At 33.3% G+C, this 72,089-nt stretch overlaps 3 protein-coding genes across 3 annotated transcripts; 2 read left to right on the top strand and 1 right to left on the bottom strand.

Moving 5' to 3' along the window:
* Window positions 1–11,728: 11,728 nt before the first annotated feature.
* Window positions 11,729–20,925, top strand: CNGB3_2 (Cyclic nucleotide-gated cation channel beta-3; the record flags this gene model as incomplete). The annotated part of the gene is made up of 5 exons (XM_051218883.1): window positions 11,729–11,828; window positions 14,993–15,056; window positions 17,273–17,418; window positions 18,973–19,257; window positions 20,918–20,925. The coding sequence occupies 5 exons, from the start codon at window positions 11,729–11,731 to the stop codon at window positions 20,923–20,925; spliced, it is 603 nt and encodes a 200-aa protein (XP_051072632.1).
* Window positions 20,926–24,236: 3,311 nt separating this feature from the next.
* On the top strand, window positions 24,237–71,728 carry CNGB3_1 (Cyclic nucleotide-gated cation channel beta-3; the record flags this gene model as incomplete). Its single annotated transcript, XM_051218882.1, has 11 exons — window positions 24,237–24,239; window positions 30,240–30,430; window positions 41,256–41,397; window positions 44,500–44,659; window positions 47,586–47,683; window positions 50,488–50,571; window positions 56,288–56,406; window positions 58,998–59,144; window positions 60,668–60,833; window positions 61,538–61,720; window positions 71,483–71,728. The coding sequence occupies 11 exons, from the start codon at window positions 24,237–24,239 to the stop codon at window positions 71,726–71,728; spliced, it is 1,539 nt and encodes a 512-aa protein (XP_051072630.1).
* On the bottom strand, window positions 37,814–41,243 carry MS3_00004520 (uncharacterized protein). Its single transcript, XM_051212448.1, has one exon. The coding sequence runs from the start codon at window positions 40,963–40,965 to the stop codon at window positions 38,803–38,805; it is 2,163 nt and encodes a 720-aa protein (XP_051072631.1). The 5' UTR covers window positions 40,966–41,243; the 3' UTR covers window positions 37,814–38,802.
* Window positions 71,729–72,089: the final 361 nt, after the last annotated feature.

Here is a 72,089-nt window from a genome sequence, read left to right as displayed (position 1 = left end):
TCACCTTGACTACTAAATTAAATATAAATGAAAAAAAATTTTTTTTATTTTTCCTGAATAAACCATTCACTAGAGTATTGTAATAAACAGTGGATAATAATTTGAACATTGAAATAAGTAAGTAATAACTATAGTAATGAATTATCTTATTTCTTGAAAGCATTTTATGATTTCTTATATAGAAATACATAATTTAATGTACATCATTAATACACTGGTTTATGAACAGCTAAGTTAGTAGATTTAAACAATTCATATCAAAGATGTTCGTCTCAGTTGAATAACAGTGAAATCCTTATAGAATGAATTGATAATGAGGTTTTCAATTGTGGTGGTCTAACATCAATCGGTTCATGATCTCAATCAAATACTTAATAATCTCCACAACCCCTATACTAGAAAATAACATAACTGGTTAAGTAAATAAGTTTTACTTCTAGTAATGCCAAATGTTGAAGACATCAATAAACATAAATATAAGTTACTTGAAACATAATGATAAGTAGTTATGTAATGACGGCTCAGTGGCCCAATAGTTAAGCGGCCACGCTCGTGACTGATACGTCTTGGGTTCGGATCTCGCGAGGGGCGGGATTGTGGATGCACACTGCTGAGGAGTCTCATACTAGGACAAAATGACTGTCCAGTACCTCGAAATTTTCCATCGTGGTCTAGCCTCAATTGACTCATGATTTCAACTATTGAAGTTATGGAATAGTTTAATGGGCAACTATAATCAACTATTAAAATGTCTAGTTGTTTAGAATCAATAAACTATACATATCATTCTGTATTTTGAAAACAGTTTTTTATAATAGAGTTATATCAACTGAATAGGTAAGAAAGTATTTACAAAGATACAAAAACTATTTGACTTAAATATGGATTCCCTTAAAGTTTAAATGGGTCTGAATAAAGGATTTTTTAAGATAGGTTTTTTCTTCTAAATTTTGAAAAGATTAAGATCTGCTGACATTTAACAATGATTGATGATTAGCTGAAATGGAAGAATTCAAAAGAAACCATTTCTAAATCAATAAGAAAACAAAAAAATGTTAAGAGTTCAACTGTGAATTCGGTAGATTAGTTCCAGATGTAAATGATACATCTTTCTTTTTTAATATTTACAATTTATCTTTGGTCTGATATCGATCTAGTACTGTATAATAAAATTAAAAACAAAAAGATTGATTCAAAAATTAGATGAATGAATTGATCAAATGCATAACTATTACATGGAACTAATAGAATTATGAATAAACAAAATATTACACAGATTGAAATCACGAGTCAATTGAGGCTAGAACACCATTGAAAACTTGGAAGCACTGGACGGCCGTTTTGTCCCAGTACGGGACTCCTCAGCAGAGCGCATACACGATCCCGCACCCCACGAGATTCGAAGCCATGACGTACCAGTCTAACGCCAGGTGCTTAACCAACTAGACCACTGAGCCGGCCGGCATCCAACGGTGTTAATGTCTAAGTTCAACCAATCCACGAAGTGGCGCCACGATATACCGTTGTCTTCAGTGAGCTGATATCTCACAACAGACCTGGTTGAACTCCACTGGTGACGAAACAAAACTTTAAATCAAAACAATATGAGTATGACTTGATTCAAAGTGGTTAGAAATTATCTTTAAGAATTTGTGCATATAATTTTTATACTATTTGACATTTGTCAACGAGATATACTTGCAGTTATTCGGTACGTAACATTTCAAGTAAGATTCGAACTAACAAGATTTAAATCCACTTGGTATTGTTTGGCTTGTATCTTCCCAGTGAGGTATAAGACTGTAATTGATCAGTCTGTTATTGGCATATGTGCATACTGTGCGTATTTCTCGATATTGCCTTAATTCATAGACTTTTTGTAAGTAATGGTAGATAGTGGCTAGCAGTGGAATCCAGGACGTGCGTTTCGTCCTATTTAGGACTCGTCAGCTGGATGTACCTGCATCTCAGAGTTGATGCTCACTTTGGGACTCGAACCCAGTACCATTCGCTTCATACGCCATCGCGTTATCGACTCAGCTACTGAGTCCTGATAGCCACTCGCTTGTGTAACGGGGTGAATTTAAATTCACTTTGTATTGTTTGGCTTGTATCTTCCCGCGTCCTGGATTACACTGCTGACCACTACCCATCATTGCTTAACAAGATTTAGTTTCAAAAACTGATTTTATTCTACCTAAACCGAGAATGAAAATAAATGATATATAACAATTAATGAAGATCTTTTTATATCTATTATTCCTGGCATTCTATTCTATTTTCTACTGCTAATCAACTACCATAGCACTAGTCATTTATAAATATTGATTATTTTGACATAAATACAATGGTCAACATATTTCATTGCTAAATACAATTAGTAAGTTATATCATTTACATTTGAGTGAAATATTATACTCTTTATATAATGTAAGTTAAAAAGAAACTGAAGTCATGTTCAGTTATTTGATACAATTGAATTACTTCATGAAGATAATATTTTATAACATCCTAGATAAAAGATACAGGATATTCATGAGTTACTGTTATAGTAGATAATTAAAAAAATCGAGGCGTTAAAATAAAAACAGCTTTTCAATTCGTTTGTTATTGTTTACTTGAATCTTCTCATTGATGCTTAGGATTGCAATTTATCAATCACTTATTGGTATATGTGCATACTGTACATATTGCTTCGATGTTGCTTTGATTCATAAACATTATAAACAAAGATGGATAATGGTTAGTAATGGAATTCAGGACGTACGTTTAGTCTTATTTGGGATTTGGGTCCTAGAGTAAACATCAACTTTGAGATGCAGGTAAACCCAACTGACGAGTCCTAAATAGGACGAAACGCACGTCCTCGATTCCACAGCTAGCCACTATCCATATTTGCCTATAAAAACAGACTTTATTTTATTTTTAAATATATATGATAGCTAATTCAATTCAGTAGTCTTGTACGCACCAGTTTATTTAGTGATTAAGGTTATTGTTTTATAAGTGTTAAGGACGTTTGATCCCCAGAACTCACTTGGGAAATGACCTAACTTTTTTGTTTTCGAGCCAAAGGCGCTTTTGTCACCTTCATCTCGTATTTCCCACTGGGAAATATCTTAAATGCTATTGGTCCGTTGTATCTTTTAGTATGCTATTTGGTAACTCTCCCCAAGGACGGTTTTGCACTGTATATATACGTTTTGAATTGTGTTTGTTGTTATCACTCGTTTCTGGCTAATTTGCAGAATATACTTCCCATTCCAAGCTTGGACTTTTCCCTCTATTTAGCGGGTCTGGGACGCATCAATAGCTAGCTTACTGGTCTTTGGTCTTGTTTCCGTTAGCCGATTAAGTGAACTCGTGATAGCTTCAAACCTAGCAAGCCTATCGAGTCTCTGAATCCTTGATTCTTCGTTCCGTTCCGAGTAAGACGAATCAGTAATAGCATTCAAGTTAACGAGTATAACAATAAGCAATAATGGTGTTTAATTTCTTCTATGATTCCCTTTTCGTATTTCTGAATAAGGTGACTAGATCAAATAATAATATCTTCAGATAACATTATCTATCTATTTGATTGTAGAATACACATTAATTAATGGACAAAATCAAGTTGGTATGAGTAAATAAATAACAATATTCATAATTTTATCCGAAAGGTCAAAGTACCCTAACTGTACCTAATTGATTTCAGTTTAAATGTTTACAATGTCTTTGTCAACTGTGAGAAATGAACATTTCCATAAGATTAATAATGGAAAACATAGTATTAGCAGTAATAATCAACAGATGAGTGAGTATATAATTTATATTGATAAACAAAATTGTTGATGCATGATACAACTATTCACATTATATCAATGTAAAATGATATATTCAAGTATCAGGCTAAACCAAGATTATTATTATTATTATTATTGGTAATGGTATTATTACTACATTAAAACTTCTAAAAACTGTACACAACGTCTACCAAATTTTGTAAATCCTATTCTATTTTGACAGCTGAGTTCACGAGTCGATCTAAGCTAGACCACCACTGAAAACCTGAAAGCACTGGACAGTCGTTTCGTCCAAGTACGAAACTTCTTATCAGTGCGCTCGACGATCCCGCACGCGGACGTCAAACCAAGGATCTATGGTCCCACCTGAGGGATCGTGCGTGCACACTGCTGAGGGGTCCCATAAGTGGACGAAACGGCTATCCAGTGCTTCCAGGTTTTCAATGATGAACTAGCTTAGATGGAATCGTTAATTCAACCATGAAAACACTGCAGTCTCTACAAATCCCCATACTGATATGTTCTGTTTTGCTTAGAATCCATTCTGCTTCTTTTTAAAAACGTTATTTAAAAAATCAAAAATATATTTAAGATTTATTACAGAAATGATAGAGAAAAATTGCTTTTCAAATAAATACCTTAGTTAGTGTTATATTGTCAGCTCTATATCATAATTATGGAGCATTTATTATCTTTCTGGATAACATTAGTACCTAGTTATTGTGGAATTGCTCTTTTCAGTTTAATTCACACGCCTTAAAACAGTTCCTCCTGATTTCCTTTATTTACAAATTACTTGTTTATGTTGTATATAGAGACAATCAATCACAAACAACTTTACCAGAGCAAATTGATTTTATGCTGGACTGAGTGAAAAACTCACTTCCACATGAAGTAGGTACTGATATCATTATGAACTTTTCTTATGTGATTCAGCTTTGTCACAAACGGAACATCACTAGATCATTAAACATATAAATAAACAACTTTGAAATATTTTTATACTGATATATGAGTTCCCTAATTATTTTTAAATTGGCTTCATCATAGTACTAAAGCGCCTTACAACACTTTATCAACCAGTTAGTTTTTCTACAGTTTAAATTACGAATTGATCTTAGTTGGACAACCACTGAAAAACTGGAAAGATCGGATGGCCATTTCTTCCTATCATGGGACTCAGCCGTGGTCATCCACGACCCCGTAGACAGGAATCGAATCCACTGTCTTTGGTCTCACGCATGAACTCTTAACTCCTAGACAAGTAAGGTGGCATACAACATTGTTAATGCTTAACATTTTTAGTGTAAATGTATTTAGAGATGATTGATTTTCAATGTCATTACTAATTTTAATTAAATTTCGTTATCATATGGATATTTTTCCGAAAATATCAATCAAGTGTAAAATGACAACTCAGTGACCCTGTGTTAATCCCAAATATAGTCTTAGAAATTTGTTCCAGGTAATTGATAACGACCATCGAATGTATGTGAATGATTTAAGAACTAGGTAATAAGCCTTCTTGATTTCATCTTATTGTTTAATTAGATAAATCAATAACTTTTACGGCTGGAAACGTATTACAAAAACTAAGCATAGATAAAAAGTTTAGTTTATTGATCAATGGGAGGTAACTGACATCCTGTTGTTTTGTCCTTGGTGTTAAACAAATCCTAACTACGAATGTTTTATTATGTTCAGTGACTCGATATACTAATTAATTTAGTTCATTGTTAGATGGTTGGAGATTGACGGGAAGAGGAAATGAACCTCTAGTTGGCAGCCCCCAAATGCCCTGGTACGGCCGAGAGTGGGGAGAGTCCGCTCTCCCTCTCGAAATGCTCTCACATGGCCATGCGTATATAGCCTCTGACAGGGAAGTCCTACTCACTGTCTTCTCGTGGCGGGAGTGTTGTTTACGAAAATGAGAGGACGAAAAGCGAATGTCCGGCGCTGTAACCGGATCACAAACCAATGGTGCACATGGGCTCCAGGATCCTGCGGGAACAAATGGCTACCATGGGACTGCATCTCCTTACGATGCTCCACTGCCTTGTGGGTTAGACCCTTAGGTCAAAGGCTCGGGTTGTGGCCCTCTAAAAAAACCACCTGCTTCGGTTTGGGCACCCGAGCAGCATCACAGGCTTCACACATCGAATGAGATTTGTGTGGCGCATTTGTATTTGGTGCCTCCTTGTACCAATATCTATGTGTTAAAATAAGTAAACAAATAAAATAGTGCTGAAACGCTGAGCAATAGTTTAGCTTCGTCTTGTTATTGAGTTACTAATTTACGTTCCGTCCACCGGTACCAAGTTAATATCAAAATGTTTTGAACACAGTAATCTTCAAACATGTAACTTCATAAAATGGTGTTTGTTGAAAAGTTTAAAACTATAAGCCTTATTTACTTTAAACCGGTACTTAAAATGTTGTTTTTGACTAATCACGTAGTTATATCAAGATGTAATCAAAATCAACTTTCACGTTAGACTGAAATCGATCAAATTTAAACTATGATGTATCGTGTTCTTATTGCACCATTAAACAATATTTGTTACTAATACTTTTCAACCAACGAAAACAAAAAGTCCGGTGATTGGATCAATAAACTCGTATTTACACATTTAAGAGACTCAAGTTGACTTTTTCTCATGATTTTCAACAAATCAAATTAGCTTTTGTTTCTTTCATCTTTTACATCATCCATTTATTAAAATAACTATTGAAAGCTTAGTTTCGCCACGGCTTAAAATCGTTTGAAAAACGATCAAAAATCAATGAAGTACCAAACAGCTATTTACATCTTGTTTCAAATTGTTCAGCAGATGGAATCTTACACCTGACACTTAATCAGTAATTAAACACAAATATTTTTCATTCTTAATTTGAGTTCATGTGAAAGAGCGCGATCCTTAGTTAATTCCATTCATAGATTAATACTTTGATTCTCAATCTGGCTTTCTCTTGAGAACTATAAGAAATCGTTGGAAACGTAAACAGTATTATACAAAAGATCCAGATTTATATTTCTAAAGCTTTATAGAAAAAGTCAGAAACTGTGACAGATAGAAAAACTTTCGAATTATTTTTACGACATATAAAGCGTTTTTACTTCCCTTTATTGTGTTACTGATCTGATCAAATATTTACTGAATATGATCGTAAAGTGTTTAGTTTTAGTGTAGTGAACGAAGACTAGATAAGGATAACCGATTTACCGTTGAATGCAAAATCACAGAGTGGTTTAGTAAAGTGTGAAAATCATTCATTAAATACATCATTTGCACATCTTTGAATTGTCCCTTACAAGCTTCATTCTTTCTTCATTCCTGAGGTCATCTTGATTGTTTTCAGTTATCTTCTCTTTTCTCTTCATTTCAATCATCTCGATCTTCTGCTCGTGGGGATTCCACTTTAGATTAATGCTACATACTACTTACATCTGTTAATATAAGTAACGTACACCAAATTAGGACCAAAGTGTTGAGTCCTTTTTGACACGTGAACTATTATAAAATATTCCTTCATATTCCATGAAAATCAGAGAACTCAACATCTTTCCTGTCTAACAAATATCCTACATCTCAAAATCAAAATATAATTTCAAAGAGCCAACAAACTAAAAGTGGATGACCTTAGCAGTGCTTGATATCAGCAGGAGCAAAATGTATACTCTTATCTATTGACCAAGTAATCAACATCATAATTTCGAGTAATAGGTTTGATTATTAGTTAGAATATCATCAAAATGAAACACTTTACATAAATTCTACTAATAACTAATATCTGAAACGTATTTCTTAAAATAATACTACTGATAAGTTTGATAAGTATGAAATTTTATGATGTAAGTAAAATTACATAGTAGTGAGATTTATTTAATAAGTCGATTGAATATAAAGTCAATCTCAACTATGAGTCTTAATACTTAATCTAACATTCAGGTACATTTGTGACTGAACTTGTCAAATATCGACTTAGCTCATGTTAAAACATTCACACTTGCAATTATCTATGCTACCCTTTACGTTTTGCTTAACTATGAATTATTCAATACATATTGATGATACTTATTTTATATAATCTAACTTACATGAATTATGTTTCATATTCCTTTATCCAACTAAACAAAAATTGTATCAGATTAGGATTTAGCAGAATTTTAGCAAAACATTTGTGCTCTTTTCCGTATCATTTTTTAGTACAAACTACCAATTCTACATTATTCTCCTGTAATGTATTCAGTTTATTGTATTGTTCTATAAAGTACTTTTAGTGACAAAAAAGTCGTAAGAACTTGGATAAACTGACTATTGATCATGTTATATTCGGTCGTCGCAACTATTGTGCCGAAAAACGCTGGTCATTTATACTCGGAACGAGGGACTTCGGCAATTCCCACTATGCGAAAGTAAGAACACAAGACTGATATAAGTGAAGATTATTAGCCCCAAAACACTATGACGACGATGAATAATGATGATAATGATAAATGAATCAAAATAGTCTAAAATACACTGGTTTATATATTGATTGTACATCCATTTTGATTAATAATGCGGATTAGATCACATACTCAGTTATAACAAATCACTTATTGAGCCTCGTTCATGTCAAGTGAATACAAGAATATCGTATATTATACAGAAGAAAATATCATACTGGGAAAACAAATCAATTACTACATTGAATGATCCTCACGTTGAATCAAAACGGATGTCAATGTTGAATAAAACTAATTATGAGTAATTCAATCGAAAATTGACTTTTCTTTCCATCATATCAGATCACGATGCTTCATTAAAGTTGAACTTTAAATTTTCAGATTAAATCTATCAAAATGGTATATATAACTACTGAATGTTGAATCCTAGTCTGTTATATAGTTCAGTAACAATAAAATGATACAGTTCTACCCTATGAAAATTATTCACTTATTTTCTTTAATTGATCGTATGTAAGTACACAGTGCAAGTGATGATCTTTTGCATTGTACAATAACTGAGATACCTAGACCAGATAACTTACTGGTCTGAAAGCTAGATACTTACTACGAGACATTAAAGTATTGGGTTAGGTTCTTTATAGGGTGCGTAGTCTCATATCAGGATGAAACAGCTATCTCGTAGCTTCTGGTTTTAACTGTTTATCTAACTCAGTTTTATATATATATATATATATATATGTAGTGTCGGTTACTATGTTGAGCCAATATAATTTATTCTAGCCTCTGGACAAGCCAACTTATTGATCCTTTTTAAGTCACATTTTGACCTTGGTAATTATTCGCTTATTAACCCTGACTATTTTTATATGAGTCTATGTGTGTGTACATCTTATCCTACTCATCACATGTATGTAGCGTATTTTTGTGTGATTATAAATATTGATTAACGCTTAAATAAATAGAGCTGGCTCACACGCCATCTCTACTGCGCGTCGTTTCGCACCGCTCTCTTCTTGTCGCATTATTCCTCTGATTGTCTGTTCAAATCAATAAGTGTACAAAATAAACGTATTCAAAAGTGCATTCCCACACTTACCTTATTTAATTCCGTTTTTCACTTAAGCGGATTAAGTCGATAACAACAATCGTACCATCTAATTGGAGACAGATCTCAAGCCACAAAAGTGGTGAGCCCGTCAATAACATCGTCCGATCTGACTTTAAAATGAAGGGCCCTATTAAATGTATGATGTCAACCATAAAGTTCATCAATCTCTACAATTCCATTAGTGTAATAAACGTCTACTGATCTTTCGGAACGACAACTATTAAAAGAACACAGAATTCAACAATAAAATTATTATCCAGTGAATACTTACTAAACTTCTACATTTCTAAGAAAATATGGTGTTTCATGTCAAAATTTACATAAAGTAGTATAAACAAAATGAAATAACTTTAATAACAACCATTTTATTCACTCTAATCTTGTCTTATTGATAACAAAATATTGAAAATAAGATCGAAAATAATGCTTTTTATTCATACATCTATGTTTCAATACGAAAATTTGTGAGCAGTTAAAAAACTACTCCACTATGTACTACTTACTTAAAAGAAAATTTAGTAATATATATCTATATTCTAAATAACTATAGGATGTATGTCAATTTTCAGTCATGATAAAGGTTTATACAAATATACCAAACCTCATTCTGATAGTACTCAACATATGGTCGTTAGTGACTGGCTTCAAGAGGTATTTCCTGGATTTATAGTGATAAGCGGTGACTAATGGAGTTCAACCAGGTCTGTTATCAGATAGTAACTCACTGAAGACAATGGTGGTCGGTGGCTTAATTTCGTGGATTAGTTGGAGTTAGACATTAACACCGTAGGATTCCGGCTTAGTGGTCTAGATGTTAAGTGCTCGTGCGCGAGAACTATAGGCCCTGTGCTCGAATCTTGAGAGTCGGGATCGTGGATGCGCACTGTTGAGGAGTCCCATACAAGGATGAAATGGCTGTCCAATGCTTCCAGGTTTCCCATGGTGATCTAGTTGCAATTGACTCATGAATTCAACGACAATATAACATCTGTAAACAAATAAGAATGGATTATATAAAAAGATATGGTTTACAAATTGTTTTGAGTGAACAATTACAACAAAGATGCTAATCATGTGAAGTATGTAATATGGCTAAAATTCGTAATCATATTTGACAGCATTTTTGAATACAAAAGTGCTATCGAAGCATAGATCGCAATAGTCATCAGTTTTACATGCAAATAGTTGTCTTTAGTAAGCAGTTTTAAAAGAATACAAGTGCACCAAGAAAGTGGAGTGGCTACAATATCAAATGTACTTTGGAATGATAGACCTTACATGGGACTCCTCAGTAGGGAATCAATATTTTCGTGGTATTAAGGTTAATACCTTATGTTTGAGAATGAATAATGTGTCAACGGATGGTCCCAGTACTGTTACAAAGTATTTTTAATCATCTACAGCTGAAAAGTAGAAAATGAAGACAGAGAGCATGAAACGATAAAAAAAATTACTGTGATAGTTCTGTTTTTATATATGTGTTTATCTTCATCTAACGATAGTTCAAAAAATGAGTGACATTTGAGTAATGAAACGGCCTTCCAGTGCTTCCAGGTTTTCCATGGTGATCTAGCTTCAGTTGGCTCATGTATTCAACTATTAAAACATATATATGTTTGATTGTTTCATGATCTACTTATTTAAACTATGCTACTGTATTACATATATCCTTACAATAACAAAGTGAATGATGCAGTTGGGATAATATTTGAGATTAACCAGATATAGAGTAATGCTTTTATAATATAAGCTTGTACTCAAACCAATGGATAAAACTACACCACAAAAATGATGTTCAATAAGTATGTTATTAACGAGAACACAGGTGGGGATAACCCAATATGCTGTAATACAAAATTACTGCGTATCTTCATGAAATATAGGAACCATACATAAAATACTTGATTTGCAGATATTCCATCAATTGTCTCAGAGTTCATTGTTCCTTCATCGCCATAACAATTAATCTCTGTTCCCGTTCTCTTCGATTCCATCTTCCCAACCTTATGCTGCCAGGACTTCCACCTCTGACTAGCGCTATATACTACTTATGTCGACATAAGTAGCATAGACCACAAGTATGCTTAATAATAACAGTGATCATATATTTAACGTTTACATAATTTCACTAAAGAAATAAGGTATAATTGCTGGTATGAGCATTTCTGAAATATTATCAGCGATGATTATCATTGGACTGTGTGAACGATCAGTGTATTTCTATTCGACATAGGGATTGTGGCAAATTTCAACGATCCCTATACTGATGATTTTTTATTATGGACGAAAACATATTAATTTGACGTTGTTATGTTGGGGAATATTTTTTAATTAGTGACTTCACCCATATTTTTTTATGTTTTTCAGACATATTTTATCTAGATGACGGAAGAAATTAAAGATTCTACTGATGAAAAAGAGCAATCACAACCTGTTATATCAATTAGTAGAGAAGCGATGGAAAAAGCGATAGCTGCTTTCCGTAAGTTTGTATGACAATTATTTATGCAAAAGTTAAAGAGATGAGAGTGTTATAAACAGATTATTTGGATAAATGTTTACCAATCCATTAGTAGTTTAAATCAACAATGGAAATCACGAAACACTGGACACCTGTTTCGTCATAGTATGGGACCCTTTAGTGATGAAAAGTAACGATCTCACCCAAACGGATAGAACCCAAGATCATCGATTTCGCCCGAGAAAGTTCAACCTTTATTCAGTCAGTCAGTAACAACGTAGAACTTCGTACATACGTACGTACATCAGTTCGAGTTGCCACACCACATTAGCACAGAGATGCAGTTTTCGATTCAAATCCCGTAGTGGTAGAGGCGGTAAGAGTATAAGCAGTAGTTCGAAAGATTAGGGTTTGAGGATGTTATTCAAGGAGTATAATCCAGTGAAATAAATTTGGAAAGAGGAAAAAAGAGACATGAAGAAGTCAGAAGATTAGAATTTGGGAGAACACAGAGAGTGGATGCACCTGCGCCATTGCAAACGATTTTGAGCCATGTCATTCAGGGTCTTTAACCATCGATTGCTATCACCTCGTGGTCCCCAACCAGGTAGTCTACACCTACCAACATGGCTCAGTCCACTTGTCAGTGACTTCACGGATTTGAGTCATGTTTTGGTCCGACCTCCCCTAGCTTTCTCCCAACCCACTCCTATACCATTGAACATCGCACGTCGAGGCAGTCGGTCGTTGAGCATACGTAACACGTGTCCCAGCCATCTCAATTGATGAAGTTTCACTACTTCATCAATGGATTTGCCATTCTTACCTAGTACCCGTTTCCTAACAACTGCGTTACGTACTCGATGATCCCAGGATATACGAGCAATGTTTCGAAGACACCTATGATCAAATACTAGTAACCTGCGAATATCCTCTACTCTTACCGGCCATGTTTCACTGCCATAAAGTAGGACGGGACGAACTGCTGTGCAGCAAACAAGTCGTTTGGTTGATAGACGGATATCTCGCCTACGCCATAAATGACACAAGTTGGCAAAAGCTAGTCGAGCCTTCTGTATCCGTGCTGGGATTTCGTCACACACCAGACCACAAGGACTGATGAGACTTCCAAGATAAGTGAAGCGGTCGACACACTCAACTACTTCACTCCCTATCACTAGTTCGGGTGTCGATGTAACCCAATCCTGAAGCAACATTTTGCATTTCGAGGGAGAGAATCGCATCCCGAACATGTTTGCATTGTTGCTTACAGTGGTCAGAAGACTCTGCATTTTGTCAGCGTCTTCACCAAATAAAACTATGTCATCTGCATATTCTAAGTCAACAAGTGAACCTCCCGGTAGAAGTTCAACCCTTGGAAATTTAGATGAGGAGAGTGTTATCTCTAAAATCACGTCAACGACATAGCTAAACAAGAATGGAGAGAGTGGACAGCCCTGACGAACACCACTTGAGGTGATCAATTCTGATGACAGTTCGCCATAAGCTCTCACTCTACCAGTTGTGTTCGAGTAGAGAGCCTTTACAAGGTTAATGTACTTATTTGGTATTCCTTTCAGTGACAAACACCGCCATAGAACCTTACGATCAACAGAGTCGAACGCCGCCTTAAGGTCGAGAAATACTACCATTGTGGGGCGTCTGAACGAGTGTCTGTGTTCTAGAACCTGACGTAGTGTGAATATCTGATCTATACAACCACGTCCAGGTCGAAAACCAGCCTGGTTTTCTCTAATCTGCTCTTCACGAGCTTTAGTTAGGCGTCGAAGTATTATTGAAGCTAATATTTTAGACACTATATTAGTCAAACTGATTCCGCTGTGATTGTCACGAGAGGACTTTTGTCCTTTATTATAGACTGGCATAATCAGTGATTGAGACCAGTCAGATAGGATTACGTCCAGTTCCCAAATTCTACCTAAGACCTCAGTTAATCTCATTGTTAATACTGGACCACCATCCTTAAAAATCTCAGGAGTAAACCTGTCAGGGCTTGCTGCTCTCCCTCGCTTCAGATTTCCTATAGCTTTTTCAACTTTATAAAGAGTCGTAGGACCTACATTAACTTGCCATTCAGGTTGACTGGAGATCGTGGGAAACCGAAATGTGGCTCAACCTTTAGACCATTGGTCGATCGTAGATCGCACTGCTAAGAATTCCCGCACTAGGACAGAATAGCTTTCTAGTGCTTTCTGGTCTTCAATGATGGTCTAGATAAGATTGCTTCGTGATTTAAACTATTAGAAATTCTGCAATCTCCTCAAAACCCTGCACTGATGATAATCCAATGGTGTTATTCAGCTGTTAAAATTACTACAATCGCCACAAATCCCCATTCTGATAATAATATTTTGTTAAAATGATTATTTCATAACAATGAAGTAGAATAACGTAGAAAAAGCCTAAGTGAAGAAATGCTTCATTTTATTTCTTACGACTCTATACAAATATATATGCTTAAATATAACAAGTTAAAATTGATATCAACTGATCAATGCTGTATTACGTAGTAATATTACAATTTCAAAGATATTTATGTAAATAAATACGAATTCATTACATGGTAATCAAAAGATTAGTTGTATGCAATGGTTAATATTCAGAGATAATAATGAACAAATGAATGAATCAAAACATCTAGATAAATAATCGACACGACACCTAGTAAGAGAACTGACGGAATATTTCGTTACGAGGTCGAACATCAATCATAATGACGTCAGAATGAAGAGAATCGTTTGACAATCACGTATATGCACAACGACAAGAGAAAATTTGAAGACTCTGGGAATAAAGAATGGCAGGGGTATACTACAAAAATATCATTTTATTCTCATAAGAATGTAATCATTTTTCACTCCTTTCAGTATTAGCTATGTTAACAGCTAAACTGAAGAGAAGGGTTGTACAAATTTCTTATGAAATTTATAGGTCTAGTTTATGAAGATCAAAATCGATGGATCTATTAAACTGTTTTCTTTCATTTTGTCTAAGTGAAAACTCTCAGTTTAATTAGATAATACGATCGAACTATCGTAATATGATGAGCTATTAAACATAATCACAAACGAGTATGGTAGTTAGTTATTTGAGGAAGCTATTCAAATATCAATTTAAACAGTATAATTAAACCGCACCGTTTTTTGTTGTTTTTTTATTTAAAGCACAAAGTAAACTTAACAGAACAACTACAAATGCACCTTTCCTCGGGATTCCACAACGCAATGCGTAAGTTACGTAGATAATATATTTTTATTAATATTGTAAGATAATTATTTCCTTAAAAACCTTCTACAATATTGATGTGATTACTTCCCACCTGTTTGACAGTTGAATTCACCGGTCGATTAAACCTAGGTCACCATTCAAAACCTGGAAGCACTGGACGGTCGTTTCGTTATAGTATGAAATTTCTCAGTAGTAGACACTCACGACCACACAACCGAGAAGCGAACTCAAGAACCCCGGTCTCACACGCTAACGCTTATTTTCTAGTCCATTGAGCCGGCATCCAACAGTGTTAATGTATAACTTCAATCGATACATGATTTTGTGCAACTATTCATCTGTTTTCTGAGGTGGATAACTGTCTCACGCCCGATGCGACTTGGACTCCACCAGTCACGGCTTTTCACTAGAACTCCAGGGAATTCATCTTGAAGAACATAATTATTATCATTGCGAGGATTTGTAGAGATTGTAGTATTTTTAACAATTGAATTCATTGTTTGATATTAACTCAATGGTCTAAGGGTTAAGCGTTCGCGGGGGCCTCATGTTTGTATTTTGGTTGTACGGTCGTGGGTGCACACTGCTTAGGAGTCCCATACTGGGATGAGAAGGCCGTCCATTGCTTTAGGTTGTCTATTTTTTATCGTTCCGTGGTGTCAATAAAATTCAACAATTCGCACAACCCCATCATGATGACAGTAAATTGTTAGAAATGAACCTACTTTTTTTTCGGACATAGTATTTTGAGTTGAGAATGTAGATAAATTGGCACGTAAGATTTAGTTAAACGCTTTACTTATTATGTCAAGCATCAAATCACCAACCACATTACGGCCAAATCAAAGTATCCACCACTCAGTCTTTGGGTATGATTTATGCTATAATTTGCAAGTGTTTTTCGTTTTCAAATTTTATTATTCAGAACGGAATTGGTCAGTCTCTGTTAGCACTGGGACACATATATATTCACTGTCAGTCTTTTCATTCGAGTAGCCGATTGGGGTCGTTACTAGGAATATTACGTATCAATATCGTATCTCAAGCACCACAAGTCACAACTGAAAATTTTTGCATAAGTAGACTGTGTAGATGATTTATACTATTTATCTCACTAAGACAGAATATTTCATTAATGAAGAGTATGTTGAAGAGCTGATCAAATAAATTTATTAGTTACATTTCTGTGATTTAAAGAAATTGCCAGGATGATATATTTACTGATACCCGAGGAATCAAGCTGATAACTGAAATCATTTTTCCAAGCAGTCAGATAGAATACCCTAAACGATAAGTTGTATAGTCAGGACAGTATTTTTTCCTCTGAACAATCCTTATTTCCTCCTAAAAGATTACATTTTATGCTTGAAATCGTTGAATAAACCATAATTTTATGTTCGTTTATAGAAATCCTACAAAACTAAGGTGACTAGTGTATGCACCACGTATGTCCCACCACCAGTTATCTCGACGCGCGTCGACGGCTGGTATAGGAGTAGGGTATAAAACAGCCAAAGGAGATCGAAACGAAACGTGGCATCAGCCTACGAAACTATTAACAGATGGAATAAGCCATATAGGCAAGTACAGACTAACTGTTTGGAGTCCATGAGATCAGAGTAACCAGTGGTCACCTAATTTGGATGACATTTAGCAAACTTTTTGACAATAGTACAGATGCATTAATTCTTTGTTTTTGTTTAGATCCTAATTTTCTTAATTATTGCAAAGAAGCTGTCCATTCTACGAAATCACATTTTCTTGATTAGGATCTCTTATGCATAATCTTTTCTGTACTGTTACTACATAGTTACTACACCTTCAACCAAATGCACATAGGTGCTAGGTACTACGTTACCGTATAACTGATGTATTGAAGCCATAAATTTTAAAATGAATATATTTTCACTGGTAAAAGAATCCAGAAAGAATCTTTTATCTTATTTACAACTCATCATGTTCATATCCTTGCTTCTCAGCGTTGATGCTCACACTAAGACTGAAACACAGTTCATTTCACTCCAAATGCCTACGTGTTATCCGACGATATACCAAGTTTAGACAATCACTATCTTGTCCAGCGGGTACCGTTTTATCTTTAGGATATATTTTGCTTCTTAATTGAAATCACTGAATATAATTTCATGAATACAAATCTAACTCCAATATTTTTATTTTTTTTCTTTTTTTCTGTACAATATTGCATTATATAATAGACGATCAGATTCAGATATCAGTGTATCGGTTGTAGAAAAACTACGTACACTTCATACAAAATTTACAGAACGTACAGAATTGATAAAAGCCAAAGAAATTGAGAAAGTCGAAATTAGTGAAAATGAATCTGATGAAAACGAAACTTGTAAGTTCAGAATTAGGAGATTTTAGTAATTTTACTTAAAGTGAATTTATAATGATGAAATATTGATACAATGTAGCATCTTCCAGATGGACTTGTTCACAATTTTAGGATAGTTCTAGTCATAAACCTTTCTGAATGTAATTTAAAAAATAATTGTATTCTATATTTCAAGGTCATATGTACTCATTTAAAGTTTCTTTTATTGGTTACTTAAATTGACTATTTGAGAGACATAATTACACTTGGATTTGGATGTTATTTAAACTGTATGGAACGCAGTTCATAGATATAGATCACTTGAAACATACTTTACAACCAGGTGAAAATTTTATTTCTAATGAGATTAAAATATCAAATAATTTTCCATATGATCTTGTAAGTGTTCGTAGTTTCCTGTTACTGATGTCAAAGAATACAACATATCACCATTTAGTGATGTATGTACATCTCAATAGGTCTGCCAAGATATTGCTGGATTAGTAGCAAACTTCAGTAAAGTTAGGATGCAGGTAAATGCGGATGATGAATCCTAAGTAAAATGAGATCTTCAATCTGGATTCCAATTTTTGTTAAGACACAACTTTACTGAAACTCTACAGGGATTCTATATTATCAATATTTTGGAGTTCCAGCTAATTGTACATATACCTCTGAAACTCTACAGACTATTCTCTGAGAATTTATTTTGGTAAGAAGAAATATATGCTCATTGGTAATAAAATTTGAGTGGAGTTCCTGACGTTTCGTTGAAGTGCTATTATTAGTAGAATTCAGTGAGGTGAAGTGTAAGAAAGCTATCTACGACAGTTGATGAAAGTTGAATATCTCCAAATAGGTGGTCAGATAATTAAGAAACTTCAAAAAGAATTTCTCACCACGACTTTGTGGGTTGGTTCACCGTAGAAATTTCAGTGAATACTGTTGAGAGGTTCGTCGTTGAGATAAATTAGATATTCAGTGCTACTCAGTCTCCAATAGTTGTCTAGCAAAAGTCAATTCATGAAGCAAACTACAAAATGAATTTAACACATTTGCATATTACAATAAGGTTATTAACGTATAGTTGACATACTTCAATCAACATAGCTTGATTATCCTTAATTTTAGTGTAAGGATTTTGTATAAGTCCTAACACGAACTGATCTTACATAATTGGTGACCAGTCGAGTTTAACCAAGCCGGATTTGAAACAGCTCCCCACTAATTTCCCTAAAAGTGCGGTTCAAAATACCTCGAACTAATTGATGTGATAAAATATAAACCATTTGATACACTATCAGTGGTTTGAAGGTAAAGTTCAATACTGCAGATCTTGGGTTCGATCAATGGTAGGGTCATCGATCTACACTGATGAACAGTTCAATACTATGTCCAGTACTTCTTGGTTCTCAATGGCTGTTTTACTAAGTTTAGTTCATCATATAAATTATCCAATATTATTGATTTTATTGATTCAGTAACCTTTCTTGTGACAAATTCTGTTATTACTCAATCTTAACTCGCTTTCAATATTATTTTCGTTTTCAAAATCAATAATAATATAACTAATTATAGGTACAGATCCAACAAAATCCGATGAAAATGAACTTCAATTAGGTGGAGAATTTAAAACAACAGAAATTCAAAAAGAAAAATCAATTGGATGGTGGAAAAGATATCCTAATCGAAAATTAATAATACGTCAACCTCTTTGTTTAACGTGTTTACCATCAAGCAGAAAATATTTTATATCAAAACCTAATTTGCCATGTTTCAGTATACAAAATCCAGAGGATAATGAGAAGCAACAACAAGAAGAAGTTAAAGTGATTAAAGCATCAGAACAAGAAACAGAACAGCGTATGTGTATATATTAATTACATACTAATATATATATTTAATAAACACAGAATTAGATTCATTTGTTTGCACAAGTCAATGACCACGTAGACTCAGTAGATAAGTAGATAATATGATGGAGGTTGAAATGAACGGTACTAAGTTTCGAGTCTCGAAGTGAACAACTATAGAAAGCAGACAAATCCGAATGACGAGTTCCACATAAGACGAAACGCATGTCCTGGACCCCATTGCTACCCACTATCTGTCTCTGCTTACAAAATAAGATTGTCATATATATATGAATTAATAATGTATAGACTGCTATTAGATTATCATCTGCTAAACAGTCGGTTCAAAATTCATCACTTTGAAAAAATGAGTTGTAATGAATGGATATATAACTTTCCACTTTTATGAAACAATTTAGAAAAACAGTTGCTTATGTTGAATTTCGCATTCTTTTGGGTGATTGATTTCGTTGAGAATCTTTCAATGTATATATATTTGAAAATAACACCAATATAAACTCTTTAGAAGTGTGAAGCATTAAAAGTTCTCACCGGACAGCTGACAATTGATTTTTTCGACATAACATATCAGTTTTCAGCAATAAGGACAAAAAGCCAAATTTCTTATTCAAATTTTTGCAAAGATTCACTCATCTCTTCTATTTATCAAGCAAAACTGACGTTGCTAAATATTGTTGTAGAGGATGCGGGGCAAAAAATAAGTTTTTAAATATAAACAATTTGATATCGGTTTTCATCAAATAAAATAAACAGTTTAGATAAGTCAATATCAGAATCTTCATTCCATACGTTATATTCTTGTTCAAGATCAACATTTAACCTGCTATAAGATAACTGAAAACAGTTAAAATATTTCAGAATGAGAGATTAGAAAATATTCTGGAGATCTTGGTTTATACTGTTTGAACTAATTTTAGAATATCAATTTCACATTTCAAACAAGGGTCTAGTGCTCGAACCCTATATCGAATGTATTGTCTGTTGTATTATGTTCCAATCGTATTGACATTCGAGTTTTGAAAGGCTGAATAGGAGTCCTATAGCTAACGCTTTGGTACATATCTGAGGCAGTTACTTGCTGTTGTGACTGTTGTATTATGAAGAAGGTCACGATTCTTTGAATTACAAGTTGTGTTGTGCATCATATTATGTCAATTTGGAATTATGGTTTATGTTATCAGTAATGTTTACAATGAATGATCACTAAATAAAAGCCAGTGTCTTATTTGTCCGATTTCCAGATCTAATAGAATTTGTTAGACTAGATTGCAATATTATTACCGGTCTAGTTGGCTCTATACAAAGTGCATTATGTTTGAGTATTAGATGGTTAGCAGTAGACATACATATGATGACCTAACATGCAGTGGAAATCATGTCTAGTTCGTAATATTAAGTACGTTATAATACGCATATTTACAAATCGTCCATATTTCATCGACTGTACCGATTAACATAGTTGTTACTTACTTCCTTACGCCTGAAACCCCTTGTTGAGGAGCATAGGTCGTCCAACAGCATTCTCCATCCAACCCTGTCCTGTAAAATCCTTTCCAGTTATTTCCAAGTTCCATTGATCCTTTTGATGTCTGTTTCCAATTCTCGACGCAATGTGTTATTTGGTCTTTCTCTTTTCCGTTTCCCTTCAGGATTCTAAGCGGAATAGTTATTAATGTTGACTTTAAAAAACATGTACAATATTTACATCTTTACCTATCATATTTAACAGAGCTAGTCAATAATTCAATAAAGTCTAGGAAACATCAATTATATTACGAATTTCCTTGTTTGTTACGTGCGAAGAACAAACATTATCAACGCTATAATCAGTCACGGTAATTTTTTAATCATTATAACTCTTTTGTCTAATAATTACTAATGACTGACTTCAAATTGAATTTCCATCATTCTAAGGAGAATTTGCTACTGGTAGAATTCATTCGTGTGTTCAATAAGTTAGTCACCCACCAATGATTTGAATGATATTCTTCTATATTACAGTTTGATTGGTTCAAATATCAAACGCTCATCAAATGGCCTGAAGACACTGAGTATGGTCTCTGATTTCCATTACCTAGGAGCTCCACTCTTAAATGAAATGCTTTTCATTAGCTTCTCAATGAATATAACTCTATTATAAAATTAACTGCAATTTATCTCCCTAAAACTTTCAAATAACCATTTACTATATATTTAAAACAGTTTTATACAATTAGAACTCGGAGATATAATAATGTGGAAATTTTATAAAAATGCATATTACTTCTTACAAATTATTACAACATAATAGAAATACTTTCAGAATAATAATCACTATATTGAGATATGATGGTGGTTGGAGGTAGTCGACATGAAACATGGACGTACATTTCATGCTACTTGGCACTTGTCAGCAAGGTGTACCTGTAATCTTGAAGGAACTGGTGCTCACTGACGGATTCGATTCCGTGTCACCCAGCTTCATAGTCAAAGACGTTACCACTGAGCTACCCAGGCTATGACTGAACTCCTGTAGGAGTTGGATGTATTTACAATTGGTTGATCACTTGGTGGTGACCAATGTCATAAATGTCAGTCCTTCTTGGTGCAGACTGAATCCTATCGACCAAGTTGCAATGTGGCCACCAGTCTAGGTGACTTGACATTGCAGTCACTCGCGGCCCAGATAGCCCGGTGGTAACGTCTCTGAATGTGAAGCTCGGTGGCACGGGACCGAATCCGTCACTGAGCATCAGTTCCCGCAAGATTACAAGCACAACTTGCTGACGAGTACCAAGTAGCACGAAACGTAGGTCCAGAGTTTCATGTAGACTACCTTCGTCCACAATCTTATCTCAACATAGTGCGCGTTATGTCGAGTCACCTAGACTGGTGACCACATTGCAACTTGGTCGGTAGAATTCGATCTGCACTCAGAGAGACCTAACATACATTATATAGATCACCATCCAGTGATCAATCAATTGTAAATAGTCACTATCTTTTCAAATTGTCTGACTTCTATTACTTGATAGCTTAATTAAGCTCCTTGTAATTTTCGATCGTGATTTTCTTTCTCTATAATGAATTTATTATACTTGATGAAAGAATCCTGAATGAAGAAAAAAGGTCTAATTTTAATTCAAGATCCTTCCTTAACAATAAACAATTGAATGTGTATAAGTAATGATTTAAATTGAAAGATAATTTTGTTACTTGTCAGGGCTAAATAGAAGATATCAATAGAATTTCAGCAGATAGAAAACAACCATATATATATTCAGTATAACAGTAAAGAGTAAAGAAATTTACTGTTTACTTACAAATAATTTGTATTTAAACCATAGAAATGTCATTAAAGCTGCATAATATTATTATCAGTAGTAGTAGTAGGAGTAGTAGTAGTAGTAGTAGTAGTATATTGTGTAACTCATTAAGTAATATACTTTAAGAAAGATTTATGAATGATGAATGCTTGTCTTAAATCAATTATAAAAGAATAATCAATTGTTTAACTCTGTTATCATTTCTGAAGAGATTAACTCTGGTATGAATCTTTTGATTGATGTTATGTACATTTGAATCTCGACTCTCTGTTTCTTAAATAAGTACCATTTCCAATGATAACAGAACTTAACAAGTAAATAGTCATTCATTTTAATTTTATTCTATCAATTAAAAATTAATAGGTGATTTGGTGTTTAAATAATAAACAGATAAGACTTTCAATAATGTTCAACAAGTTAATTCATCATTTAATCATTTCTAAATGACGCATTAATTATAACTCAGTTATTTTTGTTAGAGATTTCATGTGAAACCTTGTCTTCATGAATAAAATGGAGGCTATCTAAAATGTACTAATCAAAAATAAACAACTCACGTAGAATATTACTACTACATTGGTGTCTGCTACCGATATCAACAAATAGTAGTATATATCACCAATAGAAAGTGAAATTAAAAACGCGAAGTTCAGCGAAAGGATCTCTTTTCAACGAATTTATTATCGTGCTGTACAATCGTATATATGTATATATGAAAATTATCAGAAGGGGTTTGTGGAGATTTTAGAATTTTCACAGATTAAAATCATGAGTCAATCGAAGCTAGACCACAATGGAGAACCTGGAAGCACTGGACAGTCGTTCCGCTCCCGTATGGGACTCCTCAGCAGTGCGCACCCACGACCCCGCACCCAGCGGGACTCGAACCCTAGACCACTGAGCCGGCATCCAGTGTTGTTAATGTCTAACTTCAACCAATCCACGAAGTTGCGCCACCATACACCATTGTCTTCAGAGAGTTACTGTCTCACAACAAACCTGGTTGAAATCCACTGGTCACGGTTTTTTGTAAAAGTACTAATTCCGTAGGGAAATGTGAACAAAAATAACCAAGATGACGTAATAGAAAGATTCTTATACTAGATTACGTCATACGAACGTCATCTTGGTTATTTGTGTTCACATTTCCTCACGGAATTAGTACTTTTACAAAAAACATTTTCATATATACATACATACGATTGTACAGCTTGATAATAAATTCGTTGAAAAGAGATCCCTTCGTTGAATTTCGTGTTTTTAATTTTTAATGTTTAAATGAGAATTCCCTGTCAATTGAAGAAAGTGAAATACCTAGAGATAGAAGATTGAGAAGATTGAAGAGAAGAGAAAGTGAACAAAGAATAATTGTTATAGAAATGAAGGAATGTTGAAGTAGGAGACATTTTATAAATAAACTATTTACTATATGATTTGCAGATTGAACTAAGATATTCTATATTCTCGTTCACCATACCATTGTAAGGTATTTAAATGATCGGATTTTTACAAACATTATTACTTACATTATAATAAATACCTTATTCTGATATGTCATTATTGAAAAGAAAGATTATTGATTAATTTTTTTAATTTATTTTATAGCTGAAATTATTGGACAAGAATGTGTCAAACTTAAAGAAATATCAATTCCTTTACCAGCATGGTTAGTAGGATTAAAAGATGTATTTAGTGCAACTATATCACCGTATAGTAAGTTCAAAATATTTTGCTTTCTATACTTTAAGAGTACATGTTTTCTAATGTCGCTTGATATGTTCATAAATTTTAAAGTTTTGATGATAAGATTTGTTTCCAGAAAGTTTTAATTCAAAAAATGAATTAATATTATTTGAGTATTGACTGTTGTAACCAACCAATGTCGAGGTGTACAGAAAGAGCTGTGGAACGCATATAAAGAAATTCGAACACTTCCATTCTATCTGAAGTTTTTGCTGATGATGTCGTTCAGAAGAACGATGAAAGCTCCACGACCAAACCATCCAGCTCAGAGTACAAAAATCCATCAAAATCTTCCACCTGAGCTACAAATCTTCTCCACTGTTATAAAACTTTTGGACTGAAATGTATTTACAATTGATTCAACACTGGGTGGTGATCAATGTTATATATGTCAGATCCCTTTAGTTGCAGATCGAATCCTATCGATCAAGTTGTAAAACTCTTCTTTTATTTATCATATAAATTAATAAGTGAAGACAGTTAACCTGAGTTTCATGGATTTCCATTTTCTAGTTTTTTTTCAGTTCTTTACATCTATTAATGATAAATGGTCGTTAAGGTAGTGGTTGGAAGTAGTCGACGGTATAGTTAAGTCTAAGTTTCGTGCTATTTGGTACTACTCGTCAACAAGGTGTATCTGTAATCTTAAGGGAACTAAAGCTTCCTGATACATTCGATCTCGTGTCACCTAGCTTCACGGATGGAGACTTTACCATTAGGCTGTTTTATCATCAACTTGCTTGACATAAATGACAATGGTCACTACTCAGTAATAAATTAATAGTAAGGACAAATAATCTTTATATGTACCTCGCTACTTTGAATGTCATTCGAAAATTCTCTAAAATCTAATTATACATGAATAAAATGCATTATATAATTATAAATATACTATTTATTTATAACAATCAACCCAATGCTCAATTTATTCGAAATTATCAAATCAAACCTTGGGAATGATACCTGCATTATATAATTGTTTGTTGAATAACTGATTAATTTTGTGTTGGGAATATTTGATAATTTCTCGAAAATTATTTAAAAACCAAGAAAATAGTGAAGAGACTTCAGCCAGTCAGCGTTCTTCAGTAAATTTTAGGAGAATTTTAGATAATAACGGATTATGTTTTCACTGACTTGATTGCGTAAATACTGATTGTTTACCGTAGACTGCTGTGGTGTGTCGCAAACACATAATAATTTTCTACTTTACAAAATATTAGTTGTTACAGGTATCTTATGAGTGAACTTAGTTATACAGAAATTAAAACTCAAGAGCCGCTGGGCAGTCATTCCATTCGAGTATGCAACTATGTACCTGTACATACTCACAATTCTTCCAGAGATCGAACTATAAACCACCAAGTCTTGTTGCGAAAGCCTAATGTTCAGACCACTAAGTCAGCATCCAAAGATTTATATTACTAACTTTCATCAATTCATTACACTCGGTAACCAACTTCCAGTACCATTGGAGAGTAACTATCACACGTTCAACATAGCTGAACTCTACTGATGTCAGCGTCTCACTAGAACTCTGATAACTGTCTTTAGAAATCAGAGACAAGTATGTACATGACTATCATTAGCATAAGAAGTTTCTAGAGATTATTGTATTTCACATATATCCCAGTCTATTACTTCAAATGCCGCAATTAATTAATACTTCAATAAATAAACTTTTCTTTTCAACGATTTCTTTCTTAAAAGCTGTAGGATGATATTTTTATATGAAATAATTAAACTAATAAACAATGTTTGGTATTAATATCAGAAGGGGATTTCGTGAATATACGGCAATTTCAGTAGTTGGAAGCACCGGACGGCCGTTTTGTCCTATTGTGATACTCCTTAGCAATGCGCATCCACGATCCCACCTCGCGAGATTCGAACCCATGACCTATAGGGTTAGTTGAAGTTGGATGCCTGCTGGCTCAGTGGCCTAGAGGTCAAGAGTTTACTCGCGAAACCGATAGGTCCTAGGTCTGAATCTCGCGGGGCAAAATCGTGGATGCTCACTGCTGAGGAGTCCCACGATAAGACAAACCAGTTGTCCAGGTTTTCCATGGTGGTCTAGCTTCATGATCTCGACTATTGAAAATGTTTGGTATGTTGATATGGATAATATAGATAATAATAAGTGGAATTCATTCATTAGTTGACTGTAGTGCATTCACTTCGTATTTTTTTATTGATTTATTAATGTTAAGTAATTTTCATTTCTGAAATTGGCTTTTTTGTACTACTTAAATAGTTTCTTTGAATTTCCCTCATAATTGTTTTTGTTTTCTGTTGTTTTCTTCCCTCTTTCTATATATAGGCAATATTTATCTTCTATGGTTAGGTTTCTTATTGATAGCAGTTTTATACAATTATATTACTATACCATTTCGTGAAGCATTCAATATATACGATGATGAAGATAACATGACATTATGGTATATATTGAATTCGTTGATGGATACACTTTATTTATTGGATATATTATTATTAAAACCACGTATAGAATTTCTTGATCAAGGTATCACAAAAGTAGGTTATGTGATATACAGGGTTTTTTCACATTTTGATTCTCTTTATTGTAGACGGATTTTAAATCATGTGCTTTACATTATTTTAAAAGTTTACAATTTAAGGTAAGTTCAATGATTTTGATTTTGATGATGAAAATGGTGACTTTTTTTAAATGTACAGATTAACGATTAAATGTTTTGGTATAGTATTTTCAACATTTGAAAATCTTGACAAGAATCGTCCCAGCAAAGTCTTCAGTTCATCCTGTCGATGAGACTATAATTTATGCAACCAAGTTCACCCTCATACCCTATTCTTTTGTTATTATATGTAAATTATATTCCTTTGACTCTTATATTTTCGGAGAGTGGATCAGTACAAATAGGTGCTATACCCACAGAAGGTTCCTCATTAAGCCTATATCAATCCCCTTCACTCTAGAATACTAACTTTCTATTAAAGCTTATGAGTATTTGAATAGTTATACAGCTTAAAATGCATCATGGATTGGTTTTAGCTGAAAGTTAATCGAAAACTAGGAAGTACTAGAGCATTAGTTTATCAATGTATGTAACTATTTAGTATTTCTGACCAGTGTTTCTTGGCTTTTAGCAGTTGTTCAACTAAAATCAGTATGTGACTTAAATCACAAATTACTCCACAAACCTACGATAGAAATAATACGTAAATTTATTGTAATATTTGCACGGATAAAAAGTAGGTGGCCAAGCTCTTCAGGAAGATCGTGTTGCTTTATAGGTAAAATTCTTAGCAAAATTTACTCGTTCTGTAAATTTTCGTGGATAAGTAAGTCGTTCCCAATTATTTCATTTCCGTTTGGTACTTCATGAGTGCCTAATCAAATTATCCAATATATCTTCAACTACTTATTAGTAATATAAAGATAAAGATAAAAAATTAGAGCTTTGAATGAAAAGTGATTTAATAACAAATAGATTCGAAAGTCAGTGCCATATAATCTCGATGTACCAGACGTAAATACAATATGATTCTACTAAAGCTAATTACAAATTATGCGAGCCATCCCATTGAGCACAATTTCTCAAAATTTTTTTACTTTTATCTTGCATTTAGACGAATAAATAATTCACATTCAATAAGTGATCGAATCCAATTAGCTTTGATTTTATCCTCTTAATTTAGATTGATGTCATTTCAATCATACCGTTGGATTTATTCTCCTTGTTTTATGAAAAAGATATGGCACGTTTTCGTGTTTTTCGTTTGGTCAAAGTAAGTTAATATTGATGATGTAAAACTGATATTGGATTAAATCAATAATTAAGTTGTGACCGATATTGTAAGATGATGGGATTCTATCGATTTAATATGAACTATGCTCACTTGGTGAATTCGGTACTCAGTGACAGAAACTTATGAGAAGCATTTCAGGTATACAGAAGGCTATACTAAATCCGACTAGCTGGATGGGTAACACGTACTTGAACAAAACAAGAGTAATAAGATTTTCAGAATAAAATGAATTCATAGTTCACTTTTATCTGTCTTAAACAGTCTAAAGTTACAAAGAATAGTATGGTTAAAAGCAGAGATTCAACATATTTTATATGATGTTTGAAACAAGATAGAAAATCATATGGACGAAAAATATGATGACAAACAGTGAATAATTTTAAAATGACTATGTAATAAGTGAATTTGCACCTTCGTAGGTATTTTACGGTGGTAAAAAGTGGTTTGCCCTCCATGTACATGAGTCAGGTTGGAGGCTTGTCATAGCGTTAATGTCCAAAAGTTTAGTAAAACTATCCTTCGTTGTTTGTAGATTATATTAGGGGCTTACGTAATATTTAACCTAAGTTTTTTAACCCATTTAGTGTATAGTAATCCCATTTTTGAACACTCAACTTCTCTTCAAAGATGGATATACTCAAAACAACTTAATAGATGTCCTTTTCTCAGTCTATTCCATACACTTACTTTAAGCAGTATATATTAGAACCAACTAAACGGAATAGAAGTTCCTTGTTGATGACTATTTTATTAATTTATTAATTCTACTTGGAGTCTTATCTCTTTTTTTGATGGAGTTTTGTTCTCTGATCTGGATGGTTTGGTCGTGGAGCTTTCATCGTTCTTCTGAACGACATCATCAGCACAAACTTCAAATAGAATTGAAGTGTTCGAATTTCTCCACTTCACTTCAAACTGAAGTTTGTGCTGATGATGTCGTTCAGAAGAACGATGAAAGCTCCACGACCAAACCATCCAGCTCAGAGAACAAAACTCCATCAAAATCATCCACCTGAGCTACAAATCTTCTCCACCGTCTTATCTTCTTTAAATACGAGTCGAATAAAAAATGTTTTTCCTCCATAGTTGGACGTTTGCGATTTTCAGGATGACAATTTTTTGTCATTCTTAATAATTTCTTCTTCATATCCATTTTCAATGTATGCCAACCCTTTTATTGTATTGCTTGATATCAATTTCTTAACTACTTTACAGAGTTTTGATTACTCATCGATTGTAGCTAACAAGACAAAGACACTCTTTAATTAGTTATAACTGTAACACTGAGTGATGTCAGTTAAAGTCTATCAAGAAAAATGATTCTACTCAATTTAGCAAGTACATACTACTAATATGTGTCAATCAATAGACGAACTAGGTTTAAAGTTTTCTCCTTATTAGTTACAAACATTTCACACCAAATATGTTGTTGTGTTAGCGAAAGCGATACATATCCAAGTGGTTTTTAACGAAATCAGCATTGCATGTAGCTTTTCCAACCGAACTGTTTTAAACACAAGAAAAGTCGACTGACTATTTAGCAATTCTTCTTGATTTACGACCTACTCAAGTGATAAAAATGACCTAAATTTCAGAAAGTTGCTTTAGACTAGTACTATCATATATATCTTCATATAATAATTACAAACAGACGTGATATTTTCCTTTAATGCACTTCAAACAATCAGCATAAATGTTTCCTCGCTTGTCAGCAATAGTTATTCATTATGTATGTATATATGCGTTTACGGTTTGTGCCATGGTAATCCTGCCCACTCCATTCACACGATAGGGATATTTTTACTAGGCGAGAGGACAAGAGACAAAAATCCAGACTTAAATGTGGGAAGTGGAAACAGAGTCCAATGAGAGGAGTCAAAAAACTCTGATTTCGAACCATCATCTATCATTGAACGATAGCTTTTGACGATGTTCTACTGCCTTGTGGACTGAACCTTTGAACTAGAGGCTTGAGGAGTAGCCTTTTGGCTCCTGAACCGTATCCCAGACGACAAAATCCTATTTTGTATAGAAGATTCTAATTTTAGTGATCGGTTGTATTATATTTTATGTGAATTAAATAAAAATATTATACGTACAAGTAAATTCTTCAAAAATTTACTTTCCTACCAAGATAAATGCATTTTGGGAAGCATTCGAAAAATTAGATCAGCGCTTAAATGCTGGTTATGCAGTACGACTTGCACGAACTATCATATACATGATTTATATTATACATTTAGAAACTTGTGGTTATTATGCGTTTAATCGATGGCAAGGTCTAGGCGAAACATCATGGACAATTCAACCAGGTCCAATTTCACCGTAAGTTTATTTTAAATTAAAAAGTTTTCCATATATCACTAATGATAATAATAATACTCAGTACTATATGCTTGATGGTGGAAAAAATCCTCAGTATAAAATGTGCAACAAAAGAGTGAATTCATACATTATATTCATTCAAGGCTATAGTCATATACAACTGTAATGTAGCCCGGCAAACGTGAAGAAAAATGCAAATATACGTTAATCATTATAACTTGAAAAGTAATTAAAATCATACTCTGGTATTTAGCACTCATCCATTAAATGAACGAAAAAAGCACCGAAAATGTCGGATAGGATGTACGAAGTTAACACTGTAAACAGTGATGGTGACCTAAGTCTTCAGTTAACTGGCAAAAATCCTAGGAAAATACATACTTGAACGTGTTTTCTTACATTGGTTATCTGTCACTTATCGTCACGCGTTATATATTTCGACCAGTTTTACGATATTTTAATTGCACGCAAAACTTAAAGAATGATTCCCTAGCTAACTGTCTTTGTATATCTAGAAAATAGGATGGACCAGAGGTTTGAACAGGCCTTTATGTCATAATTGTTTTATAAGTATTATTTAAAAAATTATTTGAAACACAAAGACTGAGGTTATTTTCGACACTTTCCATGTCTAATAACCGTGCATTATCCAATACTTTCAGTTATTTTTCTATTCATTTAGTAGGGAAGTACTGCACATAAGTGCAATGTTCACGGATAACCTCATCTCAATCACCTTAAGCTATCGGGAAATATTTTCTGTGAACACTTTATAGTAGCATATCCTAATATGGCAGATTCGGAAAAAAGTAAATAAAGTTGAAGTTTGTCCTTGAAATAAAATCCGGTAGGATTATAATTTATGGACGACCTTTGAGTGATACTAAATTCACTCTGAGAATGTCCACCTACTAACTAGGACCAAATGAAGGTTATAAACCTGTGTGAGGAATTAGAATCATGATTTACAGCTGCTGATTATGTTTATGAATTAGATTTAGGGTTTTCATCACGCACTGACATCAATTATAATGCCAAAACTTTATTTATCCGAATGAATGAATGAATTTTGCGCTAAAATCCTAGACCTGTTATCTTATACGTGAATGGTTCGTTCATAAATTATAGTCCTCTTATAATTAGTGTAGTATTGAATCACCAAATGAATAGAAAAATATTAGATATTTTATTTATTTATTTATTTATTTTAACACATAAATATTGGTACAAGGAGGCACCAAATACATAAAAACTGAAGCAGGTGGTTTGTTTAGGGAACCACACCCCGAGCCTTCGACCTGAAGGTCTGATCCACAAGGCAGTAGAGCATCGTAAGGAGATGCAGTCCCATGGTGGCCAGTGACCAACGGTTGGCTCATACGCCATTTGTTCCCGCAGGATACTGGAGCCCATGTGCACCATTGGTTTGGAATCAGGTTTTCCAACTCCCCTAGGTGGACTCTCCATGTTCACCAACCCGGTTAAAGCGCTGGACATTCGCTTTTCTTCCTCTCAATTTCGTAAACAACAACCCCGCCACGAGAAGGTAGTGAGTAGGACTTCCCTGGCAGAGGTTATATACGCGTGACCATGTGAGAGCATTTAGAGAGGGAGAGCGAACTCTCCCCACTCTCGGCAGTAACAGAGCATGTGGGGGCATCTATATTAGATATTACAAATATATTATATAGTGAAAGGCAAATTCATGAACATGTATCCTATTGCCTTATATAAATATAAATTCTTAAAAATTAATGGGAAATTATAACAATCATCTATATTAAAACAGATTAGTCAAGGTCATAACAACATTATTCAATGACAAATGTTTATTGTTATATTATTTATATTTAACTAGACTAGTTATCCCTATCTATCTATCTATCTATCTATCTATCTATCTATCTATCTATCTATCTATCTATCTATCTATCTATCTATCTATCTATCTATCTATCTATCTATCTATCTATCTATCTATCTATCTATCTATCTATCTATCTATCTATCTATCTATCTATCTATCTATCTATCTATCTATCTATCTATCTATCTATCTATCTATCTATCTATCTATCTATCTATCTATCTATCTATCTATCTATCTATCTATCTATCTATCTATCTATCTATCTATCTATCTATCTATCTATCTATCTATCTATCTATCTATCTATCTATCTATCTATCTATCTATCTATCTATCTATCTATCTATCTATCTATCTATCTATCTATCTATCTATCTATCTATCTATCTATCTATCTATCTATCTATCTATCTATCTATCTATCTATCTATCTATCTATCTATCTATCTATCTATCTATCTATCTATCTATCTATCTATCTATCTATCTATCTATCTATCTATCTATCTATCTATCTATCTATCTATCTATCTATCTATCTATCTATCTATCTATCTATCTATCTATCTATCTATCTATCTATCTATCTATCTATCTATCTATCTATCTATCTATCTATCTATCTATCTATCTATCTATCTATCTATCTATCTATCTATCTATCTATCTATCTATCTATCTATCTATCTATCTATCTATCTATCTATCTATCTATCTATCTATCTATCTATCTATCTATCTATCTATCTATCTATCTATCTATCTATCTATCTATCTATCTATCTATCTATCTATCTATCTATCTATCTATCTATCTATCTATCTATCTATCTATCTATCTATCTATCTATCTATCTATCTATCTATCTATCTATCTATCTATCTATCTATCTATCTATCTATCTATCTATCTATCTATCTATCTATCTATCTATCTATCTATCTATCTATCTATCTATCTATCTATCTATCTATCTATCTATCTATCTATCTATCTATCTATCTATCTATCTATCTATCTATCTATCTATCTATCTATCTATCTATCTATCTATCTATCTATCTATCTATCTATCTATCTATCTATCTATCTATCTATCTATCTATCTATCTATCTATCTATCTATCTATCTATCTATCTATCTATCTATCTATCTATCTATCTATCTATCTATCTATCTATCTATCTATCTATCTATCTATCTATCTATCTATCTATCTATCTATCTATCTATCTATCTATCTATCTATCTATCTATCTATCTATCTATCTATCTATCTATCTATCTATCTATCTATCTATCTATCTATCTATCTATCTATCTATCTATCTATCTATCTATCTATCTATCTATCTATCTATCTATCTATCTATCTATCTATCTATCTATCTATCTATCTATCTATCTATCTATCTATCTATCTATCTATCTATCTATCTATCTATCTATCTATCTATCTATCTATCTATCTATCTATCTATCTATCTATCTATCTATCTATCTATCTATCTATCTATCTATCTATCTATCTATCTATCTATCTATCTATCTATCTATCTATCTATCTATCTATCTATCTATCTATCTATCTATCTATCTATCTATCTATCTATCTATCTATCTATCTATCTATCTATCTATCTATCTATCTATCTATCTATCTATCTATCTATCTATCTATCTATCTATCTATCTATCTATCTATCTATCTATCTATCTATCTATCTATCTATCTATCTATCTATCTATCTATCTATCTATCTATCTATCTATCTATCTATCTATCTATCTATCTATCTATCTATCTATCTATCTATCTATCTATCTATCTATCTATCTATCTATCTATCTATCTATCTATCTATCTATCTATCTATCTATCTATCTATCTATCTATCTATCTATCTATCTATCTATCTATCTATCTATCTATCTATCTATCTATCTATCTATCTATCTATCTATCTATCTATCTATCTATCTATCTATCTATCTATCTATCTATCTATCTATCTATCTATCTATCTATCTATCTATCTATCTATCTATCTATCTATCTATCTATCTATCTATCTATCTATCTATCTATCTATCTATCTATCTATCTATCTATCTATCTATCTATCTATCTATCTATCTATCTATCTATCTATCTATCTATCTATCTATCTATCTATCTATCTATCTATCTATCTATCTATCTATCTATCTATCTATCTATCTATCTATCTATCTATCTATCTATCTATCTATCTATCTATCTATCTATCTATCTATCTATCTATCTATCTATCTATCTATCTATCTATCTATCTATCTATCTATCTATCTATCTATCTATCTATCTATCTATCTATCTATCTATCTATCTATCTATCTATCTATCTATCTATCTATCTATCTATCTATCTATCTATCTATCTATCTATCTATCTATCTATCTATCTATCTATCTATCTATCTATCTATCTATCTATCTATCTATCTATCTATCTATCTATCTATCTATCTATCTATCTATCTATCTATCTATCTATCTATCTATCTATCTATCTATCTATCTATCTATCTATCTATCTATCTATCTATCTATCTATCTATCTATCTATCTATCTATCTATCTATCTATCTATCTATCTATCTATCTATCTATCTATCTATCTATCTATCTATCTATCTATCTATCTATCTATCTATCTATCTATCTATCTATCTATCTATCTATCTATCTATCTATCTATCTATCTATCTATCTATCTATCTATCTATCTATCTATCATATGACAACAAAATAAACAACATAACGAAATGAAGTCACGTTATTTACGTGTTCACGTGTCCATTGATATGATTCTTGTTCCAGATAAATCGATCATTCGATAAATATTCATTTCTTTTCTTTAAAATTATGTAATCATCATTGTTGCTTTATCAGTGTGATAGTACAAAATTTGTAAATAATAATAAAAAAAGTGCTTTATTTTACAGATCAATAAAATGTGAATAATAGTAAATATTGAATAATGAATATTGACAATTAATAAGAGTTAATTACAATTATTCATTAGTAGTTGAGATTATGAATCAATTGAAGCTAGATCATTATGGAAAACCTAGAAGCACTGAATGAGACTGAAAGCATTGAGGAGCTCCAGAAAACCTCTTCTCATACTTATTATTCATTAGTTACTTACTTACTTACTTACTCCTGTTACTCCCAATGGAGCATAGGCCGCTAACCAGCATTCTCCAATCCACTCTGTCCTGGGCCTTCTTTTCTAGTCCCATCCAATTCTTGTTCATTTTTCTCATGTCTATTTCCATTTCTCGGCGTAATGTGTTCTTTGGTCTTCCTCTTTTCCTTTGGCCTTGAGGATTCCATGTGAGGGCTTGTCTTGTGACGCAGTTGGGTGCTTTCCTCAATGTGTGACCTATCCACTTCCAGCGCTTCTTCATTAGTTAATGTACTCTTAAATGGTTATTATTTATTTAGTTTTATTATATATATAATGAGTGTATATATTTTCAATACTTCTTTTATCTAGTTTTAAGCGTAAGTTTTCATATCCTTAATTAATTCCTTCTTTTTTAAAAATTTCTTCAAAGTAAATAAACAATATATATTCGAAGTGGTAATTATACGAAATGTAGTAAAAAAATATATCAAATTCGTTGGAGACTAAGTTATAAGATAATATGTATTGAAGGATTTATTGAATGATGATATACTATTCAGTTTGAGTATTACTTTCATGATGTTAACATTGAATTGAAACTACTCTTGGAATATGACGATTGCTATTACATTGCCATTGCATACTTTAAACTTGTTATGATAAGATCGTATAGAATAGTATCCGAATATTTTAAATCAAATAATAGGATTATATATATGTTAATTTAGATCTGAACAGGTATCGACAGAAACCCTATTTATGGTAACCATTCTATTAATAGTTATTTATTCATTTGAATAGTTACAATCGAACAGAAAACGATATTCATCCCACTGGTTCTGTGTTACATTTCAATTTTACTTAAACTCTTCCTATAATATTTCTTCTGGTATGAATTATATCAACAATATAAATCCAACTATGTATCGTTATTTTAAAATGTACTACGAATTAAGATGAGGGGCGAAACTATAATTCATGGGCGACCTTTGAACTAATCTCAAGTGACCTTGGGAAATATTAGCCAGTCAGCAAACAGTTAGTACAGGGTAAAAAATAAACTATATGAAACCGAAGAATTAGCGTGAATACACTTTTTTATACGGTTCAAAAACTTGTCATAGTTAGAAAGACGTCCAAAGGTTCTGAAATCGTAATACATATAGTACAGGAAATCATCCATATGGCTACAGAATAGTCGGCTTCTGGAGCCATGATAAAGTTTCAAAAACTTTCAGCCCTTACCACATAGCTTCAATATTGTTTGTGTGCACTCCGGTTGTTGAGTTCACAAACTCCCACTTGTGGATAACGTCACAATGTGCATAACCAAGCCTATGTAGGAGTCTGTACGCTCTCCAATCATCCGTATATTGTAGTGTCAGTTATTATGGCAAGCCCATATACCTTATTCTAACTTCCGGACATCCTATTTTATTCATTTTTACTTGAGCCATATTTTGACCTTGTTAATTATTTGCTTATTAGCCTTGACTGTTTTCATATGAGCGTATATGTGTGTACACTTCATATCCCATGATTCATCACATGTCTGTAGTTTATTTTGTCTGCCTATAAATACCGAGTAACACTTAATTAAAATGGAGTTGGCATCCCAGCCATCCTCCCTGTGCGTCATTTTGCTTGGCTCTGTTTCATTCACTTCATATGCAAAATATATGCATTCACAAGTCAGTTCTCGTTATTCGACTTATTTAATTCCGTTATTGGATAACGCGATTTAAGTCGACGATGATAAACGAGAATAGGTGATAACAACCATTTATACGATCTTGGAGTCAGATCTACGAGCCACTTCAATATATTGTAGTACCTGGCTGCAGCCAGTGTTACTGGTGTTTTTATTATCCAGTTCGCAATAATTGTCGTAATTTGCCTTAGATAGGAATTGTATATAGTGGTTTAATCACGAACTGACATCAGCTATAATGCCAGAAATCTATTTAGCCAAATGAATGAAAGGCTTTCGCGCCAAAATCCGAGATCTGTTATCTTATACCTGATTGATTCGTTTACAAATTATAGTCTCGCCGTTTTATTTATTATAGCCGCTCAATTATCACGTTTTGTACAAAATTCCCTGTGAACCGATCCTACGTTAGCATTAAGCACTGAATTTGGCGCCATGACTTTGAACCTTTCAAGCACTTCTGATTGGCTCGTCCATAAATTAGAGTCTCGCCGGATGAAGTGGTCTCATGTATTTTATTGGCTCATTTGCAAATGCATCTAATTCAAATTGTACTTATGCCTTAAATTGTTACCAAATATTTTCATTTTCAATTTGTGATATGAGAAAATTTATTACGAAATGTGTCAGATAAAAGATTTATGTCAAGCATACTAATTAGCAGATAAATGAACGGTGAAAGAGACAAATGAATGTATCTTGTGATAAATGAATTAATCAAGAAATTGGTCAGAAAATTAATTCATGACAGATTACACAACCAAATAAATAATGTTCAAGATAAGCGAACACTTACATATACGTTCTCAAATCTCGAAAATGTATGCTTTTAATCAATCATCTGAGAATAAGATTAAAGTAGATAATAAGTTTAAAAAATGACATATGAATGCCCGCTGCTGAGGAGTCTCATACTAGGATGAAACAACCGTTCAGTGCTTCCATATTTTCCATGGTTGTCTAGCTTCAAATGATTCATGATCTCGACCAATAAGATTACTACAATATCCAAAAAACTCATTTTGATACATATTTATTTAAAACAATTAGTCCCTTTGATAAATTTCGATAATGCAATGAGAAGACGTAGTTTATCAGAATTATATGATATATTTGCGCAATACATTTCGAACAATCTGATCACACATTACATACTTGTTAAGAACATTTATATATGAAAAATTAAAAGGTCAACTAGACAGGTTAAGGGTAAGTCATAACAAAGGAAAAAATATTAAAGTACACAAAAACAAATGTGATTACCACTCTGGACAGTAAATCAGTACTACCAGGGTAGGTTAAGTGTAAGTACAAATTGCTTTTGAACACATAAAGGGGGTTTCAATTTTCGTATAGCCAAGGCTTCAATAAACCTTAGTATACGTCCTTGAAGGCTTTTGTACAACACAACAAATGCTGATTTGATATCAACCTTATGACCCGTCTCAATCAAATGTTTCGCAATGGATGATGATGTCTGTCTATCCTGTAGTCTTATTTCACCATTGGAATTCATCTGATTTTGCAACCATTTTGGTATATGTTCACCCACCCTTAATTACAAATCACGATTGCTCCTCCCTACGTACGTGTTTCCACACATACATGTAAATTTATAGACACAATGGGATGTGACAATCATTTTCATGCTGTTTGGGCTTTTGGTGAAACATAGACCTTGTCTTTTCGATAATGACAAGTTGGGCTGCATAAAATGTCCGGTTGATAGCTAATTTAAGTCTCTGTTTCAACATGAGACTATTTGTGTCACCTCTGAATGGTAGCGTAATATAAACTCGCTTTTTGGGTGCCAGAAGCGTCATAGATCTAGTCATATTGCAACCCTTCCAGCGGTTTATGAACTTCAGAGGGTAACCATTATTGAATAACGCATCAGTCAAGAGCTTCATCTCTACTTCAATAGTATCACTAGTACAAATACGATTGATTCTATTGAATAAGCTCTTTATTAAACCACGTTTATAATGAATAGGGCAGTGACTATGAAAATTAAGATATTGTCCTGTCCATGTTGGTTTTCTATATATAGCACGTTTAATGGAACCATCATCTCTCCTAGTAATCAGGATGTCAAGAAAAGGAAGTTGGTTGTTCTTCTCTTCTTCACATGTAAGAGAAATGTGGTTTTGACTACTATTGAATTCTTCTAACAAGTGGCTTATGTCTTCAATTTTATCACCTATGATTATTATGTCGTCTACATATCGTTTATACAGACCCATCTTTCGAATTGAGTCTCCAACTAAATTTTCCACATATCCCATGAACACATCAGCTAGCAATGGTCCTAGAGGGCTGCCCATAGCTACACCATCTATTTGTCTGAAGTGTTCACCTTCAAATGTGAATTTTACATTATCTGTACATAATAATAATAAATCTTTAAGAGTTTTAACAGGAAAAGGCAGTGGAAGGTTTTCCGAAGAAATAAAGTCACACAAAATATCAACGGTTTTCCTAAGAGGTACATTTGTAAATAAAGTGTTTACATCAAAGGAGCACATTGTCTTTGTCTTTATATTTATATCCTTTAAGTAATTAATTAATTCGAATGAGTCAGTCAAAGAATACTTACAATATTGATTTCTGATAGGGTTTAATAATTTTGTAAGCCATTTTGCCAGGTTGTGTGTAGGTGACCGACACATAGATAGAATTGGACGTAGGGGGTTATTAGGCTTATGAATTTTCGGTAATCCATATAAATTAGGATATGCCGAACCCATAGGTTTTAATAAATTAAACTCATCTTTGTTAATAGCATTCATGTTTAACAATTTCACAAGATTCGAGTTCACTTTCTTTTCTAATTTACGTAATCCATCAAAGTCAACATCAGCCAAAAATTTGCTTTTATCACTGAGAATGGATTCCATTTTATTTTTGTAATCTGACTTATTCATAATAACAACACCAGATCCTTTATCGGGTTTAAGTATAATAATATCGGCATTATTTCGCAATTCTTTTAATGATTTGAAATGCTGAGAAGTTAATATGCTTCTCTGCTTTGGTCCAGAAGAATGAAAATGATGCGCTATATCCACTAGTTTGGCTTTAAACCAACTTTGATTCTCTAAGGACGAAGGGGTTAAAGTACACAATTGATCATAGAGGTTTTCAAATTGGGCATTGACTGTCAATTCAGAGATTTGTGTTATAGGAACAGAAAATTTTAAACCCAAGGACAATGCCTCCTTTTCATGAACAGACAATACAATGGAGGACAAATTAGTGACATATTTATCAGGATTGATTGGGAAGGAAGTGAGATTATTATTATTGCAGCAAGATTTTTCTAGCTTTTTCCTTATCCCTTCTTTTGTTTTCAAAATGACAGTACTACAAAAATTGATGAATTTGATATGGCAAACTATAGACAATTCTGTTAATACAGGTAATGCTTGAGTATGAAGTTCAATTAAATTGATCAACTTATCATGGCATTTGTCTATATACGATTTCGTCAGTCTAATAAGATTTGGAATATTTGGTTGTAATTTACTTGAACGAAGATTCTTATATAACTGAATCGGGAAAATGTGATTAGATAAGCAAGATTTATAAAAATCCAGTTTCACTCGTTCTGATATAATTTTGCACTTGAGGTTAACAAGTTCATCTAACCTTTTAATAATTTGCGTAGGGAGTCTTCTTTTCAGAAATTTAAAACAATTAGTCCCTTTGATAAATTTCGATAATGCAATGAGAAGACGTAGTTTATCAGAATTATATGATATATTTGCGCAATACATTTCGAACAATCTGATCACACATTACATACTTGTTAAGAACATTTATATATGAAAAATTATTTTTGCCAGGCATTTTACTTGTTAGAACAAAACATATTTGTATACAGGTGTACCATGAGGGACTACTACGTACATGAGTACTATGTTATTTTTGGTATTTAGGCAATAGTTTAACAAGGTATTTAACATATGTTTTTATGGTCAATAGTTTTCACTGTAACTATTACATACATATGCATATTTAGAATATTTTGTAACTACTCATTTTGTAAACTTTTTCTCAATTTCAGATACGTCTATTCTTTCTATGTTTGTATGAAAACTGCAACTTCAATTGGTTCATTACCTGCAGCGACTAATAGTTCAGAATTTTTATTCATGACTTGCTATTGGTTAAGTGGGATACTTGTATCGGCTATTCTGATTGGTCAGGTAAAGTGAATAAGGTTTAGACAAATAACATATTCAATCAGTTTTGTAGTTTCACAAGATTTTATAAAACACAAGATTAATTAGATTAAACTATGTTACATAACAATACCATTCAAAATTAAAAATATTTCGAGCAGATATCAATGACACTCCGTAGTTATTGGTTGGGTACAGTGTTTAGAAAGTTGGCACTTATACTACTTCTTTTTTTGGATAATAAAATCAGACATCACTTCAACAATCTGCAATCATAAAAAAGACTCTGTAGATTAATTTAAATTATTTTCATTAAGCTGAAAGAGTCGTTGACTAAACCTGAGCACAACTACCGAAGTAGGAAAACTTAAGCAATACAGCACAGGATAGTAAAATTGTAGTGAACAGGACACGGGTGTGGACAATCGAAAGTATTTGACGCGAAATTACAGGACTTGTTAATAAAATCTAACAATCATAAAGTAAATGCTTAATTTGCAAAATGTTCATCAATTGTCTCAAAATGACTCAGACTTCACTGTTCTTGCATTTTCATACAAATTGCATTGTGTTCCCATTCTTTACTGTTCGATCCTCTTGTCTCACTGCTGCCAGACATTCTGTTCAAGACTAACATTATATACTACTTATGTAGATATAAGTAGCACACACCACAAAATGACTTTATATTGAGTCAAAATCAAAAATCCCGATAAGCCCAATAGAAGTAAATAACCATTTTAAATAATAATTGGAAAAGCAGTTGAAAATGATCAAAGGATCATTCTTAAAACATCCTGTTCACCATTGGGATTATATTCATAAGTTTATGGAAGCTATAGTTGTGGCAATATCTCAAACTGTAAATTCAGGTGATGAGATTTAAAATCCCACAGATATTACCAATTCCCTCTTGATCACAGGTATGTCTTACTGAAAAGTAACTACTGACAAGAAACTTAAGTTCATGGTTTCCTGCTACCTACCTCCAACCACCTAATATCTTTTATTCTATTATCACTCATAAATATGTTATTTAATCGAATAGGATAGAATATCATCCATGTAATGTCTATCCATTAAACTTGAAATGACTAAATTTCCAATTAATCAACCTGTACTAAGTCAATGGTCTAGTTATCTACTTAACATACCATAGAATCTTTTCACTTTGATTACTATGACTACATCTGAAAATGAAAATAAAGGTCGATTAATCAATTTACTTTATCAATTTTTTTCCTACCATAGAAACTACATAACGAACATCGTTTCATTTTTTGCAAATTAGCTTAACATTTACACTGTAACTGAAACTACTACTAATCTAGGGGTTAAATTTCAATATTTATGTTTCTTCTAGGTACAATAAATTTTATTTATTTCAATATCTTCAATACTTTTTAATAAATAAATAAATAAATTCCGATCAAGTTCCTTAATTCTAAAATACAAATTCATGTAACGAATCAATAGACAAGTTCATAGTGAATATGATCGTTTACAATTATAACAAGTAAATGTACAACTATTAGTTGAAATAAGTAGTACATATAGTAATGGCATATAGATATTCATTTTAATATTGAACCTTAGCAATTTTAATAAAAATCGTAAATTTAGATTATTTCGTTGTGTTGCTCAATTTCGTGGATTAGTTGAAGTTAGACAGTAACACCGTTGGATACCGGTCGGCTCAGTGGTCTGGTGGTTAGGCGCTTGCGCGCGAGACTGATAGGTCCTGGGTTCCAATCTCGCGGGGGCGGGATCGTGTATGCGCACTGCTGAGGAGTCCCACAACAGAACGGAACGGCCGTCCAGTGCTTTCAGGTTTTCCATGGTGGTCTAGGCTCAGTTGACTCATGATCTCAACTACTGATATTTCGTTTTTATTGATTGTTTGAACTTTGCCACTGATGTTTAAGACTTTATTTTATCAGTTCCTCTTAGTATATGTATATCCTGTGCGAATTGCCTCGATATTGTCATCAAGTCACAAGCATTATAGATAGAGTTAGATGGTAGCCAGCACAGAAATCCAGGTTGCATGTTTCACTCCATTTGGGACTCGTCAGCTGGAAGTACCTGAGTCCTAGAGTTTATGTTTACTCCGAGACTCAAACCCGGTACCTTCAACTTCAAAGCTGATGAGTTGTAAGCTGGACGAACTGCATGTCATGGATTCCATAGCTAACCACCACCCAACTCTACTCGTAATTTCAAATTGTAATTAGGATAGTTTTCTTGAACTTAACTATTCCTTTTCAACCCTAATTGGGACCTTATTAGAATTTATTGAACCAGTGTACACGCTAGATAATACTTTTTCAACACGACTACAAGCGATCTACATTCAGTGAGTCTAGAATAGAAATCAGTAATAAAAAAGAATTCACAAATTAAAAAACCAGTAGTCCGTGTTTATCAGTTTAAGCTCAGTGAATAACCATCGTTAATAACCACATATTGAGTTCACAAATAAATTGTAAAAACAATACAATGATTTAAAAATACACATTCATCTACATATTCTCCAACCATAGATAAAACTGAACTCTAGTATATGGACGTTGGAAATGAGCTGTTCAAACTGCAACTGACCTACTATGGGACTAAGATATTGGCAATAAATTGATTACTGAGTAGTGAGAGATCAACTGCATGTATATTAATAACCGGACACTACGAAAGTAGCTAGATTTCTATTAATAATCATTAAATAACTTAGCCTTGAAATTTATTGTTGAATCATTAGAGTTTTGCTGTTATGAAAGTTAAATTTTGTCAGTCCTATTATGAAAAAAAAAACCATTTCGAAAATCTAAACTTTCAAACATTAACCCTAACAGTTACAAGTTCTTCATGAAGCTATTTATTTACTGTGGTCAACTTTCTGTGCAGCAGGATTATCTATTTGACCTAGTAGTCTGAAACCCTGGATGACAGTTGTACACAAGTCTCAAAGTACAATTCATATTAAATATAGTATTACAAAATTACCGGTTATTTTTTGATAACTATTTAAGTTAACGTAATCGATATAATCAATAAAAACTCTAGGGTTCAGATGGATCAGATCAATATTATTTACTTTATTATTCATATATTTATACATTTTTTGTCAAGGTCATTGATATATTGGATTCAGCGAGTGCAAATAAAGTGAATTATCGTAAAGTAATGGATGCTACATTATCATCTATGCAACAATTACATGCTCCACAACATGTTGTTGATAAAGTACGCAGTTGGTTTATGTATAATTGGGATCAACAGAAAACATTTAGTACGTTTTTGAATATAGGACTTATTACTGAGTGTTAATTTTGATCGGCTTTTTTTTCCTGAATATCTAGCTTTCTTTATAGATAGCTTATATTGATTTGAACTGTCATTTCATTCAAATAAGTATATTCATCCATTGAAAAGTTTTATCACGATAATAATTTCTCCTTAAGGATAAGATTAAACATACGGGCAAATGTAATATGCATGCACTAGATTAGGATTGTGGAGTAACTGAGAAAATCGCCAACATCATACGGAGTTCATACGACAGACCACACTGCAAAATGGTACATGCAGGACAGCTGACAGACACATTCTAAGTAAAGACCGGAGTCACACAATGCTGCCTAATCTCCCCCTTTCTGTTTCTTCTATTGGTTGGCTGGATTATGAAGACCTCGACTTCTGACGGGAAGCAAGAATACAGAGGACAGCTTAGATGCAAATAAAGGATTTGGACATTGCAGATGACCTAGGTCTTCTTCCCTATGCACAAAAATAAATGTAGGTTAAGACAAATGGTGTAGCAGAAGCCTCTGCAGTAGTAGGCCTTTACATACAGAAGGGAAAATGCAAACCCTCAAATACAACACAATCACACTTGGTTGAGGAACTCTGGAAGATGTGGAATCTTTCACGTATCTGGTCATCTGCATCACTGATTAACAAGAAGGATTTGATGCAGACGTAAATGTAGGGATTGGCAAAGGAAGGGCCGCATTCCTACAGTTGAAGAACATATGGAGCTCAAAACAACTTTCAACCAATATCAAAGTGAGAATCTTCAATACGAACGTCAAGGCAGTTCTACTGTATGGAGCTGAAACTTGGAGAACTACAACAACCACCATCAAGAAGGTACAAGTATGCATAAATAGTTGTCTACGCAAGATATTCAGCATCCATTGGCCGGATACCATCAGCAACAACTAACTGTGGGAGAGAACAAATCAGCTTCCAGCTGAAGAAGAAATTAGGAAAAGACGATGGAGTTGGTGGATAGGACATACATTGCGCAAATCGCCAAACTGCATCACGAGGCAAGCCCTAACTTGGAATCTTGATGGGAAACGGAAAAGAGGAAGACCAAATAGCACTACGTCGAGAATTGGGAGCAGACATGGAAAGGCTGAATAGCAACTGGAAAGGATTGCCCAGGACAGTGTTGGATGGAGAATGCTGGTGGGCGTCCTATGCTCCTGCACGAGGGATAACAGGAGTAAGGAATGAAGGAAGGAAGATGCAGATTAATCAAACTCAGGTAAAATTAATTACTATTTTATTAATGAGAGCATTCATTAAGGAATTCAATTGTTGAGTAGTTTTAAAGCTACATGAGAAGAAAATAATTTTTAACAAATAATGTGCAGAAAATTTAGTAACGGATGAAAGCATTTAAATTTTTTGATAGTGAAACAATGTTAATACTAGAATCTTTTATCACTCTGTAAAAAAAACTATAAAATGAAGTATGAATCTGGCATTTTGTTCATACATTTTTATACGTTAAAGACATTTTTAACCACAAACTGATATCAGAAGAAAGGAGAAAACTACGGGGAACTTAATAAATGTTTCATCCTAGTTTGAGAATTATGACAATTACGCATAAAATGATCTGACGCTTTAAGGTTTCTGGGGAAAGATATGGTTTCAACTCTATTTGGTGTATAATATAGCTTGATACATAACCAATGTGATGACTGATTTACTGATATACTTGTCGTTTAGTGATTCCACGAGTTACGGTGTAGAGGACGAGAATACAAATGGGGGGACAATCGAATCTATTTGTGTATAAAATTATAGAACGTCTTAGTAAAATTTGAGAACCATACAGTAAATATTTAAGTTGCAAAATGTCAATCAATTGTCTCAAACTTAACTGTTTCTTCTGCAAATACCAATCACTCGTCTCAGATTGTTCTCGCGTTTCCACACTAATCATTCTTTGTTCTCGTTCTTTTTCCTTCAATCTTCTTAACCTTCTACCGCCAGACATTTCATCTTCGATTGATGACACATACTACTTATATCAGCCGGAATCAGTAGCACACATAACAACAGTAATTAACTTGTGAACTTCAACTACTTCATATCCACATTATTTATTGATGAATATTTATTTTCATTTTAAAAACAAGGAAACATTTATAGTTGAAGTTAGACATTTATACATTGGATAGTGGCTTAATGGTTTAGATGTTAAGCGTTCGCATATTAGACTAAAGGTCACGTTACAATTCCTTGTAGCACAATCGTGAATATAAGAAGTCTCACATTACAATGAAACTTCTGTCCAATACGTTCAAGTTTTCAATGTTAGTCTAGCTAAAATTACTAAATGATCTAACCTTTAAGTATTAATCCAGTGATTGATAATGAGTAATTTTTACCTATCTATATTAATAATCAATAATCCTATTCATTATATTTAAATTCATTCAAATTATCTCTGATTCAACAGTTGAAATCATGAGCCAATTGAAACTAGACCACCATGGAAAACCTGGAAACACTGGACGGCCGTCCCGTCCTATTGTGGGACTCCTCAGCAGTGCGCATCCACGACCCCGCCTCGCGGGATTCGAACCCAGGACTTATCAGTCTCGCACCAGGCGCTTAACCAACTAGACCACTGAGCCGGCTTCGGGGTCGTGGATGCTCACTGCTGAGGAGTCACACAATGGGACGGGACGGCCGTCCAGTGTTTCCAGCTTTTTCATGGTGGTCTAGCTTCAAATGACTCATGATCTCGCCTGTTGAAATTACTACAATCTCCACAAAACCCCTTCTGATTTCTCCGATTCAGTTCATATTTATTCTATCATCTTTCAACTATAATATACATTAACTAATGATTAATGCATTTTACTTAATTTATTTAAATTAATTCACTTTATGTTTATTTATTTTATTATTAGATGAAAATTCATTATTTGAATGTTTACCAATAAAATTGAAAAGTGATTTAGCCATTAGTGTACATTTTCATACTTTAAGTAAGGTGACTTTATTTCAGGTGAGTTAAAATAATCCACGCAAACAGATTTTCTTTTTATCAGAAGGGGTTTTGTTGGAGATTGTAGGAATTTCAATAGTTAACACTATGAGTCAATTGAAGCTGGACCACTAAGGAAAACCTGGGTGGTGGATATGTCGCTCAATTTCATAGATTAGTTGAAGTTAAACATTAATACCGTTGGATGCCGGTCGGCTCAGTGGTCTAATGGTTAAGCGTTCGCACGGGAGACTGATAGGCCCTGTGTTCGAATCTAGCGGGCGTGATCGTGTTTGCACATTGCTGAGGAGTCTCACAATAAGACAAAACGGCCGTTCGATGCTTCCATGTTTTCCATGGTGGTCTAACTTCAATTGACTCATGATCTCAACTATCGAGATTTCCTTTTTGTATATATTATTTATAATGTAATATGTAATGATAATATTATTGATGAATATGATAGATACGAAATTATAAGGTTTAAGTATACAGCTTTAGGTTATCTGTAACATTTTCCATGTTTCCTGAGTATGATGTACGTATCCCTGGGAATTAAGAGGTCTTCATTTGGAAGAGTTATGACGCTTCACAGTGAAAGCGGAGTTCCTTCGGAAGTCACGAGGCTGATGTTCCTTTGTGACAACCAGAGCAACCATTAATTTAGGTACATGGAATACTCGTACAATGTCGGAGACAGGGAAAGTCATCCAAATTGCTGCAGAAATGAAAAAGATACAACCTGAAAGTGTATGGAAACAATGAAACACATTGAATGCAGGTTGGACAATAAAGACTAGCTTCAGGGGAGCTGCTGTTTTACTCCGGCTATGAAGAAGAAAATCTTGTACGTAACACATTTCAGATTTTTCTATTGACTTAGTGTATAAGTGCTACATATTAAAGTGTAGTTCTGGTTTAAAAAGTATTATTTCAGTTGATTGCAATTATGAACTACTAAAAATTGAACAAGCGAATCATGACCTTGACTACACAGATTATTCATCAATAAATCTACTATCATACACAGTTATACTAAATTAAATGTATGTCAAATGGCTGGAAGGTTGTCTGTTGTAGTTGGTAGTCGCTAGCAAGTTTTATTTGCAATCTTGGAGGACTTTATGTGGCTTGTTAGATTTGAACTTTCACTACAAATTATCATAATCAGAGATATTATCACTGGGTTATTCAAACGGTGACTAATCTTTCATTGTGGAGTGAGAAAAATTTGAGAATATTAAGTAACAGTTATACCAAATATTTCGACTAGACAATACTTAGTACGTAAAAACCCCAAGGCGGCCTGCTTGAATATCTGGGTTACCCGTTCCTGCCATCTGGATATTCTAATAAGTTATCTGTTTTCTTGATTGTTTTAATACATAATTATGTTTATTGGTCGCATAAGATTTCGCTGTATAACTTACACAAAAGCCCAATCAGAGACATTGTGGTTGTTGGCAATATGCATCGAAAAAAATATACATTAATCAGACGTCTATTCCTGAACTGCTAACATCTTACTGGCGACCAGTCAATATTTATCGCAAGGGTCAATCAAGAAATAAGAGACGGGAACTTGTTGAAATACTTTGTGCTGAGAATTCTATATTGTACCAAAAATATAATATTGAATAAAGCTAATAATAATAGTAATATAGATTCAGTAAAATATAGTGAAATAAGATATATACTGAATAAATTATTCACATATCGAAACAAAGTCATTTATATCATATAAATTGAAGTGTGTAAAACGATTTGGATGCATATATCACGCATCTTTCAATTCACCATAAAACTAACATGATTAATGATTGATTCTACCTGAAACCGGATAATTCATGAGTAGGTACTGTATTCACTTTGTTTGGATACAGAGCTGTAATTTTTATGTTTTTGATGGAGTTTTGTTCTCGAAGCTGGATCGTTTGGTCGTGGGGCTTTCATCGTTCTTCTGAACGACATAATCAGTACAAACATTAGGTAGAATTGAAATGTTTGAATTTCTCCACATATGGTTCACAGCTTGTCCTATAGACCACTATATCGGACAAAGCGGTGGCCCTCTTCATCTTTGTCTGCGTGAACATCAGTTAGCGGTCAAACGCCATGACATGTCCTAACTTATATCAATGCAGGTGGACAACTGCGGACACATATTTGACTAGGAAAATGTACAAATCTTGGATCGAGGAAATCCCAAAAACACCAAAAAATTTTTAGAAGCTCGGCACTCAGGCCAATCAACAATCACATTGAAATCGATCCGATTTATCAACCAATCAGGAAAATCATGGACAAACATAGGGACAAAAATCAAACCAATGGAAGATACAACCAAAACAAAGTAGTAAATAATGATAGGTTTATGGTCAACAAGAACCAGTCAAGATCGAGGTCTACATGACAAGTTGTGAACCATATATGGAGAAATTGGAACACTTCAATTCTACTTAAAGTTTGTACTGAAGATGTCGTTCAGTAGAACGATGAAAGCCCCACGACCAAACCATCCAGATCAGAGAACAAAACTCCATCAAAATCATTCATCTGAGCTATAAATCTCCACTATTTCAATTTTTATGTTATTTTATCCCACATCTTAAATTACAAATACTTAACTGAAATAGTAATCATATAATTTGTATATTACACCACTATTATAATTTATTTTTTATGAAAAATAGTTTCTTTCACTTGGTAATTAGAAATAATAATCAGTGCTCATTAGTTCATTTACTTATGTGTTGAGGATTTCCTTTACCAAAATCTTTTTTTATTTTACCCACCTCATTTAACCAATCATAATTAATTTACAGAATTGTGAAAAAGCTCTCATCTACGACATGATATTGAGATTGAAACCTGTCGTGTTTCTGCCCAAAGATTATATTTGTCGAAAGGTATGGTAAAGAATATATATATATATATATTCCATTTAGAAAAGGGACCTCCCTATATATATAATATGAATAAATATTGTTAACTCTACTCACCAAAAGATAGTATTTCACCTTTTTTTAAATGGATATATTAACAGTTTGAACACTGGTCGGTTTCTTCTGCCGATTTAAACTGACTAATTTTTTAAAATGTGATTCTATAATACTGCAAAGACAATGAGGATCAAGTTATGAACATTTAGTATTTTTCGTGGAATCCAAAATTTATGACTTGTGAACATTATCTTTGATGAAAGGGTTTGTAGAGAATATCTGGATTCAATGAGTAAATTGCTTATGAATGGTGAATATTTTATGGTTTGTTGCGTTTATGTTGACGATTATTTCTGTAATTTATATATTATTGGCAGAAGCAACCGTTATTGGTATAATTCCCCTTTCTGAAGTTGAAACAAAGTAGACAGAAGAGCTTATTTGAATGAACAGCTCTAACCAAACATTCAGCAGTGCCATAGTGCAAGATAAATCAGTGATTGTATCTTAATGGACAACCATGTATGTACATACAAATTTGACGTCAAGCCTTCAAATAATCAACATTTAAACCGTTTAGATAAGTAAATGCGTAAATTGTCACATAAGTTTAACCATACATACTCATCTACGCTAGCGTAAAGATATATAAAAGATATGTAGGTGAATTATTATGGATCAAAACAACACTATCTGACAAATTGACTAAATCAAAGGCTTATCTAATGTGAACATATACAAAGCTCTTTGTGGGCAAGGCTATTATACGTTTCATCATATATTGAAAATGACATGACGAAAGCAATATAGTCGGAAAAAATCATCATGATTCTTATTCTATCTGGAAAATACTTTCAACAAAATCATGTCACTACTGCCACAACAAAGAACAAGCAGTTTCGTGTTGTACAAATTTTTTAAAAATTCCTAAAACTATATCTTCATATTTCTCAAATCACTAGAGTATAACTTAATATCCTCGATGGTTTACACAATCGAGATACAAACAGAGTAAGAACTTCGAGAAGTTATTAGTAAAATTTGTAGGTTGTATTTGTCAAAGATTTAGCTGAGTCAAGGTTGCGTTGATAACTATATAATGCTGGACAACTATTTGGTCTTATTACAAGACTCGCCACCAGTGCACACCCATGACTCCACCACGGATCAAAACCAAGACCTTTAGGTTTCATGGCAAAAACTTCACTTTTAGAACTATCGTGTTACAATTACAACCTATGAATTAAACCATTCTTCACAAAACCCCCCTTAATTGAACGTTTATCTGTAGTTTCTTTGTATCGTATAAACCTTCTGGTTTTGTATTGTAACTAAAAAATAGAATATTTATTTCGAAAATCTAATTAATTTTTTTAATAAGAGTTTTATCAGAAACAACCAGCTAATATCAATAAGATACGTGTTTACCTAACAATGTCATGAACTTTGAAAGATAACACAAGTTAACAATGACGACAATCTTCAAAGTTGAATTTAAATTCATTATGAAATGTAGATAAAAGTAAACTTTATTAATGAGCCGATCAGAATCGAAAGCACGAATTTCAGGTTTTTGCGAGAAATTCAGATATCATGTGTACCGATCAGTACTAAGACCCTTTATTCTAAATGTGTAAAATGATAGTGATAGTTGATTTTTTGTAGCCACAGAGTGAAAAATATAGTGTTAAACTTACCAAATTCTTAATTATGTTTATTATGATTGTAAATAACAGGTAAATCTACACTGTCACAAATTCATAACCTTTAATTCTGAAATTAGCCCAAACTTAGTGGTGTTACATTTCATTGATGAACTAATCGGATACCGTCTTTTGTATTTGTAAGTGCAATTCATTTGTCCATAGCTTACGTCAGTTTGTGATGAAAACTCAAAACTCATAATCCTAACTTCAACTAGGAACAATGGGGTAACTCTTCAAAATCTGTTTAGGTCCATTTAAGGATCCGAGAATACGGACAAACTATATCTATTAGGAAGAGTTTTGATGTCATTTTTAGGGTTTACAGGTAAAGTAACTTGTAAAAGACTACTATTTAAGAAAAATCTGTTTGGACTTTGAAATAATGTTTTCTTTTCCATAAATTATCTGCCTACGAACGCAGCTTTCTGATTGGCTAGAAACTACCTGGAAATTTGTCGCGCTTATTTTAAGTGCTTCTCTAAACTATGCTTTCGCTAAAATTTCTGTTCTGACTAACAATATACATACTACAAATAATAATTTTTTAATACAACAATTGAAGTCTGTAGTTGAATTCATGAGTCGATTGAAGCTGGACCACTATTGAAAACCTGGAAGCACTGGATGGCCATTTCGTTTTAGCACAGGAGAAGACTAATTGAGGATATTCGTGTTCTAAGCATGTCTTGAATGTCAAACAAGAGGAACCGAATGCACTTTTCGGTCGGTAAAAATGACTACCTTTAAAGATAATCTTGAAAAAAGATTCAATAAAGTCTACCTGTTTACAATTTCGTCCCTGAAACCAATTACAAGTATAAATATCAGTTAGAAGTATTCAGACACGATGCGACATACATGAGTCAAGATTGATATTCACGTCTTAATTCATTAACAAGTAAATCAACCATAAAATCTATGTCTCTTAGACTCATATGTCATCTGATCATATTTAGTTTTGTACTAATGTTGTGTATATAGACCACCTTACTTTTTCAAAGTTAAAAAACATAATCTATTGAGCCGTATTATCTTCAAGTTTCTATTCATTTGTGAATTTATGTCAATAATTCAGTCTCTTGAGCACTTATCAATCGGCTTTACTGTATCTTATTAATTGTCGATAAGCTTTCTATTCAGTCATTCCAATAGTCCGAACAAAGATATATTCACTATTCCTAAAATCATGCGAAGCTGTTTGTAACAGATGAAATACCGAATACACATACATCTGGTAAATAACTCTTCACAAACCTATACCACATTGACCAAAATACTACTTAGAGCTGTAAAGTATTGTATAGATATTTGTTCTTCGTCTAAATATCAGTGATATATTATCAACAAATAAACGTATTCATAATATTTGCTTTAAAATTGAACGTGTAACTTTTACAATATCACTTCGAAATGAAAATTTGATATATATTCGGCTTTGTTTTTGGACCCAATATCGGATATAAAAACAGGTATATCCAGCTAACGAGTCCCAGATAGAACGAAATGCGCGTTCTGGAATCCACTGCTAACCACTATCCATTTTTGCTGATAAAGCTTGTGAATTAGGGCAATATCGAGTCAATCCACAAAAGATGCACATATGCTAACAAGAGACTGATCAATTTCAGCCCTAAACAACAATCAGACTTACTTACTTACTTACTTACACCTGTTACTCCTCGTGAAGGAGCATAGGTCGCTCACCAGCATTCTCCATCCAACCCTGTCCTGGGCAATCCTTTCCAGCTCCTTCCAGTTGTAATTCATCCTTTTCATATCTGCTTCTATTATCCGACGTAATGTGTTCTTTGGCCTTCCTCTTTTCCGCTTCCCTTCAGGATTCCAAGTTAGAGCTTGCCTCGTGATGCAGTTTGACGATTTGCGTAATGTATGTCCTATCCATTTCCATCGTCTTTTCCTAATTTCCTCTTCAGCTGGAAGTTGGTTTGTTCTCTCCCACACAAGGCTATTGCTGATGGTATCCGGCCAATGGATGTTGAGTATCTTGCGTAGACAGCTATTTATAAATACTTGTACTTTCTTGATTGTGGTTGTTGTAGTTCTCCAAGTTTCAGCTCCATACAGTAGAATTGCCTTGACGTTCGTATTGAAGATTCTCACTTTGATATTGGTTGAAAGTTGTTTTGAGTTCCATATGTTCTTCAATTGTAGGAATGCGGCCCTTGCTTTGCCAATCCTCGCCTTTACGTCTGCATCTGAACCTCCATGTCTATCGACGATGCTTCCCAGATATGTGAAGGATTCTACATCTTCCAGAGTTTCGCCATCAAGGGTGATTGGATTGCTGTTCTCCGCTTTGAATTTGAGGACCTTGGTTTTCCCTTTGTGTATGCTGAGGCCTACTGATGCAGAGACTGCTGCTACATTGGCTGTCTTTATCTGAATCTGTTCACGTGTACGTGATAGGAGGGCTAGGTCATCTGCGAAGTCCAGATCGTCTAATTGGTTCTGAGCTGTCCATTGTATTCCGTGTTTTCCTTCAGATGTCGAGGTCTTCATAATCCAGTCGACCACCAGAAGAAAGAGGAAGGGAGAGAGTAAACAGCCTTGTCTGACTCCGGTCCTTACTTGGAATGCATCTGTCAGCTGTCCTCCATGCACTACTTTGCACTGTAGTCCGTCGTATGAGTTCCGGATAATATTGACAATCTTCTCAGGAACTCCGTAGTGTCGAAGAAGTTTCCATAATGTCCTCCTATCTACACTGTCGAATGCCTTCTCATAATCAATGAAGTTGATGTATAGTGACGAGTTCCACTCAACTGATTGTTCGACGATGATCCGTAGTGTTGCAATTTGGTCTGTGCACGACCGATCCTTTCGGAATCCAGCTTGTTGATCTCGAAGTTGGGCATCTACTGCATCCTTCATCCGGTTCAGCAACACTCTGTTGAAGACTTTCCCTGGTATTGACAGTAGTGTAATGCCTCTGTAGTTTTCACATTTGCTCAGATCTCCTTTCTTTGGAATTTTGATGAGGTGTCCTTCTTTCCAGTCCATTGGCACTTGTTCCTCCTCCCAAATCTTTTTGAATAGAGGGTAAAGCATGCTTGTGGTTACTTTGACGTCTGATTTCAGTGCTTCAGCTGGTATGTTGTCGGGTCCTGCTGCTTTCCCGTTCTTGATTTGTCTGACGGCCATTCTAATTTCTTCCGTCGTTGGTGGGTTGACATCTATAGGAAGATCTGTGTGTGCTGCTTCGATGTTCGGTGGATTAATTGGAGCCGGCCTATTCAGGAGTTCCTCGAAGTATTCTACCCATCTGTTTCGCTGTTGTTGAATTTCAGTGATTGGCTTGCCTTCTTTGTCTTTGACCGGCCTCTCTGGTTTACTGTATTTCCCTGATAGTTTCTTCGTTGTATCGTAGAGCTGTTTTATATTTCCTTCTCTAGCAGCTTTTTCTGCCGTCGTTGCTAATTCTTCCACGTATTTCTTCAATCAGAAGATACAAGCAAACAACACTAAGTGAATATAAAGCACTTGGTAAACTGAATTATAAGTACATCTATGTATACATTTATTAATAACCGGGTCGGTTGTGAGATAGTAACTCAGTGATGACAGTGATGGATTTGTCGCTCGATTTCTTGGATTAGTTGAAGTTAGACATTAACACCGTTGGATGCCGACCGGCTCAGTGGTGTAGAGTTTGAGTTCTCATGCGATAGACTGATAGGTCCTGGGTTCGAATGTCGCGAGTCGGGACCGTGGATACGCATTGCCGAGAAATCCCACAATAGGACGAAACAGTTGTCCAGTGCTTCCAGTTTTTCCATGATGGTCTAGCTTAGATTGACTCATGAATATAACTGTTAAAATATGGCTCTATTCTCTGACATTTTAATTCTAATAAATCATTTTTATCTGCTGGAAATAGTAGGAATATATAGAGATTACTGACCAAACTATTTTTATTCTGTAAATGAAGCTATTTGTTAAACATCTACCTACTTTAGGGTGAAGTCGGTAAAGAAATGTATATTGTAAAAAGTGGTGCAGTTGAAGTTGTTGGCGGCCCTAATAATTCCATTGTATTTGTTACACTTAAAGAAGGCAGTGTATTCGGTGAAATAAGGTATGTCATTTACTGAGCATATTGATATTTTCATTCTTTGAAAGTACAGTTAATGAGTATGTTAACAACGCAAGTAATTTACGATTATTCTTTTCCGTAAACCTTAAAATCCATTCCTCTTCATGAAAATTAATAACCTGTCAGTTTAACTGTATTTGTATTATCCCTCTTTAACACTAATACTGATATAATGGATGTTTAAAATATTTTCCACACTCTCAAGTATATTGCGATAATATGTTAATACAATAGTAATGTGGTGTATGCTACGTATGATGACAGATATAGGTAATATGTAGCACCAATCGGAAGAGGAATGCCTGATAGCAGAAAATTAAAATAAAGAGGACAGGAAGGAAATCGGTGAGAATTCGAATTATCAATAGAATTAGAGGAATAATAAAGTATGTGAAGGACAATACAAAGATTTGCAAAGGATGTATTAAATGTATGATTTCCATATTTTACCATTAAACAACTTGACACACAAAATAGATAAAATCGAAGATTTTCAGATTTCCTGGTTAGGATTATTAATGAGTTTTAATTCAGCACTACATACTATTAGATCCTTTCATGAAATTGGCATATCGCTCGGTACTCATTCTTTAAAATAGACCAGTATTAGTCTTTATTCACCAACCAGTTACCCATACACGTTTAGTTACACAGATTTTATTGTCTTTCTGGATAACATCGTCGATGGAAACTTTAGATAAAGATGAGCTGGTATCAAAATATTTCATTCTAAAGAACTTTTCTGTGATTAGGTGCCTTTGAAGGTTTTGTTATGTCCGTATACTTTTATACTCTAGTATATTGAACAGCTAGGTTGATTTTTTACCATGTAATTGTTTTACTTCCAGAAGGTTAATAAAACAGATCTATGTTAATGTAAATAATGAATACAGATAGATCTAAGTAGAAGAATCTGAAAACTATATAGCATTCTGAAATTTTGTCAGTCAAATTTCTGTTTCTAATTATTTCTGTACATTGATGTAAGTGATGATATATCGTCTCTTTTAGCTACTAATCTACATTCCTGAATATCAAGATGTAAAAAACTTCTATTTTATCTACTACGACACCTCTTAGAGTTGGTTTAATTTATTTTGTAAGTGGTATTAGATCTATCTCCCTTGACTGTTAGGTTATTTGATCAGCCTAAAAGGGAATAAATGACTGTATTACCTTATGAGCAACAATAATTCCAAAACATTTCACTATTTTCGTTACGATTTTCGAAGCGTTTTTCATATATGATATGGGGATCTGTTATCGGATTTTTGAGAATGATTTTAATATGGTCAGTCTACTTCTATAACACATTTTGATAAAGTTGCTGAGATATTCAAATATAAGATGCCCTTTATTTTCTCATAGCCGATTATAACTTTCCAAAGAAACCTTGCTACTAAAAATACACAACGCCATCACTAATCTGATGTTAAGTTTATCAGTTTTAATATTAGTAAGTATTATGTCATATGTTATTGTTAATGAAGATTAATCGGAAAATAATCAAATAATACAGCTAGATGTTTATTAGATCTACTTCAAATCTAACGGCTTACCTTTAACCTGTCTAGTTGACCTCTATTTTTCATATAAAAATGTTTTAACAAGTATATTATGTACGATCAGATTGATCGAAATCTATTGCACATATATATCACATAATTCTGATAAACTTCATCTTCTCATTACATTATCGAAACTAACTAAAGTAGCCGATTGTTTAATCAATAAAAATCTAGGTTATTTCATTCTTAGCCAATCAGTAATATTATATCAGAATAATCATTAAAGTTGGTTAAAAAAATTGGCACTTAGCTCATCTTTAATGTAAAAATACGTTGTATAGTGGACATCATTTTAACTTGTGCACACACGAACACAGGCTACCAGTAAGAAGGCAATATTATATTTCATATATCAATTTATACAGACAACTATGAACAGAAAATCGACTGAGAAAATGTCAAAATGCTAAATCGAGAAGTATTCAAGAATGCCGAGGGTTTCTAGAATTATGGTGTTTAAGTCAGCCTAGAATCACATATCGGTATATATATATATATATATATATATATATATATATATATATATATATATATATATATATCACTATGAAACACCTACGCACACACAAACCTCAAAATACTTAATCTTTATGGAATAATCAGAAAACTCACTTCTACATGAAAGAGTTACTGATGATTTTATACAGAAAGACAATAGATGCTTTACAGTTAAACCATCCAGTTCAGAGAATACAATGAAACTAAAAATTGAAAAAAAACACAATTTTACATTCACTTATTACCTGATAAATAATATAAACATTCTATAGTTAAAAATATTCTTTTGCATCAATTATTACGAACTATTACCATTAATCAATGCTGGCTAATATAAACAATGCCCTATTCTCTAAATAACAAATATGATCTAACTAGTCGATCAGAAGAACATATATTATTAACTTACTTTAATGTTGATTTGCTTTTTCTCAACACCAAAAAAAGCAATTTTTATTACTGACTTTTCTATGTATCGTTTTTATTCTTTCTTTTTCCTTTCTTTAGTTTGTTAGCTTTATCCGGTAAGAATAGAAGAACAGCTGATGTAAGATCAAAAGGTTTTTCAACGTTGTTTAGTTTATCAAAACAAGATTTTGAAGAAATAATGAAAAATTATCCACAAGCACATGAATTATTGAAGAAACGATCACAGTAAGCTTGTATTTATTGGAGAGAGAAATACCATTTTGACAAATATGTATTTCTTTCACAATGATAATCAGTAATCAGTTTATTAATAAGATGTTATTTCCTTATATCATGACTAAATCGTCATTAGAAACACTGACTTATATGACCAAAATCAATGACGCATTAACTAGTATGAGTAGCCTAGATTCAACTCTGAGTTCTTAATGATTTTTCTCTCCTGGCCCTTCCTGTTTAACTTCAGCACGCCAATATCAGCCTCTTTGATATGAATCATGTATATCAAAAATACGCAGTTTATATAGAAGCAAATTAGACCGCATCACACCATAAAATAGAAAATAACAATTATACAAGATCAGGCTGAAAGTGGACGTAAGTGTGAGTTACTGTAACAAATAAATTGGGAATAATAACACTAGTCAATAGATCAAATGAAAGCGTATAATAAAAGGAATATGAATATACATATAATAGAAATTCACTTGGTATCGTTTTAACTGAATCCTCCCATTGTTGTTTAAGACTGCAATTGATCAGTCTCTTGTTGGCAGATGTGCATCCTGTGTGAATTGCCTCGATATAGCCTTAAGTCACAAGCTTTATAAGCAAAGATAGATAGTGGCTAGCAGTGGGATCTAGGACGCACGTTTCGTCCTATTTGGAACTCGTTAGCTGGATTTACCTGCATTTCAGAGTTGATGTTCACTCTGGGCTTGAGCCCAATACAGGACTCAGTAGCTCAGTGACTAACGCAATAGTGTTTGAAGTGAACGGCACTGGGTTTGAGTCTCAGAGTGAACATCAACTCTGAGATGCAGGTACAGCCGGCTGACACGTCCCAAATAGGACGAAACGTGCGTCCTATATTCCACCGCTAATCACTGTCCATCTGTATATATAATATAGTTACCTAACAGATACACAATAAAGATACATATAATAACAGTTCATAAATAGATCCTAGCAGTTGCCATCCACTTATTCTTCGTCCGGAGAAAAATCTATTAAGCATAGCAACAGATGATGGTAATAAATAAAATAATAAAGAATGTTATTTTTCCTGAGAAACTGATAATATAATTCTTAAGACTAGGAATATTTATCGAGAAAGTCACATGAGTCAGATAAAGATATATAATTTTGAAAAACAGTTGTGTAATATAAGATAGTGAAAGTAATTGTAATCAGATAGGACATGGAAACATAAACAAGTCAGTAAAGAAGCGGAGGTAGAGGGAATGGAATGAGGAAACTAGAAGTAACGAACATGAAAAGAGAATCGGGTGAAGATGTCTCTGCATGTTTTTGTACGGATAGTTCTGGCTTCTGTAAATGTATGTTGAACGATTTTGCGATTTTAAAGGGGTGGTAACTCACTGTCTTAGATAGATTTCTATTTATTCTATAAATGACTTCAAACGGCTAGTACGTTTTGATGAAATGATCTTTGTTCAAAATTTACTGAATTACCAAGTGTTATTTGGTTTTATAATTATTGGTTAATATTTCTATTTTGTACATAGACGAATGCTTAGTCGAGACAAGAAAAAAGCAACTGATGAGGCAGTTAAAGAAAAGAAGATACTTCAGAAGGAAAAGAGTTGTGAATTAAATTACGGGGATGACGCAGTTATAGAAGTTATTCCTGACAGACCTGCCACACCAAAGCTAATTGAAACAGTCGTAAAGGTAAATTGGGACTCTGATTAAACTCATAGTTTCTTCCTTTTTCATCAAATCGTTCAACTGTATAGATAATTCTATTGGAATATGGCTGGTGGAGCAGTGTGACAAAAATTACCAAGATATTCCAATATTGAACTATTGATTGTTTTACATACACCTTCCAAAAATCACACAGGATAACATTAGAAATCGCGTTTAAAAAGCGTTTGCTTTATACATCCAATGTAACCTGCTCTACAAGAGCAACTTGTAAATACACATTATTGTGGCTCAATGTGGAATTTTATCGTTGATACACTCACAAATGATAGGGCGGCTAAAAAAAAATGCCGATCCAAATTGCCTAAAAAGTCTTCCTCAAAGATTTCGTTGGACCATTTCACAAAAGTCTTGCAGCCATATTTCCCTTAAATGCAATGTTCATGAAGGGAGTTTTTTTAGGAACTGTAGTAAGCTTCACAGACTACAGTTTCAGCTTCATTTTTCTCTGAACGGACCTTGATTGATAGTCGTTTTTGATAAATATTTGTTAGCTCTGGGAATGTTTTTTACGGTTGTCAAGGTTGTTAGATGTTGTGCTGTAAATACTCCTACCATTTTCTTTTATTTGTTCATAATTTACTGGAATTTACTGAATTTTGTATTGTGTTCAAATAATCAATATATACATACATGCTACAGTAACCTTTTTATGTTTATATTTTTAGGTTATAGAATCTACTTATCCAGATAAAATGATAGCTAGACGACTGAAGGGTAGTTTTTCAAGTGAATTGGGAACAAGACGTAGATCCATTTATACAGTCAAGCCAAGTGTTAACATGGTCACCAATAAAAAATCATCAATTTCTAATACGAATGATGACAATACAATTAATTGTAATGAGAAGGTAAACTTATATTTGTTTCTATCGATATGCAGTTATTTTAATGAAAGTACATGTTATGAATCTTTTATTATGAAAAGAATCACTTTCTCAACGGTTAAACACCGAATGTGGACGGTGATACAGATTTCACTGGCCTATATTTCCAATTTCAGTCAGTTAATACATTAAATGGCTATTCAAACTATCATACGACCCACCCATCCAATTTCATACTATATATATATATATATATACTGTATATCACTAATTAATAGGATCCATATGAGTATGGTTAAGGAGAACTATTCTTATCAAAGTTGGGTTATGGAAATTGTTGTTTTGTATAGTTTACATCACGGACTGAACTTGATTAAAAAGACAAATAGAGTCGAAAGATTACGTAATAATAACATGGAATCAAAATGATTATAAAATGATATTTTCACAGTTGAAATATCAAGTCTATATAAGCTAGACTGTCATCGAAAACTTGGCAGCCTTATTACTCACTTACGCCTGTTACCACTCGTAGAGAAGCATAGGACGCCCAACACCATTCTATATCCGACTCTGTCTTGGGCGATTCTTTCCAGTTGTTTCCCGTTACTATTCATCCTTTTCGTGTCTGCCTCCATTTCTCGACGTAGTATGTTCGTCTGCCTTTCTCTTTTCTGTTTCCCTTCATGATTCCAAGTTAGCACTCGCCTCGTGACTCAGTTCAATGATTTCCACAATATATAGGTTGATAGACCTCTTATCCTTATTACTAAAGGCTGAATATTTCCTATCCACTTCCATCATCTTCCCCTAATTTCCTCTCCAGTTGAAAGCTGGTTTGATCCCTCCCACAGTAAGCTGTTGCTGAAGGTATCAGACCAATAGACATTGAGTAACTTCGGTAGAAATATCTGCATAGTTTTGGTGATGGTTGCGGTAGTTCTCCAAGTTTCAGATCCGTACAGTAGAACTGTCTCGACGTTCTTGTTGAAGATTGTGGCTTTCATATTGGTTGGCAGGTAATTTGAATTTTACATATTCTTCAACTATAGGAACGCGGCCATTACTTTGCCAATCCCCATCCTCATATCGCTACATCAAATCCTTCTTGTACACCGATGATGCCGTCCACGTACGTGAAAGATTCCACATATTCCAGAGTTTCTCCATAAATTGAGACTGGGTTGGTGTTCTTCGTGTTGTATTCGAGAATCTTGCTTTTCCCTTTGTGTATGTTGAGGCCTACTGATGCAGAGGCTGCTGCTATATTGGTTGTTCTGAACTGCATTTCTTGCTGTGTATGGAATAGAAGGGCTAGGTCATCTGTGAAGTCCGAATTGTCCATCTGCATGCAAACTGTCTATTGTGTTCCGTGATTGATGTCAGATGTCAAAGTCTTCATTATATATATATATATATATATATATATATATATATATATATAAACAAAACTTACAAGTTCATTTCGTACGATAACAAAATTTACAACAAGGCAAATGATTCGATTTTTTTAAACAGATTGTTGTCTGGTTTAACTTAAAAAATAGTATAACATTTCCGTCTAAGTAACAACCGCGAGACACAATTTCTTGTAAAATAACACCGTCATGTATATTAAAGAGAAAATAAAAAACCGAGATGCTTATCTTCCTGTAAAATCAGTGGGATAAAATCAATAGATATAAAAAGAGACAGAATTAAGTTCAGGAGGACAAAAACCAGGGGAGGACGAAAAGGTAAACAAGAAAGAAGCAGTAACAATGAAACTGACGACTAAAACAAAAGTAAATAAAATTACAAAGATCATTACCACTAAAGCCACTCCAGAGACCAACACATGAGGTTACAATTTAAGGAGAACTTACAAATTAGCTTATCGTTTTACTCTCTCAACATTAATGTTAAAAAAGAGTGGGGTTCTCTTTTAATAATCATCATGGAAATACATTTTTCAAAATTAATACATTGATACTGTCTCTAGTCCAAATACAAATGGAAATAATAATAATAATGACAATAATAAGATTGATAATAATAGTATGGACAGCATGATTGATTTTTTCGAAAGTAGCTGCTCATCATTACCTCACGAATTATGCAGTTGATTTAAGTAGTATAATCAAAGGCGCTAAAAAGTTTGAATTGATTTGTTTATGTGATAAAATAATGAGAATAACCAATAGACATCTACTAAATAGTCTGCTTACGCTTTCACATGATACTAAATTCATAAAAAGTTTACCGACGCAAATCAAATTATTCCAACATTTCGTAACGTGAACTGGTTTAAGCGTCTTCTTCTGGGTTGATAATCAACATCACAATTCGTTCGTATGTTGAAGAAACAGCTTATATGGTTTACATATGTTGTGAGCTATAGTTAAATTTGTATTATTAGCAAACTCCGCCTGTAGCTCTTCTGGGTTTACTGTCGGTCTCAAGCCCACACAAACGAGGGGGGTTGAACATGAGGTCAACAACCCCATCTCGAAGCAAACAACCTTGCTAAAAATCATCTCTATTCATAATAAACAAATTAAATTGAAATCCTGGTGGGAGGCCTATGCTCCACCACGAGGGGTAACAGGAGTACGTAAGTAAGTAAGTGAACCTTACTGATAAACTTAAACGAATTTTCAGCCGATCAGAAAACACATGTCTGGTTGTACGTTAATTTATAATATAAAATTAGGTTAGTTTCAAGACAAGTGAATTCTTAATCATAATAAACCAAAAGACATTTAGGGTTAGGGGTTTGGTCTAGGGATTAGAGTCAGAAGTTAAGGTTAGAGTGAAGGGATGCTTTACAACCAAGATAATCAGTACTTAATCGGATAATTTACTGTATTCAGATTTCCAAAACTTTTAAGTTACCTTGAAAAATGTTTAAATATTACGCACATTTTTAATTCTGTCTATTTTCTAATATTTTTTTTCATGAAAAATTCATCACTTTCTTATGGTTATTTTAAGAATCTCTTTAGTTTATCCCTATTTTTTATTGTTGCAATGTTTATTAAGTTTAAATGTCTTAGCAACTAAATATTGGTAGGTTTTACTAAACTCTTTATAAGATACGATTGGTTTCTTATCATTACTTTAAAAAATTACCCAAAAAACCAACATTTTTTTAAACAGATTGTTTCAGTAGTATAGTTTACTTCTGTTCAATTTATAATTAAACATGTAATCAATCGGTTAAAGTAAGTATTCTTTAGTAATATTGTTTGTCTAGTAGAGTCGCTCAATAATTCTAGACACTTTTAACAAATATCACTTATGATTGATAAACAATCATTTAGAACTCGTCGGATGAGACTAAAATTTATGAGTAATCTTTCAATGATTCCCAAAGTGATCTAATTAGATATCAACTTTTTATTAGATTAGAAATAGGATTAGGAATTAAAGTCAACAGTAACGACTAGTTGACAAGGTTAATAATTAAGAATAGAGATTTCACTACGAACCGATATGAGCTATAATTCAAGAATACCCTGTAGCCATACGCATTAAAGAATCTCGAGCAAAAATCATATAGGATATATTTTATCCAGAAATTATAGTTCAGTCATTCGTCTTTATGAATAATAAATAAATCCACATTATCCACATTGACTTTGGTTATATAAGCATTGAAATCCAGCAGGCACTGTGTAGATGTTCAGCCATGTCAGAGATAAAACAAATATAGCCATTCACAATGGATGATGGCTGTGTAATATCGTGAGTGGATTGATGTTAAAAATGTAGAGTCCTGTTGATCAACTCATTGAAAACCAAATAGTTTTAGTTTTTTCGTTTGAGATCCATCAACAATCTATGAATATCACTCTACAGTGAATCGAAGTTCTAGGGTTTTACATAGTTATTAACTCAAAAAATCAATCGCATTTTACATTGCTTGTCGACTAGGCTAGTAAGTTTGTAAACAAAGATTAATAACATAAGAGTGAATGTCTATATTCACGTATGTCTATAATATCCCGTTCAACTAAGTTGATTTTTCTCTTTCTCTCTCACTAGATCAGGTAAACTCATATAATATTAGGAATATATTTAGTTGCTTATCATAGATAAATAAAACCACATAGAGATTTGTAGAGTTTTTACAACCATTCTCTCTACCTTGGCCATCAGTATAGGGGAGTTTGTAGCAGAACTTTGATAAACTTTTAGCATATTTCTTCCACTTTTTGTATTTTACTTATTGTTTATATTCGCCTTTTGATCCTTACATAACTTCTATAACTACTGAACATTCATCAAAATATTTTGTTAGTTCCTTTTTCTATATACTACACAACGTAGCAACTGCTTTATTTTTGAATAATTATTTTAATAATTATAATCCTCCTTCTTCCAATTACTCCATGTTAGTTTATAATCGATGTCATTATATGATTATTACGTAACGTATCTATTCGATGAGTACTATTTCACTATTGTAAATTATATATATAATTAAGTTCCAGTTGTTAAGACCATGAGCCGATTGAAGGAAGACCATCATGGAAAAGTTGGAAGCACTGACTGACCGTTTCGTCCTAGTATGGGACTCCTCAGCAGTGTGCATCCACGATCCCGGCTCGCGAGGTTCGAACACAGAACCTATCAGTCTCGCGCGTGAACGCTTAACTTCTAGACCACTGAGCTAACCGGCATCCAATGGTGTTAATGTCTAACTTCAACTAATTCACGAAATTGAGCGACACATCCACCATTATGCTTTATAATTGAAAACTAAATGATTAGTTTAAAATATAAGAAAAAATAGCTTAACATTTAAAAAGTGACCAATAGAACCTTGATGTAAGAATTTTATATGCCTATTGTCAAAAGTTAGTTTTGTTGATGACTTTTGGTTGTATCGTGGTGATTATATAATATTTTTATAAGCATATCAACTTATATCAAAAGATAACCAAAGAATTCTAGTAGCGTTAATTTTCAGTGATAAATTTCAGCCATAAAGCTTTGTATGAATGATCATTTAGAAACGACAGTGAAGTCTGTGATGTTAGATAGGCATTTGTTATTTTTTGTAAAGTAAAATTGTACATCTACTTATTCGATCAGTACCACTTATTCCTGTCTCTATACATTAACCTTACCTTAATCATAACAAACAAGTGTAAAGTAAGAAGTGAATTAAAAACAAGGCTATATACTAATACTAATAAAAGCTTTTTATGACTTTTCAGTTAGTTAAAGTGACTACCTTGACTGTGATAGCTGACCGTTGCCTGTATTTGTATACTTATATACTTGAGCCAGACAGCTCTTGTGACTATTTTTTTATTCATAATGGACATGTGATTGAACATGACCTGAGTAAACTACTGATTTCATCTAGTCTGGGTTAAATTCAATGTATATGACAATAAACATTGATATATTTAATGAACGTGAATATTTTGAGATTTTGTCCTAGTACAATGTGACATTAAACAATTTAGCTATCATTTTAGATTGATAAGATAGTGACAAGTCTTCTAATTGAACGTTAATTCTGTTCTTAAGCTCTTCTAGTAACCCTCAGGCTAAATCTACACAGTGATTTGAACACGAAAGAAAAGGCACGACATATGGAAGGAAAGTTTTACGCAAAGGTTCATTTATGTACAGAAAATCTAGGGTTTTTATAGTATTTCAGATGGCCCTGGTTTTCCGTAAAATTCTAGAACGCTACTAAACATAGTAGCAATATGAGTAATCATCCAATCAGAAACTCAGCATGTGACTTTTCACTTTCTGGATGTTTCTGGCAAAAACTTCTAGTGAAAGTTGGTTGGATAAGATACTTCTCAGCGTGTTCAGAGCATTCGTTGGCTTTTTTCGAGGAGTTTTCCGGAACTCCCCCAACAGACAGAACTACAGATCTATGATAATTTGCTCATCTTATAACAGATTATGATCATCATATATTCACTAGTGACGGTCCCCAAGAGGTATTTCCTGGAGTTCTAGTGAGAAGCAGTGACCAATGGAGTTCAACCGTGTCTGTTATGAGATAGTAGCTCACTGAAGACACTAATGGATGTGTCACTCAATTTCATGGATTAGTTGAAGTTAGACACTAACACCATTGGATGCCGATCAGCCCAGTGGTCTAGAGGTTAAGTGCTCGCACGCGAGACTGGTAGGTCCTGTGTTCAAGCCTCGCGAGTCGGGATCGTGGATTCACACTGCTGAGGAGTCCCAAAATAGGACTAGCTTCAATTGACTCATGAATCCAATTATTAAAGAACAATAATTACCAGGAAAATCACAGATCAAACATAAACTTTCATACAATATTTTACCATTTTAAATTATTTCCTAAATTCAGATCTGTTTACCGGAACTAATTAGAGAACTAATCAATAGACAATACTTCTCATTGTATTAATATTGGACGTTTAAGTGTCTGGATATTATATGACTAAAATTTTAATAAAGGATTATTGATTTCTTAATTGTTGAATAACTTATGATCCTTTTTTGTTCGCTGAAAGATTTTGCATAGGAGTAAAAGTTTATTTATTCAATCCGATAATTAGTTAATTTTCCTTTTTTTTAAAAAAAGAAATTAAATTTCATCAGTTAGTGTTGATAGATCCATTCTCTCAATTAGATTGTCATTTCAATTAATTCAATTGTACATCGAATCAATTGCTGGTTTATAACAAGTATTAACATTAAATAGTTTGGTTAAAATAAATAACTAGAATTTTTATCAGATGGGTTTTGTGGAGATTGTAGTAATTTCAGTGGTTAAGATCATGAGTCAGTTGAAGCTAGACCATCATGGAAAACCTGGAAGCACTGGACGGCCGTTTCGTCCTATTTCGGGACTCCTCAGCAGTGTGCATCCATGACCTTGCCCCCCGCGATATTCGAACCCAGGATCTACTGGTTTCGCGCGCGAGCACTTAACCACTAGACCGATGAGCCGGCCGGCATTTAACAGTGTTAATGTCTAACTTCAACTAATCCACGAAATTGAGTGACACATCCATTAGTGTCTTCAGTGAGTTACTATCTCATAACAGACCTGGTTGAACTCCACTGGTCACTACTTCACACTAGAACTCCAGGATATACCTCGTGAAGCCAGTCCCTAGTGAGCATATGTTGATTAATATCAGATGGGTTTTGTGGAGACTGCAGTAATCTCAATGGTTAAGATCATGAGTGGATGCGCACTGCTGAGGAGTCCCACAATAGGACGAAACGGCCGTCCAGTACTTCCAGGTTTTCCATGGTAGTTTAGCTTCAACTGACTCATGATCTTAACCATTGACTAGAATTTTCGTTTTATTTATAAAAGTCAACCTAGTGATTCACAACGAATATCTACATACTGTTTAGTGGGTATTTGTACAAATAATATAACGTTTCTATGGGATCAGACAATTAAACGCAATTTTATCTTATTTCTTATTGACAAAATTATATTACAATCTTTTAGAAAGTTATATATCTACAACTTATAATGCTACTTTTGTAAATGAATGACGTTTTTTGGAGTTTGAAAATCCAAAGATTGAATTCAAAACTTATTCAATAGATGTAATGGCATTCATCAAACATTCGGTTTTACTATAGCATGTGTACTCCCTCTTTAAATGTCCTATTAAAGATGTCAGATAAGGATAACTACAGAAGTGTATACCAGAAACTGACATTACCAAGATAATATGTCTACTTTTAACTTCTAACTCATTATTATAAATACACCGTTTATCTGAATGCTTCGACTATTGATTTTCTATAAATTCGTGATTGATATAATTTGATCAACATTAAAAGACCAAACAAATATGACAGTGATCACTACTCATTGATTATTCAATTATAAATATCTCAGTTAGGTTCATACAGCTCAGTTGTAACATCTTAGATTGTGAAGCCCGTTGAATTAAATCCGAACTGATAGGGAGCATCACTTCCCTAAAGATTGCAAAAATGCTTCACAAGTATCAGCTAACACGAATCAATAGGATGATGTCTACCTATCGAATACTTCCAACTATATAACATATAAATTCTGTATACTAAATTAATGTATTCAGACAACCTACGCTGGGTAGCTAGTGAAAGAAAACAGACATATATCTTATGAATTATACATAAATGACTTCATCCTTGGGTATATATTTCTATCAGTACCACTTCTAGTCATCGATATGTGATTCTTAAGGAAATGATTAAACAAGAGTATCTGTAGTCACGTGATTTACCTCAGACAAAACTATAACACGGATACATCTATTTTATTTGAATTTAGAAAGTAATAATGATGTAGTTTGAATGTTTCCAGATACTTTTGATCGACTTATCTTCCAAATGTTTTAATAAGAGAATGCTATCTGAATGCTATCTACCTAAAAATTGAACTTAGGATTAGCATAAATTTAGTTATTATTCATAAAACCATTTAGTGAAACAATAATATTTCCGACTGAGTTATCTAGAACACAGTACATAAAACAGCTTCTCATGGTATTTATTTCATGCACTGCTTATTAAAGACAGCTATATGCTCAAAAGATGTACGACTATTACAGTGCATATTCCGTCAATCATACTGTACTTTAAAATGATGTCACTGATTATTCAGCCAGGTAGTTGAATATTTGCTTTAGTCGCAGTTGTTCATTTTCTTAAGTGATTCACATGTGTTGTTACTGACTCAGGCCTTCCTGTCATGAACCGATCCAAGTTAGACTACCATTAGGGACCTGAAAACACTAGACGGGCGTTTCGTCCTAGCACAAGATCCCTCATCAATGTGCACCCACCAACCCCCTCGACAACACTGAACCTCTAGACTACTGAGTCGGAACCAAAGGTTTTTGATTTCTAACTTCAACTTAGGTCGGTTAACGATTTCAATGAAATTCAACAATCGCCACAACCCATTACTGACTATAAATAGATGAAATCAATGTGAACATAAAGCGAAATAATTAAGAATATAAAATGAGAAAGACCAGTTCAGTAGAATTATAAAATTTACTTTGAATACAAATTTTCAGGTATAACTTATGGATAATGATTGTTTTTTCAGTCTTAGTAACCTTTAAGATCCATATTATGTATGATGTTTGAATAAACTGCACAGATAAAATGAAGTTACTTCCTGGATTTCCAAGTGACTAGAAACAATCAAGTTATCTTAAAAATTGCGCTGTAAGATGTTTATCATGAACCATGAAGGAGAGTATTCCGAGATGTAGTTAGAGATTTTTAAAAAAACACTGGGAATACGTTCAATGTAACTTACATTTTATTGGGCCATGTGAGTTGTTATTCCCATATGGACGTTACCAAACATGGTATAGCTGACTGTTCCCAGTAATAACTTAAAAACGATATCATTATAGAAAAAGAATTCTCAGCTAAATTTTACTTTGTCCCATTACTACTGAAATTTCTGGACAGTTTTGTGTTTTTATGTTGCTTTAGATTATTTGAATTTTACTTTCATCATATGTTGTTATCTTCTGATGAGCCAATCGGTTTACCGTTTGGTAGCGATTTGCTAAAACATTACAAGGTTAAAACTTTGAGACTAAAGAAGCATTAGTCACGAAGTCATATAACTGACACCTCTCCTAACAGGTTTAAACTCATTAGTACCGGTCACTGTATCGTTTCTGACATGCATCAGTGCCTTTAAATATTATATTTTGGTTTTTTTTTACGTAATTTATATGTAAGAAAATAATTTAAAGCCAACGTGTGTGACCAATGAACTGAAGTCAAAACCCTAATTGAAACACTTCCTTTCTGTTATAGGAAACTGAAACAGTCCCAATAAGTAATTCTATACCATGTCAAAATGAATTACAGAATCAAAAACTTCCAGATACTCTGCCAAAGGAAGATACAAACAATCATGATGAAGATGATAGCGATAAACAATCTGAGAACTTCGATCAAAGTGTTGTGACTGAGAGAACAACTCAACATTGGATTGATATGTTATCGGTTGATCGAAATCCTATCAAACGTATTACAAGTTATTTTCCACATATCTGTTAAAAGGATATTCATGAATATATGTTAAGATTGGTGAAGAAATTTAAAACAATGTTTTATTAAATTAATTTAAAATTTAAGTGGAAGGTTTTTCGGTTAGATTATAATTTATGAACGACCTTTGAGCGAAGTCAGACTGATCTTGAGAGTGTCCACCTAATAGCTAGGACCAAATGAGGGTTATAAACCTGTGAGAGGAATCAGAATCACGATTTACAGTTGATGATTATGGTTAGAAATTAGATTTTGGGTTTTCTTCACGAACTGACATCAGTTATAATCCCAAAACCCCATTTATCCGAATGAATGAGTGAATTTCGCGCCGAAATCCGAGACCTGTTACCTTATACGTGATTTGTTCGTC

The sequence above is a fragment of the Schistosoma haematobium genome, chromosome ZW (assembly GCF_000699445.3).
Source record: "Schistosoma haematobium chromosome ZW, whole genome shotgun sequence".
Classification (NCBI taxonomy): domain Eukaryota; kingdom Metazoa; phylum Platyhelminthes; class Trematoda; order Strigeidida; family Schistosomatidae; genus Schistosoma; species Schistosoma haematobium.
This window is presented reverse-complemented; position numbering and strand designations above follow the sequence as displayed.

What these genes read in the sequence shown, in the direction of transcription:
- MS3_00004520 (XM_051212448.1), bottom strand. Translation starts at nt 40,965, where the DNA reads ATGTATTGCGCAAATATATCATATAATTCTGATAAACTACGTCTTCTC.